Raw genomic sequence first — 72,089 nt, forward strand, 5'->3', positions numbered from 1 at the left:
GTAGTAAAGACGAAAGGGCTGCTAGGGAATCCTAAGAGGTCAGCAAGGTCTCGACGGGTGTAGGTGAAGTCCATGCTAAATAACCTAAAGGATATTAACCCTTTGTTAAGTCCGTAACCATGTTCAGGGATGTATACAAGGGAACTCAGGAATTCTAAGGTTAGCTCACGGTACGTGACAAACCGTCTCTTAATGGCTGCGTTCTCAAATCCCAGCTGGTTAAACATATATAGGATGCTATCTCAGATGCCTAATTTATCCATGGTCGGTCCATCATAATATATGGTTAATGCCATATTCTTCCTGGCTAGATAATCATACCTCCTGCGTTGAACTCGGCCTCTGAAAACTGTCTCTGGTTATTGCATGATGAATGTAATTAACTAACTAATTAGTAATTTTCCTGTTAGTCAGTATCCAATATATCTAAGTTAGTTACTAGAAACAACAAGAGTGACTCCAAAGAATCAAGAAGGGGGAGCAAACAAAAATAACGAAGAAAAGATTAAAGAAAAGAGAAACTAGATAGTAAGAAAAATAACGAAAAGAAGTAAGGTGGGTTGTCTCCCACTAAGCACTTTGTTTAATGTCGGAAGTTCGACAGTAGGGTCGTGTTGTACTAGGTTTGGGGTTGAGCGGGCAGCTCTATGAGTCTAAGACTGTTCGAATAGTCTTTGTTTTCTATATTATGATAATGCTTTAGGTGCTGCCCGTTTACTATGAAAGGGTCACTATTTCTACCTTTTATTTCTATCGCACCACTAGTGAGAACCTTGGTGATCTCGAAAGGACCAGACCACCGAGATTTGAGTTTTCCTGGAAAGAGTTTAAGTCTTGAGTTAAATAGCAGCACTACGTCGCCGACTTTAAACTCCTTCCTAGAGATGCGTTTGTCATGCCATCTTTTGGTTCGTTCTTTGTAGATCCTGGCGTTCTCGTAAGCGTCCAATCTGAGCTCTTCTACTTCGTGGATGTCCAGAATCCGTTTCTCGCCTGCGGAAGTGTAGTTGATGTTAAGGGTTTTAATTGCCCAATATGCTTTGTGTTCCAGTTCTACAGGTAGGTGGCAAGATTTACCATAAACTAGTTTGAAGGGTGTGGTTCCTATCGGGGTTTTGTAAGCCGTCTGGTAGGCCCACAAAGCTTCGTTTAGTTTAGATGACCAGTCTTTTCTGGATATTCCTACGTTTTTCTCAAGAATTTGTTTTATTTCTCGATTCGAGACTTCGACTTGTCCGCTAGTTTGTGGATGATACGGTGTTGCTACGCGGTGTCGTACTCCGTACTTCAGAAGGAGTTTTCCAAATATATTTGATATGAAGTGGGAGCCACTGTCACTAACTACTAGTCTTGGCACACCAAATCTGGGAAAGATAATATTTTTGAATAGCTTGATTACTACTCGTGTGTCATTTGTGGGAGAGGCTACAACCTCGATCCATTTTGAGACATAGTCGACAGTAACGAGTATGTATTTATTACCAAAAGAAGCTGGGAATGCTCCTATGAAATCAATCCCCCATACGTCAAAGACTTCGAATTCTAAGATTCCTGTTTGTGGCATTTCATCGCGTCTTGAGATGTTGCCAGTGCGTTGGCACCGGTCGCATTTTATAACCGCGTTATGGACGTCTTTCCATAGAGTAGGCCAAAATAGGCCGGATTGCAGGATCTTAGTGCAGGTCTTTGAGGTACTTGCATGCCCTCCATAGGGGGCAGAATGGCAATTAGAGATTATATCATCGATTTCATCTTCCGGAACACATCGACGGAAAATACCGTCGGTCCCTCTTTTGAAAAGAAGGGGTTTATCCCAGTAATACTGTTTTAGGTTATGAAACAACTTTTTCTTTTGTTGATAAGATAGGTCCGGCGGAAGTACTCCGACGGCTAGGTAGTTGACGAAGTCAGCATACCATGGCAGAGTTGCATTCGCGTGTACTTCTTCCACGGATTCTTCTATTTCTGTATCGCTTAATGTTAGTTCAGACATATCACTTTCCATTTGGGCTATGAGTCTTTTGTAAGGGAAATCGTCATTAATTGGGGTTTGTTGAGGCTTGTTCCCTTCGATACGAGATAAGTGGTCTGCTACTACGTTCTCAATACCTTTCTTATCTTTTATTTCTAAATCAAATTCTTGTAAGAGCAGGATCCATCTTAAAATTCTTGGTTTGGCATCCTTCTTACTTAACAAATATCTAATAGCAGCGTGGTCGGTATAGATGATAATTTTTGCCCCCACCAGGTAGGAACGGAATTTGTCCAATGCGAACACGACAGCTAGAAGTTCTTTTTCAGTGGTGGCGTAGTTCATTTGGGCAGGATCAAGCGTTCTACTGGCATAGTAAATAGCATGAAGCTTCTTATCCTTCCTTTGTCCTAGTACTGCGCCCACTGCGTAATCACTCGCATCGCACATGATTTCAAATGGTAGTCTCCAATCAGGTGGTTGCATTATGGGTGCGGTGATTAAAGATGTTTTCAGTTGATTGAACGCTGTTAAGAATTTTTCATCAAATATGAAGTCAGCGTCCTTCATTAATAATCATGTAAGTGGTTTGATTATTTTTGAGAAATCTTTAATAAAACGTCGGTAGAAATCAGCGTGTCCTAGAAAACTTCTTATCTCTCGAACGGTTTTCGGAGGTTGAAGGTTCTCTATAATTTCGATTTTAGCTTTGTCCACTTCAATTCCTCTGTCAGATACCACGTGACCTAATACAATTCCTTGTTGAACCATAAAATGGCATTTCTCCCAGTTTAGAACGAGGTTTACTTCCACGCATCTTTCGAGTACCATTTCGAGGTTAGATAGACATCCTTCAAAACTCTGACCGCAAACGAAAAAATCGTCCATGAAGACTTCCATGATGTCATCTATAAAATCTGCAAAGATTTCCATCATGCATCTTTGAAATGTTGCGGGAGCGTTACATAGGCCAAATGGCATTCGTCGGTAGGCGAATGTACCATAAGGGCATGTGAAGGTAGTCTTTTCTTGGTCGTCAGGATGGATTGGGATTTGAAAGAATCCTAAATAACCGTCTAGATAGCAGAAGTGAGAATGCTTAGCCAGTCGTTCAAGCATTTGATTTATGAAAGGTAGAGGGAAATGATCTTTACGAGTGGCTTTATTCAGTTTTCTATAGTCAATACACATTCTACTTCCGGTCACAACTCTTTGTGCTATGGATTCGCCTTTCTCGTTCTTAACAACTGTAACACCTCCTTTCTTGGGTACTACATGAACGGGGCTAACCCATTGACTATCTGAGATTGGGTATATGATTCCTGCGTCTAGAAGTTTCTTTACTTCATCCTTGACTACGGTACTTAGAATTGGGTTGATCCTTCTCCGGTGCTCTCTAGAGGTTTTACAGTCTTCCTCCAGCATAATACGATGCATACAGATCGAAGGACTTATTCCTTTTAGATCGGCGATGTTATATCCTAACGTTGTTGGATACTTTCGTAGGACATCTAATAATTTCTCGGTTTCTATCTGTCCTAAGTCAACGTTGACTATTACTGGTCTTTTCAGTTCAGTGTCTAGGAATTCGTATCTTAGGTTCTTTGGTAGTGTTTTTAATTCCAAGTCAGGTTTCTTTGGGCATGGCATGTGGTCGGGTGTAAGTGCTAAGCATTCGCTTAGACTTTCGTTTTGGTATGATTTATGCCAATTGTTGTCTTCAAGGATTGGAGGGATTTGGATTTTCATTATTTCAGAATACATGGTTTCTTCCATCTCCATCTCTCTCACGCACTCGTCTATGACATCAAGCAGATAGCAGGTGTCGTCTATAGCTGGCGCTTGTAAGAATTGGGTTAAGATGAATTCAACCTTTTCCTCTCCAACTTCAAATGTCAGCTTACCTCTCTTTACGTCTATGATGGCTCCGGCGGTAGCCAAGAATGACCTTCCTAGAATGATAGGTGTACTGACATCTTTTTTAATGTCCATGATTATGAAATCAGTAGGAATGTAAAATTGTCCTACACGAACTGGGACATTCTCAAGTATACCGACAGGATATTTAATCGAGCGATCAGCTAATTGAACGGACATCTTTGTCGGTCTTAAATCTCCCATACTGAACCTTCTACAAATGGTTAGGGGCATTACGCTAATGTTGGCTCCTAGATCGCATAGAGTTTTGTCTATGACGAACTTTCCAATGACACAGGGTATGGAGAAACTACCCGGGTCTTTTAGTTTAGGAGGCATGTTGTTCTGGATTATGGCGCTACACTCGGCAATAAGTGTAACTGTTTCGTCATCCTCAATCTTTTTCTTATTGGATAGGATTTCCTTGAGAAATTTGGCATAGGAAGGCATTTGTGTGATGGCTTCTGTAAAGGATATCGTAATGTTTAATTGCTTCAGAAGCTCAACAAATTTCCTAAATTGATTCGCTGTTTTAGAACTTTTGAGTCTTTGAGGATACGGAATGGGTGGTTTATAAGGTGGTGGAGGCACATAAGGTTTCTCTTTATCTTCGGCCTCCTGGGTATTATCTTCTGTTTCCTTTGGTTCATTCACCTGCTCAGTAGAGGTTTTATCTGGTTTTTGGTACATGGCGGGGTTTTGGAGTCTCGGATCTACGGGTCCATCTACTTCTTTTCCACTTCTCAGTATAACGGCATTTGCATGTCCCTTCGGATTAGGTTGCGGTTGCCCAGGAAATGTTCCAGCTGGAGCGGCTGTAGATGCTTGATGTTAAGCCACTTGTGAAATTTGTGTTTCAAGCATTTTATTGTGTGTGGCTAAGGCGTCTACTTTGTTCGCTAGCTGTTTAAGTTGCTCGCTAGTGTGTATGTTTTGGTTCAAGAAGTCCTTGTTTGTTTGAGCTTGAGTAGCTATGAAGCTTTCCATCATCAACTCGAGATTTGACTTCCTAGGCATGTTAGGAGCATTATTGGTTGGTTTTTGATATCCAGGTGGAACAGTTGGTGTTTGGCCAAGTGCATAAAGGGCATTGTTATTCTTATACGAGAAATTGGGATGGTTTTTCCAACCAGGGTTGTAAGTATTTGAATAGGGGTTTCCTTGTGTGTAGTTCTCTTGATCGGTTGGGACTCCTGCTAATATTTGACATTCTTGTGTAGTGTGTCCAGGATTTCCACATAGCTCACAGTTTGGAGTTACAGCAGCCACGGTGGCTGCGGGTGGTATGGTCAAGTTATCTAATTTTTGGACAAGGGCATCTACCTTTGCATGAACATGGTCAAGGCTACTGATTTCGTACATTCCACCCTTAGTCTGGGACTTTTCCATTGGAGTTCGTTTACCTCCCCATTGACAATGGTTTTGAGCGATGTTTTCAATGAGTTGATAGGCTTCAGTGTATGGCTTATCCATAAGTGCACCGCCTGCGGCAACGTCTATTGTAAGTCTTGTGTTGTAAAGAAGCCCGTTATAAAAAGTATGAATGATCACCCAATCTTCTAGACCGGATATGGACATATCCTCATCATATCCTTGTATCCCTCCCACGCTTCGTAGAGAGATTCCACATCTTTTTTCCTGAATCCGTTGATTTGGGCTCTCAGCATAGCAGTTTTGCTCGGCGGAAAATATCGGGATAAAAAGATGTTCTTCAGCTCCTCCCATGTTGTAACGGAGTTGGAGGGCAAGGATTGCAACCAAGCCCAAGGTCTGTCTCTTAGAGAAAAAGGAAAAAGGCGCAGTCTTATCGCATCTTGAGATACACCATTCGCTTTTACAGTATCCGTGTACCGCACAAACTTGGTCAGGTGTTCATTAGGATCTTCTGTTGGATTTCCAGCAAATTGATGTTGTTGGACGGCTGATAAGAGTGAGGGTTTCAACTCGAAATTGTTTTGATTAATAGCGGGGGCAGCAATGTTGTTGTGAGGTTCTTGTTGAGATGGGGTAGCGTAGAATTTGAGAGGACGATTTTGTGGTACTTCGTCAGCCATGTTTGGTTTTTCTTCTAATTTAAGAGGAAATGAGATATCGGGAATACCGTATTTTTGTTGATATTCGTGTATTCGGCATCTCACGTATAGGAAACACTCTAATTCGGGGATTGGTGGTGCTAAGTTATCGCCTTGTGAGCGAGTACTTGGCATACAATCAGGGAAAGAAAAAGGAGAGAAGATTAGTTTTCGTTTTTCTACCTTAGTTTATACCGTGCAACGGAAGAATCACACTATTTGACTAAAACAGGTCCCCGGCAACGGCGCCAAAAACTTGATGGTTCGTCTGGCTATATATAAAATATAGTATGTCGGGTACTTGACTGCAAGTGCACAGTCTAGTCGCTTTAGTTTTAAAAGATATCGATCCCACAGGGACCTATGGTCAAACTAGTGCTACTAACGTCACTATGTTTAGCTAAGGGAATTGATTAGTAAGAGTTCGGGGGTAAAATAGTAAATCTAAGGGAAATTTTCGATTTTAAGAAATAATTAAAGGAAGCAATCAGTATGCAGCACATTAATCGTCAGGGACTCGATAAGTCACCGGTGAATAGTTTAAATGTCAAATATCTCTCAGTAGAAAATGTTTATTCAAAAGACTTTATCTCACACTCTCGTGGTTGTTGATTTGACCTATGACCTTAAGTCAGAATGTACGCTCTCGCTGTCCCATTTGAAGTTAAAATTACTCTTTGAAAATAAATAAATTCTAATTGTTTTTAAAGTGCTCTCGCTGTTTTTAAACCCAATGCCTATTTTTTACTATCCAGCTCGAGCCTCACGCTATCGCGATTGTTGGTTCTCACCATAGTTAATTTCCCACTCTCGTGGCAAAATCGTATTAAATGGCTTTTCACACTTTTGTGATAAAGTTAATTAAATTTAGATTAAAAACTTCAGCCTAAAAGGTTATTTGAGAAAAAAGGGTTTTCACCGGTTATTATTAAATCCCATCAAATTAAGTTGCTACATACCGATACCGGTTGTTTAGCCGGACATATTAAATAAGGAAATTGCAAGGCATAAACAGATTAACTCAGCGGCAAACATGCTTATAACAATAAATGGACAATAATAATAATAATTCAATAAAAACATGGATATCGAAGTACAGAGTATAGCGATTCTTGGAGCACTTGAGCAGTCCTCCACAAGTCGGTAGGCTTTGCTTCTTCAATACAGATTACTACTTAAAATTAAACAAAGGTGTAGTAGTTCCCCAGTGTAGGAAACTACTACTATGGCTAACTGAAAAACTAACTAGAAAAGGGAAACTATGAAAAGAATGGCGAATACAATAAGGCAACGAAAACAAGCTTGCTGGAAAGAAAGAAAAAATGTTGAATGCTAAAAACTGGAAATTAAATTGCAGAGCGTCAAATCAAAGTAGGTGTCCTCAATTTTTCTCAATTGAGTCCTTTATATAGTGTCCATTAGGTCTTGGTAGTTGAGGAATTCAAGGAACACTTGGTCTTGAGAGAGGGAAACGTGGGGAAAAGTTTGTTGGAGGAAATATATGCACTTTTGGGTGCCTGTTGCTGACTGCTTCAAAGCGCAGTTTGTGGCCGTGTGACGCTCGTCATGGGCCTGTGACGGTCGTCACAGTCTGGGCCGTGACAAGCGTCATGAATGTGTGGCGATCGTCACATCAGCAAAATCTTCTTTTTCTGTTCTTCTGGTTTTTCTATGCTTTTTTTACTTGTTTCTTCTTCCTTTTCTTCATTTTGCTCTTTAATGCATGGAGATTTAAATACCTGCAAAAACAACACAAATACTTGCGCAATAATCGGGATATTAATCAAAATGATGTGATTTCTGAGTGTAAATAGAGGCAATTATCTTATGGGTTTTCGCGTTATCATATAGCAATCCATTCCAATCAGAATTGGGCCCTCCATGCGCCTGTACAGACCCATGCATGGAGGCCCTCTTCTCCCATGCACACTTTGTTCATTGCATTTCAGATGGTTTTGGCTATAAATACAAGTGCTATGCTCTTCAATTCTTCAACCTAATGGCGCCTAAATCCCTGCTGAATTGAATCCCCACCCATACCAAAGGAACAAACTTCATTTTTCTCTAAAAAATTCATATCTGAAATTCAATTGCATTGATTGACTTTTAAGATCTAAAGTTCCTAGACCTCTTCACCTTGATCCATTGAAGCTTCTGTTTGCAAAAGGAATCAAAGAGAGTGACTCAGTTCTTCACAATCCAAAGGTTTTGCTCAACTGCATTTTGCTTCGAATCTCCTCATACATTGCTCCATTTGTCTTGATCTTGTGTTGTCTGAAGTCCTCTGTATAGAGGCATCATTATTGTGTTCTTAATTGTTGAATCGAGCAAGTTCAGTTGAACACCACCAAAGTTCCATCTCTGATTTCTCTCTTAATAGGAATCTAGAGTGGAATTGAGTGGCATATGAGTGATGTACATCACTCCACCTTTCGAATGGTGCCTGGATCGTGCATTTTAGTTAACATTTTTTGACCTGCAATTTTTGATCTCCACCGGAGCTAGCCGGAGAAGACGGTGACGCTGGCCACCGTCTGGTCTCCAGATCAGATATGGACCGTCCCTTTCCATTTCCAGAACTAATCTCAGCAGTCCAACCTCATGACTTTTTTATGTACCGCGTGTGGTTGCATTGACCGTGGAACATGTTGGACGCGCGCTTATGGATGCTTGGATCTGCCAGCTCAATTAATGAGCTCAGATCCAAGGGCTCTCGCTTTTCCATTTATTTTAATTCTGATTTTAATTTCTATTTCATTTTTTAATTCCATTTCATTTTCTAAAATTCATATCTCTTTTATTATTGGTCCAAAAATTATGGGACCAATTGCATTATTTCTCTTTTATTTTCTAGTTTCTAAAAAGGATTTTTAATATTTTTTATTTTATCATTTGCTATTTTTTAATAATTTTCTCTTTTCTGGTTATTTTTAATTCATTTTACATAGTTTTTGGTGTTCAAAAAATACAAAAATATTTTCTCAACCTCTTTGAATGATGATAGATCTATGAAAAATATTCTCATCAATTTATTAATTGGTTTGAGATTTATTTGAGATTTTAGTTCAATTAGGTTATTTTTATTCATTTTTAATTGATTAAAAATAGTTTCTGACTTTTAAAAATGCTGAAATTTTTTGTCAAACTTTGTTTGATCTTGTTGAACTTGAGATAATTCACTTGGACTCTTCAAAGTTGATTTGAAGTGAGTTTGAAGTTTGACCTTTCTTTAATATTTTAATCCAAGTTTTATTTTAAATATTAAAAATGCCAAAAATATTTTGTTTATTTTCTTGACTTCCAATCTTCATCTTGCTTCTATTTTCTATTGTTTGACCTTGATCTTCCCTATCTTTGGTCAACATTTGTTGATTGGTACATTCCATTTCATTTAATGCACTTTAATTCTTCATTTCTAATTCTTCTTCTTCTTCTCCTTCTTTTCTTTTTGATCAATGAGTTAAAGGTTGATGGTTAGCATTGGTTAGGGAGGTTTAATCTTCCTTAATTCAAATCTAATTCATCTTGATCAAATGATCAAATGAATGGCTTTGCATTAAGGATAGATTGCTTTCTAAATCATGCAAAGGACTTAAACCAATACAAGATCATTTCTCATCTTCTTTTTGGCATGGCAAGTTGTTGGAGTTTGATTCACTAATCAAGACCTCTAACTTGTGTTGTTGCCTACATTATTATTGACCGGCCTCAGATAATTGTGACTTCTACATAAGTCCAATTACGATTGCTTAACATAGCGCTAAATTTGCCTTATGGCACACTAACTACTAACACTAACCATTGACCATTAACATTTAATTCTTTCTCTTTATATTTATGCAACTTACTATTCTTGTACATATTATTCATTTGCTTTTCCCCTTTGCTCATTTGAGCATATGTTTATGTTAATGCAATTTGCCTTTTGCTCACATGAGCACATAATTGTGTATATATTATCGTGCTTGTGTTTTGTTTTGATTGTTGTGGACCAAATGCAAAGAAATTGACAAATGGACTTAGTTTCTAGGACTTTCCCTATGCAAATTGGAGTAAAAGGACTTTAAATGGTGAAGATGGATTAGAAGGACCAAACCTCTAAACTCACTCTTGTCCATTCTTGATTTGCTTCATAAAACTTTTGATGTGTGTGCTCTTGTGCTAGGGAATCCTATGAGAGCTCAAGTTGAAGAACCATTGCCATGTTCATCCAAAGTGAAAGATACAAGATACTTTGAGGATCTCCTAAAGAGCTTGTTTGGTTATGTTGATTGCTTGAGCTTACTATTATTTTTGCTTGCATATTCCAAAGGATGGGAGCTACTTGGATCATCAATATGATCTCAAGAGAGGAACTCCATTTGTGGTCTTGTTTCTTATCCCTTATCTCTTGTATGATTAGGACTCTAGCCATTCTTCTTATTCCCTCCACTCTAACCCAAGCCAAAACTTTTGTCCAAACATTTAACACTTCTTTTCAAGCATTAGAAACCTATGTCTTATGCTTTTGATTTTGAAACTTTCTTTTCATAACATTTATTTTGAATTGAACTTTTAAATCAACTTTGACCATATTTTGTAAATACTTTTCATTGGTAAATACCACTCATTCAAATACCTTTTTGTGGTTTCAATGGCCACTCTCTTAATCAAAACTTTTCATAACCTTTAGCTATTAGGTTTGAGTTATCCTTGAGATAGATGTAATACTCACCTATATCCTTAGTGATGGACAATGAGTCTTCCATGCTTATTATAGGGTTAACCTCTCACTAGCATGTTGAAGCTATCCTCACATGGTGGATTTGTGGTTTTAGGTTGAGTTTTCTCCCTTGGATAACAAAAGACCTTAAGGCTTTTGGACCAATCAATTCACCAACTCATTTTGAGATTTTTACCCCGAACTACGAGGTTTTGATCCTAATCTTTTTTAAGATGGTACGTAGGCAATGAGTTTATCCATCCAAACACAAAATGTAAATAACTTGTATATTCTCTTCTCATCTCTTCAATCATGTTTGCACAAATAAATTTTCACAAAATATCAACCTTACAACAAGTATGAAAAGGGCTCCCTAGGAGTACCTAGGATGTTTTGGGTGCTTAAAACCTTCTCATTGCATAACCAACCCCTTTACCCCGGTCTCTGACATTTTTACTAGTTTTTTATTCGATAAAACTTTTAGGTTTTTGTTCGCTTTCTAACCATTCCTTTGGATAAATAGAAGTGCGGTGGCGACTCGACTTGTATGGTTTACCTTAGATTTAGTCAATATCTTTAATGGTAATGAATACCCCGCTACAATAATAACAAAAAACCCTAAAAGACTTTTGAGTGGACTGTTGATTTGATCTTCCCCAATTGGACTTAGAATTTAAGCAACATTCCTTTGCTAATGGACTGGGCCAATGCCAATTTGTTGAAGAACCAAGTGCTTGCAATTTGAAATTTATCTGATGCATCATTCAAGATCTCTCCAGTTCATCTGCAACATTGATCATTATTAAGTTGTTATGTTGAACTTGTGACTTGTGGAATTCATTTGCTACATAATCTATTTTGAAGAAGATCATGAAGTGGATAAGCTTGGATGAGACCATCTTTATTTGATGTCTTTGCTCTTCAAGATTGATATAATTGTGCATTTGTGTGCTGCTTGATTCTAAAAGTCCAAGGGAAATCTGGGTTTCTATTGACATACTTGTCTATTGGATTGCTCCCATTTGGTCAGATCTTTTCAACTTTAAACTTTTAATTTTTGTGCATAGGATAGTCTCTTCATCTTCTCCCCATTTCTTTAATTTCAAAATCTCTCCCTCCATTCTCAAAAACCTTCTTTGTGTGAACTACTTTTTGTTCTAAACACATACCACTTTTGCAAAAGGTAGAAACTTTGGCATTATGCCATTGCATTTTTCAAACTTATTTTCTTAAATCAAACTTGTAAATGAACTTAACTATACTTGACTTAAACTTTCAAAAAGCCAAAAAGAATTAACTCATTCAAACCATTTTCAGGCCTTTGTGCCTTCCAAACTTAAATTTGGTTAAAAACCAACACACTCATTTTGAAATTTATAGCACGAACTACGAGGTTTTGATCCCTCATTTTTATGTAGGTACGTAAGCACAAGACTGAAGGTCTTGTCAAACACAAAAATATAATTAATGAATTCTTTTCTCATCCCCTCATTCTATTTGTTTGTAAATATCACTTTATACAAAATACATATGCACACAAAAAGGGCTCCCTATGAGTATCTAAGACACTTTGGGTGCTAACACCTTCCCTCTGTGTAACCAAACCTCTTACCTGTGATCTCTGATTTTTATTAGTTTTTATTTGAAAACTTCTTATTAATTGGGTTTTGTTCGTACTTTTTCCCTTTTCCCTTAGAAACAATAAAAACGCGATGACGACTCTTGTTAATTGATCTCTAGCTTGTCAATAGCTTGATGATCATGAATTTCCTGCTACACGTGTTGCTATGTTGGTGGAGCATTGAGATGACTTGCTGAAGCTCAATATAATTGTTATAATGTTGGAGCACACCGTTATTGGCTGCCTTTTAATACTTTTCTTTAATTTTCACTTGTCATTCCTCTCCTTGCTTCTTCTTCGTAACATTTATATTAAAATATGATGAAAATTGTTTGATTAGAATAATTTCAATATGATTTAATTTTTTTATGAATCTTCGTAATCTTTATTCAAATCTAAAAAAACAGAAATGCATTAATAGTGTAGGGTATATTGTGACTTTATTAATAGTTGATCTCAATTATATTATATTAAATTGAACTATAATTTAATGTAGCCATTGAAAAACAATTTAACCATTCATAAGTTCTAAACTTTATAATTGTAAATATGATGTGAGATATGTGATTTTTGAACACTAAACACGATCTTACTCCATCACATCCATTCATTTTAGTCAAATATAAAAAATAATTAATATTAATTATTGAATAATCTCAACAAATGGGACAATAATTAACTACAATAACGCAACTCTCTATGTCCAAGAAATGGTCTACTTCAACTAAAAAACATCACAACAAATGAAAAGAAATTAGTGGTAGATAGTGTTTCAAACCATTTCTAAAATTAACTCAGAAATTTACGACAACTTTGTGCCTATCATTTAGAATTTGCTAAATAAAGATTTTCTTTGGTTGGATGAAAATGATTGTAAATCACCTATAAAAACCACAACATTGTTCCATAACAAAGCAAGATCTCCAATAACAAAGCCTCCCCTGCTTAATAATCACCAAAGGGGAGGATTCAACTATTTTTTTTTCGAGCAGAAAATAAAAAGAAAAAAAGAAAAAAAAATATGTCGGGAAAGGTAGTTATCTCAGTTGTTTCTCTTATCCTCGTCGTAGGAGTTGCCATCGGCGTTGTTGCTGTTGTTCACAAAAATGGTCAAGATCCTGAGATGAAAACTCAACAAAGATCTGTTCAAATCATTTGTCAAAATGCAGAAGATAAAGATCTTTGCCAGGACACTCTTAAATCTGTTAATGGCGTCGAATCCGCAGATCCAAAGGCATACATAGCAGCGGCCGTGAAAGCCACCACGGACAGTGTCATTAAGGCTTTCAACATGAGTGACAGACTCTCCACGGAATACGGTAGCCAAGATGGTGGCATCAAGATGGCTCTTGATGACTGCAAAGATTTGTTGCAGTTTGCTATGGACAGTCTCGAAATGTCCACCAATTTGGTTCGTGACAACAACATCCAAGCTGTGCATTCCCAAACTCCCGATCTCAGGAATTGGTTGAGTGCAGTTATCTCTTACCAACAAAGTTGCATGGAAGGATTTGATGATGAAAAAGATGGTGAGAAAAAGATCAAGGATCAATTTCATGTAGAGTCTTTGGACGGCATACAAAAGATCACTAGTGTTGCACTTGATATTGTCAGTGGTTTGTCCAACATCCTTCAACAATTCAACTTGAAGCTTGATCTTCAGCCTGCTTCTCGTCGTCTTCTTGCTGAGGATATTGACAATGAAGGATTCCCTACATGGTTCTCTGGTTCTGATCGTAAGCTTTTGGCTTCAATGCAAGGAAAAGGATGGAGATCAAAGATTGTCCCTAATGTTATTGTTGCCAAGGATGGTACTGGTAAATTTAGAACCATTAAGGAAGCTATTGCTTCTTACCCTAGTGGAAACAAGGGAAGATATGTTATCTACGTTAAGGCCGGTGTTTATGACGAGTACATCACCGTCCCTAAGACTGCCGCTAACATTCTTATGTATGGTGATGGCCCTCAAAGGACTATTGTCACCGGTAAAAAGTGCTTCGCTAATGGTGTCAAGACCATGCTAACCGCCACCTTCGGTAATTACTTACCATTAAAACTTTTTATTTCTTTAATTATATTATATTATCAGCGATGCTAATTGATCGTGCATGCATGCAGCCAACACTGCTCCTGGATTCATCGGAAAGGCAATGACATTCGAGAACACAGCCGGTCCTGATGGTCATCAAGCCGTTGCTTTGAGAAACCAAGGAGATATGTCTGCTTTTGTCGGTTGCCATATCCTTGGTTATCAAGATACATTGTACGTTCAAACCAACAGACAATTCTACCGCAACTGTGTCATCTCTGGAACCATCGATTTCATCTTCGGAATATCACCAACCTTGATTCAACACTCCGTGATCATCGTCAGGAAGCCTAACATGAATCAATTCAGCACAGTTACCGCTGACGGAACAGCCGAGAAGAACATGGCCACAGGTATCGTGATCCAGGATTGCCAGATCGTTCCAGAATCACAATTGTTTCCGGTGAGATTCCAAATAAAATCTTACTTGGGAAGACCATGGAAGGCATACTCAAGAACAGTTGTGATGGAATCCACCATTGGTGACTTCATTCATCCAGATGGTTGGTTCCCATGGACAGGTTCCAACTTCGAAAACACACTTTACTATGCTGAATATGCCAACACTGGACCTGGTGCCGATGTTAGCAAGAGGATCAAGTGGAAGGGTTATCGTGGTATCATTAGCAGGGCTGAGGCTAACCAATTCACTGCTGCTGAATTTCTTAAGGCTGGACCTCAGTCTGGAGCTGAGTGGTTGAAGGCTATTCGTGTTCCTCACTATCTTGGCTTCAAAGCTTGAAATTTTTAGGACATGTGAATATGTCAGATGGCACACTACAGACAAATTATTATTATTCGTAATTATCTTTCCTATTTTTGTCTAGGAGATCCACCAGAAATACTGAAATTTGCTCGAATTATAGTTTACAAACATTCATTTGTTTGATCTTTGTCTTATTTTTTATATGATCAATCAAATATAAATTACAATTTTGACAAGTTATTACAAACTTAATCTATACAAATAAGTGTTTTATTTTGCTTAATCCATATTGTATATAACCAATCAAATGCAAGGGAATAATAGATCATTCATGAAAAATAGTTATAATTAATAATGAAGTTCGTACCTAGCTTATCATAGTCAAGACAATTAGAAGCAAATTATTAGGTTTAAATATAAATAGTCTTATTTAAAATTTCCTGGTATTTTTATTAAAATGTTATGTGGAGTAACATTAAAGGTTTACATTTATATTTTTTTTAAGGATCTAATGTGAATTCGATTTAAATGATATATCTAATTATTTTCATAAAATTTAATAAAATATATTTATTTTTAATTTATTATGATTATAAGATTTGTTTCTTATTAAAAATTATAAGAGTTTATCTTTAGACTATTTTTTAAGCTCCATATAAAATTATCACAATATTCTCTTTTTCTTATGTTATGATAAAAAATTTAAAGGCAAAAGTGTATTTTATTATATAATCTGATCTAAAGAGGACATGTCTTAGAGATTAAAATTCCATCTATATGAACATATAATACAAATAGTATTGATGACTTCTCGCCCTTTAACAACTTAATTTCTTATATGGTGTTGTTTGATCTTCCCTTTTTAGGTAGGTCTGAATAAGAATTTCACTTGGCTCTACCCTAATGGAACTGTTAGTAGGCTTGAAAACCGTAGTTTGGTGTTTGATGGATGGTGGGATAACTAGAGATGGCTTATCAGTGGGATCACTAGAGAGAGAGTTTTAATCATTGTTTGATTATTCTCAAATATTTTAATCAATAATGGGGCCTAGGTAGTTTAGATTTAATAATTATTGGCTAGTTGATATTGATCCAATCTAGTTGGTTTATCTCTTTGGCCTATGACGATAATTCTTTTATCGTCAAAGAGAACCACAAATCGATCAAAAGGGATTTTGAAAGTCTAGAATAAGCAAATGTTAAATAATATTTGCCTTCAAATAGATTCCATAAGAGATCTCTTCGATAAAGTTGTCACCTCACAATCATCTTTTTCATAAGACTCTTTCAAGAAAATTTGTTCATATTCTTCGTTGGATAAAGATTCTATCAAAGGTCGATTCTTGGAGATTTCCCTTTGATATTGAGTATATGAAGAGATCGCTCATTAAGACTCCTTTCTTATTTATTCTTTCAAAGGTTTTACTGGATGAAACTTATTCATCTTTTTCATATTTTCTTCTTGGTGAAATTTCTCCATTGGACGTTGAATCTTTCAAGGGTCGTTCGTTCATCGAGATTATTCTTTCAAAAGAAATTACTGGGGTTGATTTTTCTTCTTCATCAAAAGACTTCTTTGATGAAATTGCAAGAGATTCTTCTAGGTTTGAGCTCATCCCTTCATCTCCTAACAGTTGAAGCAACTCATTAAGTTTCTCAATGATTTCTTCTTTTTGGATTTTTTTTTCTGGAAGTCGTAAACATTTTCATCTCTCGATTTAAGGATTACATCAAGTTTCTGATTCTAATTCTTAAATCCTGGATATTTGTTAGCGGAGAAAGTTCTAACATGGCTTCCAAGATTTCTAAAGGTTGAAGAACATTTGTTAAAGTAACATTCATATTCATTTTCTTCACCTCGTGTGTTTATTCCCTCTTTTTTGAAATTTGGAGATACTTTATAGATCATTTCAAGTGTGTTCCACATTTTCTTGGTGGATTTAAAATTAAAGACATATAGAAATTGATTTTCATTTATAAATATAAACTAAAAAGTTCTTATCTTTGAAATCAATTTTGAACTTTATCTTGTCTTCTACGGTCCAAAAAAATCAGGTGTGTCTACGATTTCACCATTATTATTATGAGCAGGGAAAAAAGGACCACTAATTATTGTTTCCCACAATTCAAGATCAAAACTTTGAATACAATTTTTAAATCTAACTCTTCATAATTCAAACACATCGCCATTAAACGTTGGAGGTGTGTTTAGGAATTTCCTCTTGTTAAAAGAAATGTTGGAAGTCATCTTCCTCCTGAAATGATTAGTCTTTGAATAAGAGTTTGGCTCTGATACCACTTGTTAGACATGTGACTCCATACACAAGTGAGTAATATTTCAGAGTTTGAAAAATGTTGAGTTAAAAAAGTCATTTGAAAGTTTGAACACATTTCAAAACAATTGAGTAAATAAGCACAGAAAATATAAAATAACTGGAAAAGAGATAAGGGAAGAGAAATAGCACCAAAGAATTATACAAGTTTGGCCAATTGTCCTAGAGAATTATCCTTGAGATATCCACTAAACTTGAGAGCTTTTATAAGGATGTGCCCATGAACCTTCTTATACAAAGAAATGAAGATTTTAGGATAACTTCTAACCCAACAACGAACAAGACGTAGAGCAGTTAGTCTCAAAATCAAATACAGATTTTGTAAAGCCTAATCTCAAACCAAGATGGAGTTTTAAGTTGGCTATTCTCTGAACTTAACCGAGGTTTTACACACAATGACCAAGAACCTAACTGAGACTTTTACCAGACTGGTCTCGAACCTTTTCAGTTTTTACACCAGGCTGAACTTAGAAACCAAGGGATATTTTAAACAGGTTAATCTCGAACCTTTAGAGCTTTTAACTAGGTTGAACTCAAGAATAATTATGGCGATTTTCACTGACTGATCTTCACGAACCAAAACAGAGATTTTTCTGTGAGGAGAAACTCACGAACCAAATGGAGACTTCCTAAGACAATTCCCTAAATAAATAAGAGCTTTTTAACTAATTTAGTTCGCAACAAAAATAACGACGTCCTATGGAAAAACATTTACACAAGAGAAAAATTTACTCTTTGTAAATTTAAAACTTTTTCCTCACCCAAAACAAATATCCTACTTAGACTCAAGAACACTCTCGAACAAATGTGGCTAAAATATGTGAGAGAATATGAGAGATTTAGAGAGGTGATGAGAGAAATTAAAAGTGAGGTTTTTCACGTTTTAGGGATGCGAAAAGTGATAGAGAAGCTCTCTATTTATAGGTGTTGTTCCTTTTGGATTGACTATATTATGAAAAATAACATGGTATATTCTAGATGTTTTTGTGAAGAAAGGACACACGTGGCAACAAATGTCCCAGCATATGTTCAACATTTGGCTCTTGTCAACAGGCCAATGTTGTAGTTGTTCTGCGGATTTTTTTTCTGGTTTTTTCAATCAAATTTGTTATAGATTTGTTGCTATCTTTTAGCAATGTGTAAGACCCTAATTTTGACCCTAAGATCCCTTATGGCAACATGTTATTGTATAAGTGCATTGCCTCAAGGATCATAGCATGTTTGGTTCCTTAACCCTAGGGTTGGGACTTGTTTGAGTGATTTGAGATCATCAAGCATGCTTGTATTTTATGTTATTTCTTTTCTTATTTTATTACTAACCAAAAGCACAAAAATATGTCACTAACTCTTTTTATTTTGAAGCTCAAGTGATCATGTGCTTCAATGCTCCTAGGAAGCTCCTAGGCTCAATGCAATGGCTAGATGAAGATGAGAAAAAGCATGACAATGGTACACAAAGTTCCTAATCATCATATATGTCTCCCAAGTATCTCAATTTGCCAATTTGATCAAGATAACCCAAAGGGGCTTGAAAATTGTTTCCCAAGGAAACCCTAATTTCACTGTGCTTTGACTGTGCCTTGTCCATGAAGCAATCTCAACTTCTGATCAAATTTATTAAATGGAATTTCTTTCATTTATCATTTTATGCATATATGAGCCTATTTGAGGCCCCTCAATCATCTATTCATCAAGGTTGGAAGTTTGACTTTGAAAAAGTTGACCAGTCAAGTCATCTGACTAAGCTGAGGTTTAATGAGATATAACTCTTGATGTATTTGTCAAATGAAGATGACCCCAAACGAAAAAATGTTCCTAAGAACCATATGAACAACTTTAATGTTCATCAAAAATACATTTGAAGCTTGGAAGGTCATCATTCATTTCAAAACATTATAGGTCATTTTGGATGAAATCCTAATTTTTGGTCAACTTGCCAAGGGCATAACTTTCTCAATTTTTATGATTTTGAGGTGGGACCAAAGGCATTGGAAATCTTGAGTTGTCTAATTCAAATGTTATGTTGGACAAAATTTCATAATCCTAAAGGAAATACATGTTTCATTGCAAAACATTATAGGTCATCTTTGACCTAATTCATTGAATTTGAAAAAGTACCCAACTTCAAATGCCCATAACTTTGTCATAGAAAATCCAAATGATGCAAACTTTGAGTCTAAATTTACTATCTTGAAAGGGTATACAACTTTGATTTGGAGAATTTTTCATTTGAAGTTTGTATCATGAGGTCAGAGGGGTTTGATCAAGCTTACTTTTGGTTAACTTTTTCAAAGTGATTTGAACATGTTTTACACTTGAACTTTCCAAGCCAGTTGTGATCAATTTTCACATGTCAAATGGTTTTTTCCCAACATGACTTTTATTCCTTATTTCAAGAGCTTTCCAACCATTACTCACAATAGTCATTTGGATCTACCATTTGAGAGATTCAAATTTTTCTTCATTTATGTGTATTTTTGACATTTTATGTTAAAACTTGAGATGCAAGCCTTTTCCATTCCATGTGCACGACCAAATGCTTCCCATATGAGCTCAGCAAATCCCTGCAACCATTCATGGGCCTCTCACACGTCCACAAAGGCCCATGCATTCAAAGTTGCAATTCCCATGCACATGAGCAAAGTGTAATGATCAGATGCATTTACCTATAAATAAGAGCTTCCTCTCCTTCATTCAAAAACCCTTTGGAGATCCCACATGCTGCTGAATTGAAACCACAACCCTCACCAAAGGAATCACTCACCATTTTTCAATATTTTCGAGCTTAAGGAATCACTCACCATTTTTCAATATTTTCGAGCTTGAAATTCAGCAACATTAGTTGAGTTTCAAAGCTAGATTCCTTAGCCAATCATCTTCCCTATATTCAGAGACCAAAAAGGAGCAAAAAGCTTGAAGGATTCGTGGCCAGAAACTCACCATTTTTGAAGGTATAAGCTCAAACTGTTTGGATCTGAAACTCACAATTCAATGTAGTATTCTTGTGTTTTTATGGTTCTCCGAAGTCCTCATACTTAAGGCAAACTTTTGGTGCATTTAATTTTCCATTTCAAGATCAATCCGTGTGGACACCATGATTTTCTCCTTCATCTTTCTCTCAATATAGGAAGAATGAGAGGAATCTAATGGTACAGTGATGATCTACATCACATAAGCTTCATTTCCATGCCCTTGTTTTTCAGTTTTGATGAGATTCATTTTCCTGCAACTTCTGGCCGGATTCTGTTTGGTTGATCGGAGAAAATGGTGGTTTCCACCACCACCACCACGTGTACTGACCACAACCATTGGATCTCTCCCTCACGATCTAATCTCGTGCATCCATTCTAATTACTTTTTTAATTCATTGTGTTTCGCTGCTGACTTGAGTACATCATGCACCCTCAAATCCAGGCCATGTAACACGCCACGCCATTTAATGAGACGGATCTGGTGGCTCAGTTTTTTTCGCTTTATTTCATTTTCTCTTTATTTTCTTTTAATTCATTCTATTTTCAATAATTCATAAAAAATTCATATGAGGTCAGAAAAATATGAGACCAACTTTAAAAATTTTCTTGAAAAATCTAGTTTCATCTTATGATTTTTAATTATTTTTGTGACCTCATTTGATATTTTTCATGAATTATTTGGTTTTTAATGATTTTAATTCATTTTAAAATGCTTTCTGACTTTAGAAAAATACAAAAATATTTTCATAGCATCTATGGATCATGATAAGTCAATGAAAAATAGTCTCAACAATTTCTTGTTTGTTTTGAGATTATTTGAGATTTTAATTCATATTATGCTATTTTTGGTTGTTTTTAATTTATTTTAATTGCTTTCTGGCTTTAAAAATTTGTGAGAAAATTAGTCAAAGTTTGTTTGACTATGTTGAACCAATGAAAATTTAATTGGACTTATTGAAGTTGTTTTGAATTGAATTTGAGGTTCAACTTTGTTTGTTTGTTTTTTATTTGTATTTTCTTTTAACTCAAAAATTACCAAAAAAATATTATTGACTTCTTGACTTGTTATATTCATTCCTCTTCTGTTTGGTGTTGATCAATGTTGAATTGATTCAACTTTGATCAAATTCATCGGATCTTGTGGTTTGAGAATCCTTAAGGATCATCACCTACAGAGATGGATGAATTTGATCAAGGAGGAGTTATCCCTTGATCAATTGGGATTGGTTGTTGTCTTCTTACCCCCCTCCCTTTCATCTTCATCATTTTCTTTCCATTAATGGTCAATGAGTTAAAGTCTTGAGGTTGGTCTTGACAAATAGAAGTTTAATCTTCTTTGATCCAAACCAAACTCAACTTGATCCATGATCAAGTGAGTTATTTTGTGTCAAAGATAGGTTACTTCTTGGTCAAGCAAATAACCAAAAGTCAATACAAGGCCATTTCCCTCTTGTTTGGCATGGCAAGTTTATGGAGCTTGGCTTACTAGTCATGACCTCTAACTTGTGTTCTTTACCTATATTCTTATTGACCGGCCTCAGATAGGTGTCGCTACTATATTAGTCCACTTACGATTGCTTAACATAACGCTACATTGTCTTATGACAAGCTAACATAACTCTACTAACTACTAAGTTTAATTTGAGCTTTTAAATTCTTGTCATTTACTTTTAATGTCATTTATTTCTTGCTCGTTATTCATCTTGATTTTCATTTTACTCACTTGAGCACATATTTTATGTTTAAGTCATTTTTCTTTTGCTCATTTGAGCCCATTATTGTATACAAATATATTGCTATTTTGTGTTGTTTTTGTGTTTGTTTTGATGTGAACCAAAATACAAAAGGAGAAAGGACTTAGAATTAGGATTAAAAGAGTTCAAGGGCAACTAGGCCTCATGCCTTTAGAATGCAAAATATGTTGGAGAGCAACTAGTCCTCATGCTTTTAGAATGCTAAAATTCAAAATTGACCTCAAAGGACTTCTCCTCAAACTTATTCTTTGTCCATTCCCTTTATTATGTTGTGAGCTTTTTAATGTGTGCTTTTGTGTGATAGGAATCTCATCTTAAGATTTGGAAAAGAGGATCATTGTCATGAGTAGCCAAGTTAAGAGACAAGCCAAATGGAGATCCTAGGAGTTTGAATTCAAATTATTGATTGCTTGTTTTGTGTGCTAAATCCAAAGGAAAGGAGCATCTTGAGTCATCTCTATGACTCCAAGAAAAGGAACTCCAAGGGTTATCTCTTCCCTCTTATCTTTGTATGCTTTAGGAATAGCCCTTCTCTCCTCTCCCCCCTCTAACCAAACCAAAAATCATTTTCAAAACTTTGACTTTATTTCAAATTAGAAACCTAGGCCTTAGGCCTTTGAATTTTCAAAACCATTTTCATAAATACTCATTGTAAATAAACTTTAATCCAACTTTGACCTCATTTTGTAAATAAATTCAAACTTGTAAATATAACCCATTTCAAGTTGTTTTGTGGTTCCAATGGCCACTTGTTAAACTCTTTTCAAAAACATTAGTCATAGGTTTGAGTTATCATAGTGGTTGATGTAAATCTCACATCATCCTTAGTGTTGGAATATAAGCTTTTCATGCTTATTATAGGGTCAACCCCTCACTAGCATGTTGAAGTCTTCCTCGCATGGTGGATTGTTGGTTTAGGTTGAGTTTTCTCCCTTTGATAACAAAAGATCTTAAGGCTTTTGATTAAAATCATTTCACCAATCTTTGAAATTTTTACCATGAACTACGAGGTTTTGATCCTCCTTTGTGATGGTACGTAGGCAATGGGTTCATCCATTCAAACAATAAAATTTGTAAATATAATTTATTCTCTTCTCATCCCTCCAATCTTTTGCACAAATCTTTTCACAAATACCAACCTACAACACATATTTGCAAAAAGGGTTCCCTTAGAGTACTAAGGATGTTTTGGGTGCGTAAAACCTTCTCATTTCATAACCAACCCCCTTACCTAGATTTCATACATTTTTATTAGTTTTTTATTTGAAAAACGTCTTACTTGGCTTTTGTTCGCTTTTTAGCCTTTCCTTTGGATAAATAAAAGTGCGGTGGCGACTCGAATTGTATGTTGACTTTTGGTTTAATCTTGTTGAATAAACTTTAATGTCATAGTTAATAGGTTTTATTAATAAGTTAATGGAGAGATTTGGAAAGTCAAGAGACAGTGGGTAAATTAATAGTATTTACTAGTTATTATGTTTCCTAGAATAACAAAAGTTTCTGAGTCTGTATAAAGACCAAAAGTGTACTCTAATGAAAATACCGAAGTTTACAAATCATTCGTTCTTTCTGTCAAATTGGCATCAGAGCTAATGGCAAACATGATGAATCAAATGCCGTTGTCACGGCTAACGAAGTTAAATTACGAAAACTGGAGTATCCAAATGAAAGCTCTTCTCGGATCTCTAGACGCGTGGGAGGTGACCAAAGATGGGTTTGAAGAACCAACAGATGTTGAGGGATATACGGCAGCTCAAAACAAGGCGTTGAAAGAGACGCGATCGAAGGATAAAACGGCACTATACATGTTGTTTAGGGCTGTTGATGAATCAGGCTTCGAAAAGATTGTCGGTTCGACTACGTCAAAAGAAGCGTGGGACGCGCTAGAGAAAGTGTTCAAAGGAGAAGATCGAGTAAAGCAAGTTCGACTCCAAACTCTTCGTGGAGAATTGGAGAGGATGCAGATGAAGGAGTCAGAAAATGTATCTGACTACATCACGCGTGTACAAAAGGTGGTGAACCAACTCACCAGAAATGGCGAAACAGTAACTGATGCACGAGTTGTCGAAAAGATTTTGAGATCTTTAATAGATAAATTTGAGAATATTGTGTGTGCAATAGAAGATTCGAAGGACCTTTCGATGCTCTCAGTCGAAGAGCTCGCCGGTTCCCTCGAAGCACACGAACAACGTAAGATGAAAAAGAAGGAAGAAGGAGTAGAGGACGCAAATCAAACCAAGGAGCAAATCAAAGACAAAAAGGTACTCTTTTCTCAAAATTTTCGAGGAAGAGGACGTGGTCGTGGAGGACGTGACAGTGGTAGAGGCAGCAACTTCGAGAGAGGACAGTCGAGTCAGCAAAATTGGCGTGGCAGAGGACGTGGTCAAAGAGGTGGTAGGTCGAACCATTCCAACTTTGAATGCTACAAGTGTGGCAAGTATGGTCATTATGCGAAGGATTGTAACTCATTCAAATGTTATAACTGTGATAAAGTGGGACATCTTGCAAAAGATTGTCGAATCGAAAAGAAGGTAGAAGAAACAACCAATCTAACTTTGGAAGCTGAAGCAAATGAAGGTTTTCTCTTGATGGCTCAAAATGAGATCAACACAAATGACAATGTTTGGTATCTTGACTCAGGAGCAAGTAACCATATGTGTGGTCACAAACACCTGTTTAAAGAAATGAGAAAGATTGAAGATGGCAATGTGCCTTTCGGAGATGCATCAAAAGTGAAGGTCGAAGGCAAAGGAACGATCCGTTACTTGCAGAAGGATGTGTTGATTGGATCAATTCAAGATGTTTCTTATGTACCAAATCTTAAAACCAACATCTTGAGTTTGGGACAACTTACAGAAAAAGGTTATTCGATACTTATGAAAGAACGGATACTGCATTTGAAGGACAAGCTGGGACATCTGATTGCTCGTGTCGAAATGGAGAGAAATCGAATGTACAAACTGAATTTGATAAACGTTCGAGAAAAATGTTTACAAGTAAATGTCGAAGACAAAGCATCACTATGGCATCTACGCTTTGGTCATCTACATCACGCTGGTTTAAAAAGGTTGGCGAAAAGGAACATGGTGCATGGACTACCAGATATGGATTATGAAGGAAAGTTCTGTGAAGAATGTGTGCTTAGCAAACAAACAAGAACTTCATTTCAAAAGAAGACAGAATATCAAGCTAAGTATATCCTTGATTTGATTCACACCGACATATGTGGGCCAATCACGCCAGAATCTTTCAGTAGCAAAAGATACTTTATTTCCTTTATCGACGATTACTCACGGAAGACATGGGTTTATTTCTTGAAAGAAAAGTCTGAAGCATTCGAGGTGTTCAAAAGGTTCAAAGTAATGGTGGAGAAGGAAACCGACAGACACATTAAAGCAGTTCGATCAGATAGAGGTGGTGAGTATACTTCGACATCCTTTATGAAGTATTGTGAAGAGCAGGGTATAAGGAGATTTCTAACTGCAGCATACTCACCTCAACAAAATGGGGTGGCTGAAAGGAAGAATCGAACAGTCCTTGACATGGTTCATTCAATGCTTAAAAGCAAGAACATGCCAAAGGAATTTTGGGCAGAAGCTGTAAAATGTGCCATTTATGTTCAGAATCGATGTCCACATTCGAAGTTAGAAGATCAAACACCACAAGAAGCGTGGAGCGGACAGAAGCCAACAGTTTCTCATCTCAAAGTATTTGGAAGTGTGGCTTATGCACACGTACCAGATCAACGAAGAGCAAAACTTGAAGACAAAAGTCAGAAATACATACTCATTGGGTATGATGAGAAAACAAAAGGGTACAAGCTATTTGATCCCATAAGAAAGAAGGTGATAGTGAGTAGAGACGTTTGAATAAACGAAGCAAGTAAGTGGGACTGGAACAATTCGACAGAAGCTATCGTCGAAGTTGAAGAATCATCTGTCGCTGTACCATCAAACATTTCAAAAAATCTTGAAGATTCTGACAATGAAGATGAACCTACACAACCCAGAATGCGAAGTTTGCAAGATCTGTATGATTCGACAAGTGAAGTGCACCTTGTATGTCTCTTGACAGATGCTGAAAACATCAGCTTTGAAGAAGCAGTACGAGACAAAAAGTGGAAAAGTGCCATGGACGAAGAGATGAGGGCAATTATCCACAACTACACTTGGGAGCTAGTTGAATTGCCAAAAGGTAGTCAACCCATTGGTGTAAAGTGGGTATTCAAGAAAAAGATGAAGGCTCAAGGAGAAATAGAATGATACAAAGCGAGACTTGTTGCGAAGGGATACAAACAGAAAGCAGGAGTTGATTATGACGAAATATTTGCACCTGTTGCAAGAATGGAGACAATTCGATTACTCATATCTCAAGCTGCTCAATTCAAATGGCAAATATTTCAAATGGATGTCAAAACAACTTTTCTGAATGGTGTACTAGAAGAAGAAGTCTATGTTGAACAACCACTCGGGTACATGAAAGTTTGAGAAGAGAAGAAGGTACTGAAATTGAAGAAAGCGCAATATGGGCTGAAGCAAGCACCGCGGGCATGTAACACACGTATCGACACATACTTCAAGGAGAACGGGTTCGAGCAATGTCCGTACGAACATGCCCTCTATGTGAAGAAAAATGGAAGGAATGTATTACTTGTTGCTCTCTATGTTGATGATCTTATTTTTCTGGGCAGTAATGATCAGATAATAGAAGAATTCAAAAGCACAATGACACGTGAATTCGAAATGACAGATTTAGGCCTGATGAGATTCTTTCTTGGTCTGGAAGTTCGACAAGAAGAAACAGGAATCTTCATCTCACAAGAAAAATATGCAAAAGAAATCTTGAAAAGATATAAGATGGAAAGCTGTAATCCGGCTTCGACGTCAATGGAACCAGGAACAAAGTTGTCGAAATTTGATGGAGGAGAACGTGTCGAAGCAGGAAAATATCGAAGTTTGTTAGGAAGTCTTCGCTATCTCACATGTACAAGACCAGATATCTGATTAAGTGTAGGCATTGTAAGTCGATTCATGGAGGAGCCAGTTTACACACATTGGAAAGCATTGAAGCGAATTCTGAGGTACATCCAAGGAACAGTGTCACTTGGGATGTTCTACTCAAATTCAGACAAATACAAGTTGGTTGGTTACTCTGATAGTGATTGGTGCGGAGACATAGACGATCGAAAAAGCACTTCTGGATATGTGTTCTTCATGAGAAATACTGCATTCACTTGGATTTCTAAAAAGCAACCAATAGTAACACTTTCGACGTGTGAAGCAGAATATGTAGCAGCATCCTGGTGTGTTTGTCATGTAATATGGCTCAGAAGATTGATGAGTAAAATGGAGATAGAACAGAAAGATGCAACAATAATACAAGTTGACAACAGGTCAGCAATTGAGTTAGCAAAGAATCCAGTAAACTATGAAAGGAGCAAACACATTGACGTTCGCTTCCACTTCATTCGAGAACACGTGAAGGAAGGAAATGTCGAATTGAAGCATGTAGCAATAAGGACCAAGCAGCAGACATTTTCACAAAACCACTATCAAAAGAAATCTTCGACTGAGGCAAGAAATTGATAGGCATGATGAATAGAAGAAACATTTAAGTTTACAGAGAAGTTTTGTTGAATAAACTTTAATGTCATAGTTAATAGGTTTTATTAATAAGTTAATTGAGAGATTTGGAAAGTCAAGAGATAGTGGGTAAATTAATAGTATTTACTAGTTATTATGTTTCCTAGAATAACAAAAGTTTCTGAGTCTATATAAAGACCAAAAGTGTATTCAAATGAAAATACCGAAGTTTACAAATCATTCATTCTTTCTGTCAAATCTATCATTTAGAATTTGCCAAATATAGAATTTCATTGGTTGGATGAAAATGATTGTAAATCACCTATAAAAACCACAACATTGTTCCATAACAAAGCAAGATCTCCAATAACAAAGCCTCCCCTGCTTAATAAGCACTAAAGGGGAGGATTCAACTATTTTTTTTTCGAGCAGAAAATAAAAAGAAAAAAAGAAAAAAAAATATGTCGGGAAAGATAGTTATCCCAGTTGTTTCTCTTATCCTCGTCGTAGGAGTTGCCATCGGCGTTGTTGTCGTTGTTCACAAAAATGGTGAAGATCCTGAGATGAAAACTCAACAAAGATCTGTTCAAATCATTTGTCAAAATGCAGAAGATAAAGATCTTTGCCAGGACACTCTTAAATCTGTTAATGGCGTCGAATCCGCAGATCCAAAGGCATACATAGCAGCGGCCGTGAAAGCCACCACGGACAGTGTCATTAAGGCTTTCAACATGAGTGACAGACTCTCCACGGAATACGGTAGCCAAGATGGTGGCATCAAGATGGCTCTTGATGACTGCAAAGATTTGTTGCAGTTTGCTATGGACAGTCTCGAAATGTCCACCAATTTGGTTCGTGACAACAACATCCAAGCTGTGCATTCCCAAACTCCTGATCTCAGGAATTGGTTGAGTGCAGTTATCTCTTACCAACAAAGTTGCATGGAAGGATTTGATGATGAAAAAGATGGTGAGAAAAAGATCAAGGATCAATTTCATGTAGAGTCTTTGGATGGTGTACAAAAGATCACCAGTGTTGCACTTGATATCATGAGTGGTTTGTCAAACATCCTTCAACAATTCAACTTGAAGCTTGATCTTCAGCCTGCTTCTCGTCGTCTTCTTGCTGAGGATATTGACAATGAAGGATTCCCTACATGGTTCTCTGGTTCTGATCGTAAGCTTTTGGCTTCAATGCAAGGAAAAGGATGGAGATCAAAGGTTGTCCCTAATGTTATTGTTGCCAAGGATGGTACTGGTAAATTTAGAACCATTAAGGAAGCTATTGCTTCTTACCCTAGTGGAAACAAGGGAAGATATGTTATCTACGTTAAGGCCGGTGTTTATGACGAGTACATCACCGTCCCTAAGACTGCCGCTAACATTCTTATGTATGGTGATGGCCCTCAAAGGACTATTGTCACCGGTAAAAAGTGCTTTGCTAATGGTGTCAAGACCATGCTAACCGCCACCTTCGGTAATTACTTATCATTAATAATTTTCATTTCTTTAATTATATTATATTATCAGCGATGCTAATTGATCATGCATGCATGCAGCCAACACTGCTCCTGGATTCATCGGAAAGGCAATGACATTCGAGAACACAGCCGGTCCTGATGGTCATCAAGCCGTTGCTTTGAGAAACCAAGGAGATATGTCTGCTTTCGTCGGTTGTCATATCCTTGGTTATCAAGACACATTGTATGTTCAAACCAACAGACAATTCTACCGCAACTGTGTCATCTCTGGAACCATCGATTTCATCTTCGGAATATCACCAACCTTGATTCAACACTCCGTGATCATCGTCAGGAAGCCTAACATGAATCAATTCAGCACAGTTACCGCTGACGGAACAGCCGAGAAGAACATGGCCACAGGTATCGTGATCCAGGATTGCCAGATCGTTCCAGAATCACAATTGTTTCCAGTGAGATTCCAAGTAAAATCTTACTTGGGAAGACCATGGAAGGCATACTCAAGAACAGTTGTGATGGAATCCACCATTGGTGACTTCATTCATCCAGATGGTTGGTTCCCATGGACAGGTTCCAACTTCGAAAACACACTTTACTATGCTGAATATGCCAACACTGGACCTGGTGCCGATGTTAGCAAGAGGATCAAGTGGAAGGGTTATCGTGGTATCATTAGCAGGGCTGAGGCTAACCAATTCACTGCTGCTGAATTTCTTAAGGCTGGACCTCAGTCTGGAGCTGAGTGGTTGAAGGCTATTCGTGTTCCTCACTATCTTGGCTTCAAAGCTTGAAATTTTTAGGACATGTGAATATGTCAGATGGCACACTACAGACAAATTATTATTATTCGTAATTATCTTTCCTATTTTTGTCTAGGAGATCCACCAGAAATACTGAAATTTGCTCGAATTATAGTTTACAAACATTCATTTGTTTGATCTTTGTCTTCATTTTTTATATGATCAATCAAATATAAATTACAATTTTGACAAGTTATTACAAACTTAATCTATACAAATAAGTGTTTTATTTTGCTTAATCCATATTGTATATAACCAATCAAATGCAAGGGAATAATTGATCATTCATGAAAAATAGTTATAATTAATAATGAAGTTCGTACCTAGCTTATCATAGTCAAGACAATTAAAAACAAATTATTAGGTTTAAATATAAATAGTCTTATTTAAAATTTCCTGGTATTTTTATTAAAATGTTATGTGGAGTAACATTAAAGTTTTACATTTATCATTTTTTTACGGATCTAATGTGAATTCGATTTAAATGATATATCTAATTATTTTCATAAAATTTAACAAAATATATTTATTTTTAATTTATTATGATTATAAGATTTGTTTCTTATTAAAAATTATAAGAGTCTATCTTTAGACTATTTTTTAAAGCTCCATATAAAATTATCACAATATTCTCTTTTTCTTATGTTATGATAAAAAATTTAAAGGCAAAAATATATTTTATTATATAACCTAATCTCAAGAGGACATGTCTTAGAGATTAAAATTCCATCTATATGAACATATAATACAAATAGTATTGATGACTTCTCGCCCTTTAACAACTTAATTTCTTATATGGTGTTGTTTGATCTTCCCTTTTTAGGTAGGTCTGAATAAGAATTTCACTTGGCTCTAACCTAATGGAACTGTTAGTAGGCTTGAAAACCGTAGTTTGGTGTTTGATGGATGGTGGGATCACTAGAGGTGGCTTATCAATGGGATCACTAGAGAGAGAGTTTTAATCATTGTTTGATTATTCTCAAATATTTTAATCAATTATGGGGCCTAGGTAGTTTAGATTTAATAATTATTGGCTAGTTGATATTGATCCAATCTAGTTGGTTTACCTCTTTGGCCTATGACGATAATTCTTTTATCGTCAAAGAGAACCACAAATCGATCAAAAGGGATTTTGAAAGTCTAGAATAAGCAAATGTTAAATAATATTTGCCTTCAAATAGATTTCTTAAGAGATCTCTTCGATAAAATTGTCACCTCACAATCATCTTCTTCATAAGACTCTTTCAAGAAAATTTATTCATATTCTTCGTTGGATGAAGATTCTATCAAAGGTTGATTCTTGGAGATTTCCCCTTGATATTGAGTATATGAAGATATCGCTCATTAAGACTTCTTTCTTATTTATTCTTTCAAAGGTTTTATTGGATGAAACTTATTCATCTTTTTCATATTTTCTTCTTGGTGAAATTTCTCCATTGGACGTTGAATCTTTCAAGGGTCGTTCGTTCACCGAGATTATTCTTTCAAAAGAAATTACTGGGGTTGATTTTTCTTCTTCGGTCCAAAAAAAACAATTTTGAACTTTATTTTGTACTTTATTTTCAGCATAAATAGTAATTTCATACCTTGTTACTATGCAGATCATAACTTGAGCTACGAGGATCGAATTGATGTGTTCTAATATGCGTTGGAAAGCTGAGAGGATAAGCTAAAAGTTTTATGTTGAAGTCAAAAGCTGATTCTAAGTGAAGGAGGAACAAATAATTCGTTGAAGTTCCAGACTTAATTAAAATAGTTAATTTGGGTCAGTTTTTATAATTTTCGGGTCGGATCCTATAAGGGCCCGAATTTACCTTTTATTATATTAGGTCTTTTACAACTATATAAATGATAATTCTGAATTTTGATGAGACAATATTGCTTAAAAAATTTCATGGAGAGCTAATTCCCAAAGAGCTGATCTATTGTATTCGAATTCCATTTTGAGGTTTTTATTAATTTCAGTTCAATTTCTTTTCAATTCTTCCTATAAACTCGTTTACTTAATTCGGTTACTTTCGTTTGTTTAATTCGATTGTTTCTTATAGGAAAGATTTGATTAAATTTGATTGTTTGTATGATCCTTAACTATAATCACGTTAGCGTAGCTTTTTCGTTATCGTGTTTGATTAAGTCGCATTTGCTTAATTCGCGTCTGCTTAAATCCGTTTGCTTAATTCGGAAATTAGGAACATACATCACATAATACCAATTTGCGCTTGTCAGTGGGTATTATAATCGAATGGGATTGAATCCGCTAGGGAATTGAAATTATAAGAATCGATGATAAGTCGGAAATCGATACAATTGATTAGCTTATTTATCAATTTTGCTTTTACCTTTAATAATCATCGATTTAAGTTTTGAACCTTAAAAACCCCCTTATTTTCATTCGTTTGGTTATAATATTCAAGAGTCCTTATGATACGATATTCGAGTGTCGCTTCTGTTCCCGTGTCCGACAGCGGATCAAATTGGCGCCGTTGTCGGAGACTCTTGTAGATCTTAACTATTATTATAGTCTAATCATTATTATAGTTTTAGGTGTTATGTTTTAGCATTTTTTTGCCCTAACTTTCTTGCGTTTTGGTCTTTTTGCGTTTTAGGATTAAAAAGGTCTATTTTTTTAGAAAATCGTCTCAAATTATTCCGATTCTTTGAGGATTGACTAGGAAAAAATCAAGGATTAAAAGCCTATATTTAGGAACTAAATAGTGGAAGTTGTTCTAAAAATCCGAAATTCCTTATTTTTCTATTTTTTATGATTTATTTTCTGTTTTGATAGTTTCAGAAAATTACGCAAAAATTTCCAAAATTCTTAATTAACGTTATTAGATTAATTTTTGTGTTTTTTTTATTTTTTTTATTTTATTTTAATCGTTTTTTTCTTATTTGAATTGTTTTTACTTAGTAGGGACATTGTCAGTATTTTCCTATTTGTTGCTGCATTGCTGAATTAGTTGCGTTTTTTCATTGTTTGTTAATTTTTTTTTTCTTTTCTATTGAGTTTAACATGGATGACCAAAGAACTCTGAGAGAACTTGTTGTCCCTGATGTTGATTATAATGCTTTGTGTATTGAATATCCTGCTGTTGTCAAATCCTTGATTGGGAACATGTCACTTAACTCCCAACAGTTCACAACAAGAGATAATTTTATGGTCCAAGTAAAAGGTGTGAATGAGATTCAGATTTCTTCTTCCAACAAAGCTCTAGAAATCAGAATTGATGAACTTACCTCTTTAGTGAAACAATTTATGCTACCCATTCCACCACCACCACCATATAACCCTCCACAGGTAACCATCTATTCACCTTCTGAATCTTCACTAGAGGAACTTGTTAAGCAAATGGTTGTAAACACTCTCCAATTTCAGCAGCAAACAGATTATAGTATTTAGACTTTGAAAACACAAATTGGACAACTTGCCACTTCAATGAATGTCATGCAACAAGCTCAAGGATCAAACCAACTACATGCTCAAACAGTAGTTAATCCAAAAGCCTCTAATGCGAGTGAAATTTCCTTGAGATCCGAAAAAGTTACAAAACCAGCCCCAAAAAAAAATAAAAAAATTGTTAGTGTAACACCTGAAAATAAACTTGAACCCTCTAATGTTGTTGAGGTTGAAAAAAAGTATGTATCACCAATCCTCTTCCCATAAAGAGTATTGGAAAATAAGAAGATTGACGAGGAAGAACATTCTGTTTTCCAAATAGAGTTGTTTTCTGAAGTTGTTGATGAAGCTTATTCTGATTTGTTTTCAACTGATTTTCCAACTTTATTTGGTTTTGATGATATTTACTCATGTGATGATTGTATTAACACTAAGGTTTGTGTTGTTTGTGCTGAGATTGATGTTGCCTTGCAGGGTGACAGTGTAAATGAAGTTGTTTATGTAGCTGAAGCTCTTGACATTCTGGCTGCCCCAAACATACCATCCATTGAACAACCACATTCTGTAGAGCCTAAACCACTTCCTGAGGATTCATATTATTCATCAAAGCTTCAACTTAAGCAGAAACATAAGAAGGGAATTGGATGGACCTTGGATGACACTCGTGATATTAGCCATTCCATATGTATGCATAGGATATCACTTAAAGATGAAATAAAAGTAGTGAGGCAGCCCCGTAATCCTTTGATTCTTGATGTTGTGAAAAAGGAGATCACTTTCACGCGCTCATTCAACACTTTTACTTGTCAAAGATTCTTCTTTGATCCTGGAATACAAGGCGAATGCACTAATCAAAATTTTAAGGTCAATGGACACTACCCAAAGCTACTACATGAGAACCCGACTTTGGAAGAAGAGACTATAGAAGAACTCTCTTTGGGAAAGGCTGCTTATGCAATCACTTATCCGCCTTGACTCCTCGGGTGTGTTCTTTCCTTTCTCTCACTCTTATTTTATATTTATGCTCTTTCATTGAGGACAATGTATGTTTTAAGTATGAGGGAGGGAACCATTTATTCGTTTTGTTTTCATTTTTTCTCTGTTTTGGTTTTTGTTTGCTTTCTTAAAAAAAATGCATGCTTTTTATTTTGGTTTTTGAGTTACAATTATGAGTATTTTTGTTAGTTCTCTTGACTAAAGTCTTGTGGTGTGATGTGAAAAATTTGTTGTGCATTTTTAGTATGATAGGAATGACGAAACTCTAAATTGTACATCATTTGTGGTAGATCAATTAACCTTGTGAGATTTTGAGCCTTATATGGATAACATACCAAAATTCATCTCTTTCTTTCTTGTGTGATTCACTCATGTCTGTAGGTCTCTAGAATTTGAATTGACTCTTGTTGATGTTGTTGTTTACTTGTGCACACTGATATGATAAAGACAGTTTTGTTTTTTTTTTAGCCAGTTAGCCAAAAAGTCAACCCTGAAATAATATTATCCTTTGTTTGAAACCCCCTTGAGCCTATTATCCTTTTCTTGTTTAAAACTCATTACAAACCGAGAAGTGAAAACCAATGTTATATCACCATATTCAAAGGGTTGAAAGAGTCTTGTTTGAAGTTGTGTGGGGTTGAATAATTATGTTTGCAATATTTCAGAAGTTGGTAGAAAAAGAAAAGAAAAATAGAAAAAGAAAATATAAAAGAAAAAAAAATGAATGAAAAAAAATAGAAGGATGTATACATGTCAATACATACTCCTTATGAAAAAGAAAAAAAGAAGAAAAAAAAAGAGAAAGGAGAAAAAAATATGAACGAAAATAGTTAATATATAGTTGTTGAAGTGAATGAAATATTTTGTAAATTCAACTCGCGCAGTTTCTTTCAAGTTTCTTTTTTCTCTTTCAATTTTAGCCTAGTACCCCTTAGGATTTATCTCACCCTTACCTTGGTCACGTTACAACCAAATAAAAGTCATTTTGATCTTTGTGTGTATGTATTTCAATTGTGGATATTATAGTCTTTTCAAGCTTATGGTAGTACTAACTTTCATGTTGTGCTTTGAGTATAAACAGTTAACCTAAACACTTGAGAGTTGAGTGAATTTTATCTTGTGAGGATCTTACTACTTTTGGATGTACTCTTTGGTAATCTATTTTCCTATCTTCTTTAAATGTCACAAGAAGTTGATCACGAACACCATATTCTTGAAGCTTAGACTTAGAATTCTGCTGGTACCTTGTATCTTGATAACCTTTGGAATTGCATGTTTTGTTTATTCTTATTTTTTCTGTTTTGAGTTATGAATTTATAATTTTGCTCGGAGTGCAAAAGTTCAAGTGTGGGAGAATTTGATCAGTGCATTTTGATGCACCTTCTTATACTATTGTGCTTAGGAAACTCTATAGTTTATTCTATTATTTTTACTATTTAAGTGTATTTTTATATTTAAGTTTATTTTTGGTTTTATTTTATTTTCGTACTTTATTTTCAGCATAAATAGTTATTTCATACCTTGTTACTATGCAGATCATAACTTGAGCTACGAGGATCGAATTGATGCGTTTTAATATGCATTGGAAAGTTGAGAGGATAAGCTAAAAGTTTCATGTTGAAGTCAAAAGCTGATTCTAAGTGAAGAAGGGTCAAATAATTCGTTGAAGTTCCAGACATAATTAAAATAGTTAATTTGGGCCAATTTTTATAATTTTCGGGTCGGATCCTATAAGGGCCTGAATTTACCTTTTATTATATTAGGTCTTTTACTACTATAGAAATGCTAATTCTGAATTTTGATGAGACAATATTGTAACACCCCAAAATTTGCCCTCCTCATTCATGCATTCATTTAGCATTTCATATTGCATTTCATCATGTCAATCAGAATTAAAAACGAAAAAAAAAAAAAAATAAGAAAAAAAAAAAATTTACAAAAAAAAAAATAAGAAAAAAAATAATAAAAAAAAATTAATTAATTAATTAATTAATTAAATAAATAATTAAATAAATAAAATATAATAAAAAATTTTGGACTTGGGTCTCTCTCATTTGAGCCCACAAAACCATGAAATTCAGTCTATAAATACCAATGCTTCACTTGAGAGAACACATAACAAAGGGGGATTTTGAAGAGAAGCAAAATACTCTGAGGTTTCCTTGGAACAAAATCCTGAGGAAAAAGATAGTGAGAGAAGACCTAACGGAGTTCAGAGCAGCCTCCAAACCCCGAAGGGAACTCAACTACACAGAATCACCTCTGCCTCACATAAACCCTGAAGATTGTTTTGTAAACCTCACGGGTGCAACTCAATTTCAATCAAGCTCTCCAATCAGGTTTGCCTTTATTCCCATTACCTTTTGCTTTGAAGTTGAATACTCTGAATGTATGAGGTATGATGGATGAATTTCATTAGGATTTTCGCCCATGGGTTTAATATGTATATGAATGTATAAACAATGCCTTGAATGTTTAACCGTTTAATTTTTGAGTGTATGCCACAGGGTTTGAGGTTTCTGAAACCATACTGTTATTCATGAAAAAAATGCTTATGGTGTTTCACTAACCCTTTTGTTGAGTTTTTGTGAGGGCTCACATGACTTTTGCAGGGATAACTTGCGTGGTTTCCCACTTTATTTGTGGGATAACCACTGGAGTTTCATTCCGATTACCTGTACTGACTCACTTTTCTTTGATGGCATTAGCTTGGAAGGATCTCAGGGTTTCCCATTCCTCTAATTGCTGTTACTTCGGATCTTTATCCGCGTGGTACTTTTACATTTTTTCCGCATTTTATTGCTTTCCTAGCTGGAAGACCTCGATAGGAGGCAACGTTTGAGCCCCTTGGTGGCATTTTACTTTGAGATACATGTTTTGTGTTTTGTATTCATATCCCTGCAGGTAGCGCGGTTCCTTCGTCAAGGACTGCCTTTTTTCCCTCGAGCATCCCAAACCCTAAAACCCAAAGCAACACGTTAACTCCTTCTACTACAGGCGAGTAAGTCTCCAAAGGTCGAGCATCCGGTAGATTGCGTAGTAACGTTGTTCGCCCAAAACCCAATCCACAACCCCGTAGTTAGCCGAACTACGTTTTGCTCTGATTCTCAGGCCAGATGAGATACATAGGCATAAGACGCGATGTCTTAGCGAGCACACATCCCCCCAACCCATAGGTCAGCCGAGCTACGAAGACTCTGATTCTCATATTCAGATGAGATACGTATGCAGTGGATGCGACATCCGCCCGAGTCATTTTCATTTAACCCTTTTTTTTGGCAAACAGCACAAGATAAACCCACACCCTTTAGACAAGAACTACAAAAGCGGATCCCGTAGAATACTACGGATGCGTAGGGGTGCTAATACCTTCCCTTCGCATAACCGACTCCCGAACCCAAGATTTGGTTGCGAGACCCCGTCTTGTCCTTTCCTTTTTCAGGTTTACTTCGAGCGTTTCCTTTCCCTCCTTTGGGATGAATAACGCACGGTGGCGACTCTTCTGTCTTTTTTCTTTCGCCGGTTGTTTTTTTCGCACTGTATTTTTCAGGTTGCGACAGCTGGCGACTCTGCTGGGGACAATAAGAAGTTGACCTCTTGCTGGTCCACCTTCCCTAAGCGAGTCCCTCCTAGCTTTTGCAGTTTGTTTGTTTATTGGGTGTTCATGCTTTTGTACAGTTATTTATTTACCTGCTTTACCTTATTGCATGGTGTACATATCATTGTTGTATCTGTTGGCTGGCTATGGCTGCTTGGTGATCTTTGTGAGATGAGTTCTATACCCGAACTCGAGTGCACTTAAGATAGGAGAATGGCATAGTCCTGTCAACTTGTGTGGAGTATTCCTTAGCGAGTTGACTTGCAAGCCCATTCACTTGGTGGAGGTCGTGTTGAGATCAATAATGTCACATAAGTAAGTTGTGGTTAGACATTACTTGTTCCAATATAGACCTAAGAAGCCAAGGACCTTAGTTTACCAAACCCATCTTGGCCTATTTGTAGGACGTAGTGCGAAAGTCGTTCAAGTGTAAGATTTGATACGATTGTTACGCGATACTACACTCATAAGAGTCTCTCTTGAGAATATTGTTGGAATACGAGTAGTCGTTCCTCTGATAATATTCGAAAGATGGGATTATGACTATGGGAACCTTTTGTAGAACATGTTTGGCAGGTTTAAACCTTAGTACACTCCTTTTGGGTGGTTCTTAACCTAAACTCCATGCTCGTGACTTGCAACAAACCCTTGATTCATGGTTAATCCGATCAGGTATCCTTAATATCAATGGAACTCGGGTGTTGATAAGATGTAAACCATAATCCACCAAAATGGGTGGTTGATATTAAGGATAACATGATCCATCCCATGACCTTTGTTTGGTGTGCTCTTAATTTCTCTCCAGACAGTGCAACCTGACAGATGTTCAAGCAGATACATCAATTCTGATTGACATGCCTTTGCATTGCATAACATCATCTGCATATTTGCATCCAACATCTCATGCTTATTCATTTGCAGGGTATTCCCTTTCAAAACAGGGGTGCCTTAAAACTGAACAAGCAGTGCATCGCATACCATGCATATTAACCCTTGTCTGTTTTGCAGGTGTCACCGCAGTGTCTAATGTTTGTTCCCTGTATCAGGCAGTTATTGGTCCCAAGCGAGTCCACAGGTACCCGACAAAGGAAAATCGTCCACAACTAGCGATGGACCAAGTACAGAAAGAGCTGGCTGATATGCGTGAAAGGATGGATCAGTTCATGACATTGATGACTGGTATGGCAGCAGGCCAAGAAAAGCTGAGGGAATTGGTTGAGCAACCGAGGCCCAATCCAGATTTGGAGATACCAAATGCTGAGGGAAACCCTGGTAACCCTGGGAACGCTGATAACCCTGTGAACACTGGTAACGCGGGTAACGCAAATGCTGATGGAAACCCGGGTAATGTTGGCAACACAGGGAATGTTGGAAATGGTATTGGCGGAAGGTACAATGTGAATCAAGGAATTCGGATTAACGGGCGCCCCGTTACTGAAGATTATCAGTGTGATCAATTTTCTTTGCACGACGAGGCCCTCGAGACCACTCGCCGTATGGATGAGCTTGCTGAGAAGCTCAAATCTTTGGAGTCTCAAAATTCCTTAGGCTTTGATGTCACAAATCTTGGTCTGGTTCAGGGAGTAAGGATTCCTCACAAGTTCAAACCCCCTACTTTTGAGAAATACAACGGGGCTTCTTGCCCACGCACTCATCTCCAATCTTATCTGGGAAGGTTGGGAGCTCACACGGAAGATGAAAAGCTGTGGATGTACTATTTTGAAGACAGTCTAACTAGAGCTTCTCGTGAATGGTATTCTCATTTGTCTCGTACTACCATCAAGAGCTGGAAAGACTTGGCAGAGGCTTTTATCAAGCAATATCAATACAACTTGGACATGGCTCCAAATCGGACCTTGTTGCAAGGTATGTCTCAGACTGCCAAGGAAACCTTTAGAGAGTATGCTCAGCGTTGGAGACAGATTGTTACGTCCGTCCAACCCCCTATGTCTGAAAGGGAGATGGCGGACATGTTCATGAACACTCTTCAAGGCAATTATATTGAGAGATTGGCTGCTTGCCCATCAATCAGCTTTGCAGAGATAGTAATTGCTGGAGAAAGAATCGAGAGTCTGTTGAAGATGGGCCGAATTCAAGACAATAGTGCTTCCAACTCATCAGGTCCCAAGAGACCGTTTGCTGGTAACGGTCAGCGAAGAAAAGAAGGCGAGACAAGCGCTGTGTATGCCGGCAGAGGCAGGGGTAGAGGACACCCTAATTATTATCAAGATCAAGTGGCCGCAGTCACTATTCCAACACCTGTTCCTCAACCGCAATGTCATCCGCAACAACAACCCAGGTACAACAATCAACAACAAGGAGGTAATCCGGGTCAGCAGAGACACTATCAACAACGTCCAAGACAGACGGACCGGGTCATCGAGCCAATCCCAATGCCTTATTCAGTATTACTTCCCAAGCTGATTGACATGAATCTGGTTACACTGAGAACTCTGGCCCCACCAATCGATCCCAATAATTTTCCTAGAGGTTATGATGTCAACGCCAGATGTGCTTTTCACTCCAACGCACCTGGCCATACTACAGATAATTGCAATGCTCTCCAGTTAAAGGTACAAGATTTGAGAGATGCCCAGGCTATCAATTTTGCTCCGGTGCCTAATGTTATCCAGAACCCGATGCCGGCTCACGGCGGGCAGGGGATTAATGCTGTCGAAGTGGTTAAGACTGGTAATGCCCAAGGCTGGGGCAAATTTGTGGAGTCAATCATCAAAGAAGACAAGTTTGGATTAGGGTATACTCCGGAGTCTCAGAAGAATGAAGCCGATACTTTCTCCAGCGGGGGTTTGGTTCCTCCCCACACCGTCAATGCTGCAGATGAAGACAAGGCTGACAGCGACTGTGACTTAGATAGCTGGATTCGCCCGTGTGTCCCGGGAGAAAAGCTCGACAATTGGTCGTCTGAAAAAACCGTCCGGGTTACTCTACTGAAAGAGTGATTTTTATTGTTTTCCTTTATTACATGCATAATAAAGTCTTACACTTTGCCCAAGGTGTAACGGCTCATTTGTAGGGCCATCCATTTAGTTACATTTCACAATTATTTTTATCATCAATAAAGGACGGCTTTTGCAAACAATTTTGTGTTCTCTTTCTTTCAGTTTTTTCTACTTTTACAAAAAAAAATGGCAATGTTCCTTTTTCATTTTTTCTCTCTTTCCAAAAAATAAACTCTCATTCTAAGGTAAAGCATGATCCTCCATCATGCAGAGCCGACCACTCGGATCTCACTGCTAACGACACTGCTATGACCAAATATGACTTCGACAATCCTATCTATCAAGCCGAAGAAGGGGCTGAGGAAGATTGTGAATTGCCTGAAGGGTTAGCCAGATTGTTGAAACAGGAGGACCGAGCTATTACACCTTATCAGGAGGTGGTTGAGACCATCAACGTTGGTACCGAAGACGACAAGAAAGAAATCAAGATCGGGGCCAGTCTACAGGCCGAGAGAAAAAAACCGTTGATCATGTACTTGACTGTGTTAGAAAGGTCAATGGGTTGTGTGCTCGGTCAACATGACGAGTCAGGTCGAAAAGAGCATGCAATATACTACCTTAGCAAAAGTTTACCGACTGTGAACAAAGATACTCATTGCTCGAGAAAACTTGTCGCGCTTTGGCATGGGCTGCTCGCCGACTAAGACAGTATATGTTGACTCACACGACTCTATTGATATCAAAAATGGATCCAGTCAAGTATATTTTTGAAAAGCCAGCACTTACCGGAAAAGTTACTAGGTGACAAATGATACTGACAGAGTATGACATCCAATACACTTCACAAAAAGCCATCAAGGGAAGTGTCTTGTCAGACTATCTTGCAGAGCAACCGATTGATGATTACCAACCTATGAGGTTTGACTTTCTTGATGAGGACATCATGTTTCTCAAATCGAAAGATTGAGAGGAACCACTCCCGGAGGAGGGGCCTGACCCTGAATCCAAATGGGTTATGATGTTTGATGGGGCGGTCCACGTCAATGGTCGCGGAGTTGGTATAGTGTTGATCACACCAGAAGGGGGTTCATATGCCATTTGGTGCCAGAATAACTTTTCCCTGCACCAACAATGAAGCCGAATACGAAGCTTGTATCCTAAGACTTGAGGAAGCCGTCAATATACAGATTAAAACCCTGGATGTATACGGGGATTCAGCTTTGGTCATCAATCAAACCAACGGGAAATGGTGCTATGCTGGAACTACGTACCCAGAATTGACGTATCTCGGTCAAAGACGAATGAAGAAAGCATTTGGTCAGAAAGTGCGCTCTCGGGAGTATCGAGTCGGTGAATTGGTACTCAAAATATTTCTTCCTCCCAACACAGATCACAGGGGCAAATGGACACCGAACTATGAGGGTCCGTACGTGGTTAAAAGGATTTTCTATGGCGGAGCTTTGATGCTAACAACCATGGATGGCGAAGGATTCCCGTCCCCTATTAACTCAGACGCGGTTAAAAAATACTTCGCATAAAATAGACCCGCTGGACAGTAAAAAGAATAGTCCAGGCAAAAAAGGGGCATCCCGACGAACCAAAAAAAAGAATAAAGAGGTTCGGGAAAAAATTAGGGATATATAAAAAAAAAAAAAGAGTACACCCGGTGAGTCGAAAACCCAAAAGGGCGGCTCAGGCAAAAATGGGTATCCCGGTGGATTGAAAACCCAAAAGGGCGATCCAGGCAAAAGTTAGGGAATAAGCGAATGACTATGACCTGAGTTCATCAGTGTTATATCACCGTTTCATTCAATCCGGCAATCTTCGAAGGTTAAAGATCGACTAATCATCCACTTCAGAAAGCAAGATGAGCAGAGCGTCTTGAGGACATACGAGCCATAGCAGAGTCGAAACTCAGTGGGACCCCGTATCCCCATTGCCATTAGGATAATTCTCTTTTTTATAGCGATCACCTCTTTTCAGGGATCAGCTTCCTGATGCCCTCGCCTATTCCTGGCACAAATTTTCTCCTCAGTAAGAGTCGAATAATTCAGTTAAAGAGCCTCTTTATTTTTCATTTATCAGTTTGTTTGCAAAAATGTCCGAATTTTTGATAAAACATATTGCATATGAACATAATGGTGGCTTTTGCAGATGATTTGCACAGGAAAACATTTAAAATTGCTTTGAATGTGCTTAATCCCGAACGGTGAATTCAAACCGAGTAATTCCCCCGAGGCATACGTGTATTTTTGGTTGCAGGTCACAGGAACCGGATGCCAAGTCATGAATCCTCATCCCCAAGCGGTTGACAAAGTCTCTCCTCAGCAGAGCATGTTCCCCAACAGAGTTGACAGTATCCAGACTGTCTATCCCTAGTAGAGTTGACAGTATCCAGACTATATATCTCCAGTGGAGTTGACAGTGTCAGACTGTATCTTCCTAGCAACAGCGGAGTGGTTGCATACCCAACAGACAAGAGGGTGGTGTTCCCAGTGTTCATCTCATCCCCAGCAGATTATTTCTAACAGATTTGTTCTAATCCCCAGCTTGAGGACGATTAGCAAGTTCATATCCCCAGCAAAGGTCGTTTCCTACGACATTTCCCCAGGAAGTGTTTTCCCCACAGACTCTCCTCACAGAGCCTCGCCGAACCAAGTTTCCATAGTCGATACTCCCCCCGCAAGGTCGACTTTTCAAGCAGCCAATTTATTTTTGGTGGCTCATTGGTCCCGGCAGACGGATCATTCCCCACAGAGCATTCAAGGATTGATACAGTGATCTATTCCCTACCGGAGTTTGCATCCCCTAGCAGATTTCTTTTTTTCTCTTACACCATGCATAGCATTTGCATTCGCATGCATATCATATCAAGCATACACATAAGCTGATAAACAGGTTCTTCCAAGCAGACTGAAGAATTACTTTACAACCAAGGTCATGAGATCCAGCCAGAGGATCAAGCGTGAGTGATCCAGCCTGAGGGTCATTTCAAAGATTCAGCCTGAGAATCGTGTTCCAGTGATCCAGCCTAAGGGTCATTTCGAAGATTCAGCCTGAGAATCGTGTTCCAGTGATCCAACCTGAGGGTCCATTTCAAAGATTCAGCCTGAGAATCGTGTTCCAGTGATCCAGCCTGAGGGTCATTTCGAAGATTCAGCCTGAGAATCGTGTTCTAGTGATCCAGCCTGAGGGTCATTTCGAAGATTCAGCCTGAGAATCGTGTTCCAGTAAGCCAACCTAAGGCTCAATTTGAAGATTCCCCAGTGAAGTCGCCTACAAGCTTTATTTCCCCAGCAAGCCCAAGTCTAGTTGAGGAGTCGTTACAACATGTTCTAGCCCGAAGAATATGTACGAAGCCCAGAAGTGGAATATGCTCGAAGCTGCATATCTAATATGAAGGTTGGGTGTAGATTTCAAAAGAGGGTCAACCAGCGCATGCCTCAGATGCGGGATCCTAATGATGGGAATTTATCATCAAAACAATCCAGATCTAGCCAGAAGATCGAAGTCAGGTCTAGCCCGAAGACCGGAAATAGATTCAGCCAGAGAATCGAAACATCGAAGTAGATTCAGCCAGAGAATCAAATTAAGTTCAGATTCAGCCAGAGGATCGACACTCCAGATCTAGCCAGAAGATCAAAGTCAGGTCTAGCCCGAAGACCGAAAATGGATTCAGCCAGAGAATCAAAGGAAATAGATTCAGCCAGAGAATCGAAACGAAGGAGATCTAGCCAGAAGATCGAAGAAGATCTAGCCAGAAGATCAAAATCGTATCCAGCCCGAGGATCAAAATTAATATCCAACCAGAGGACTAAATTGAGTATAGGTTCAGCCAGAGGATCGAAACTCCAGATTAAGCCAGAGGATCGGAAGAAAGATAAACAACGCGATGTATTTCCGCGTCTTTGTGGTATTCTCGGAGCACAAATTTTCGGTTTGTCTTTGGTATTCAATCACAGCTCACCCCGTTTGTCTGATAAGCTGTTCGCTTTCATCCTACTCGGGTTAGCTGATGATTGAATAGGGGCAGCTGTAACACCCCAAAATTTGTCCTCCTCATTCATGCATTCATTTAGCATTTCATATTGCATTTCATCATGTCAATCAGAATTAAAAACGAAAAAAAAAAAAAAAAACGAAAAAAAAAAAAACGTAAAAACGAAAAAAAAATAAATAATAATTTTTTACAAAAAAAAAAAATTAATTAATTAATTAATTAATTAATTAATTAATTAAATAATTAAATAAATAAAATATAATAAAAAATTTTGGACTTGGGTCTCTCTCATTTGAGCCCACAAAACCATGAAATTCAGTCTATAAATACCAAGGCTTCACTTGAGAGAACACATAACAAAGGGGGATTTTGAAGAGAAGCAAAATACTCTGAGGTTTCCTTGGAACAAAACCCTGAGGAAAAAGATAGTGAGAGAAGATCTAACGGAGTTCAGAGCAGCCTCCAAACCCCGAAGGGAACTCAACTACACAGAATCACCTCTGCCTCACATAAACCCTGAAGATTGTTTTGTAAACCTCACGGGTGCAACTCAATTTCAATCAAGCTCTCCAATCAGGTTTGCCTTTATTCCCATTACCTTTTGCTTTGAAGTTGAATACTCTGAATGTATGAGGTATGATGGATGAATTTCATTAGGTTTTTCGCCCATGGGTTTAATATGTATATGAATGTATAAACAATGCCTTGAATGTTTAACCGTTTAATTTTTGAGTGTATGCCACAGGGTTTGAGGTTTCTGAAACCATACTGTTATTCATGAAAAAAATGCTTATGGTGTTTCACTAACCCTTTTGTTGAGTTTTTGTGAGGGCTCACATGACTTTTGCAGGGATAACTTGCGTGGTTTCCCACTTTATTTGTGGGATAACCCCTGGAGTTTCATTCCGATTACCTGTACTGACTCACTTTTCTTTTATGGCATTAGCTTGGAAGGATCTCAGGGTTTCCCATTCCTCTAATTGCTGTTACTTCGGATCTTTATCCGCGTGGTACTTTTACATTTTTTCCGCATTTTACTGCTTTCCTAGCTGGAAGACCTCGATAGGAGGCAACGTTTGAGCCCCTTGGTGGCATTTTACTTTGAGATACATGTTTTGTGTTTTGTATTCATATCCCTGCAGGTAGCGCGGTTCCTTCGTCAAGGACTGCCTTTTTTCCCTCGAGCATCCCAAACCCTAAAACCCAAAGCAACACGTTAACTCCTTTTACTACAGGCGAGTAAGTCTCCAAAGGTCGAGCATCCGGTAGATTGCGTAGTAACGTTGTTCGCCCAAAACCCAATCCACAACCCCGTAGTTAGCCGAACTACGTTTTGCTCTGATTCTCAGGCCAGATGAGATACATAGGCATAAGACGCGATGTCTTAGCGAGCACACATCCCCCCAACCCATAGGTCAGCCGAGCTACGAAGACTCTGATTCTCATATTCAGATGAGATACGTATGCAGTGGATGCGACATCCGCGCGAGTCATTTTCATTTAACCCTTTTTTTGGCAAACAGCACAAGATAAACCCACACCCTTTAGACAAGAACTACAAAAGCGGATCCCGTAGAGTACTACGGATGCGTAGGGGTGCTAATACCTTCCCTTCGCATAACCGACTCCCGAACCCAAGATTTGGTTGCGAGATCCCGTCTTGTCCTTTCCTTTTTCAGGTTTACTTTGAGCGTTTCCTTTCCCTCCTTTGGGATGAATAACGCACGGTGGCGACTCTTCTGTCTTTTTTCTTTCGCCGGTTGTTTTTTTCGCACTGTATTTTTCAGGTTGCGACAAATATTGCTTAAAAAATTTCATGGAGAGCTAATTTCCAAAGAGCTGATCTATTGTATTCGAATTCCATTTTGAGGTTTTTATTAATTTCAGTTCAATTTCTTTTCAATTCTTCCTATAAACTCGTTTGCTTAATTCGATTACTTTCGTTTGCTTAATTCGATTGTTTCTTATAGGAAAGAGTTGATTAAATTTGATTGTTTGTATGATCCTTAATTATAATCACGTTAGCGTAGCTTTTTCGTTATCTTGTTTGATTAAGTCGTGTTTGCTTAATTCGCGTCTGCTTAAATCTGTTTGCTTAATTCAGAAATTAGGAACATACATCATATAATACCAATTTGCGCTTGTCAGTGGGTATTATAATCGAATGGGATTGAATCCTCTAGGGAATTGAAATTATAAGAATCGATGATAAGTCGGAAATCGATACAATATATTAACTTATTTATCAATTTTTCTTTTACCTTTAATAATCATCGATTTAAGTTTTGAACCTTAAAAACCCCCTTATTTTCATTCGTTTGGTTATAACATTCAAGAGTCCTTGTGATATGATATTTGAGTGTCACTTCCGTTTTACTACACTTTTAAACTCGTTTTTGACCTGTGTGCGACAACGAATCAAGCATATGGTTTAATGTGTTTGTCTAAGGGAATATTTGTATGCATCGCTTCTATTTCTTGCATAAATGCTTTATTTATCTATTTACAAAGGAAGAGATTTGTACAATGAGAAAGAATTAGTTAAAGTTAATAAACTCACCAAGGTTTCGGAACCTTATGCCTATGTTTTCTCATCAAGTGATGAGGAAATCAAAGTAATTGTAGTTCCTAGTTTTGTTGGTTGGTTAATTTTAGTTTATGAAAATTTGTTTCATCACACAGGGAGCGGGAGTTGATTTTTAAAGTGTTTTGAATTGAGCTAGGTGCACGGGGGAAAAAAGATTCAATCTGATGAGTGATTATGAATTTTTATTTGTGAAATAAATTTTTTGTCTTTTGTTTTTTTTTGTTAATATGAAAAGAAAACCTAATTAAAAGAAAAGGAAAAATATTTTTCTGTTTTTGATATTTATGGAAAAGAAATGATTATTTTTTTGGTATTTTGAAGATTAACTTAACAATATAATTTAAAAAAAGAATTATTCACCTCGGTTTTATAATAAAACTGAGGTGTTTAATGATCATATTTTACTATAAAAACACTCGTTAAATAGACTTTAGCATAAGACTAACTTATATGTAGCCGCCCCAAAAGACATATTCATCAAACGTGATTTTATCCTAGAGATTTGTTGGAAGAGTTTTGATGAATATCTATTGGAAGAGATATTCACTACCATCCATTTGATCTCTAGGATGGATTGCAAGTGCAAAAAATAAAAAATCTCATTGGGAAACAGATCTTTAGCATCTTGCATGGGACATGGGCATGGAAAATAAAAATTCTCATTGGGAAACAGATCTTTAATCAATTATAGGGCCTAGGTAGTTTAGATTTAATAATTATTGGCTAGTTGATATTGATCCAATCTAGTTGGTTTATCTCTTTGGTCTAGAATAAGCAAATGTTAAATAATATTTGCCTTCAAATAGATTCCTTAAGAGATCTCTTCGATAAAGTTGTTACCTCACAATCATCTTTTTCATAAGACTCTTTCAAGAAAATTTATTCATATTCTTCATTGGAGGAAGATTCTATCAAAGGTTGATTCTTGGAGATTTCCCCTTGATATTGAGTATCTGAAGATCTCGCTCATTAAGACTCCTTTCTTATTTATTCTTTCAAAGGTTTTACTGGATGAAACTTATTCATCTTTTTCATATTTTCTTCTTGGTGAAATTTCTCCATTGGACGTTGAATCTTCCAAGGGTCGTTCGTTTACCGAGATTATTCTTTCAAAAGAAATTACTGGGGTTGATTTTTCTTCTTCATCAAAAGACTTCTTTGATGAAATTGCGAGAGATTCTTCTAGGTTTGAGTTCATCCCTTCATCTACTAACAGTTGAGACAACTCATTAAGTTTCTCAATGATTTCTTCTTTTTGGATTTTTTTCTGGAAGTCATAAACATTTCCGTCTCTCGATTTAAGGATTGCATCAAGTTTCTGATTCTAATTCTTAAATCCTGGATATTTGTTAGCGGAGAAAGTTCTAACATGGCTTCCAAGATTTCTAAAGGTTGAAGAACATTTGTTAAAGTAACATTCATATTCATTTTTTCACCTCGTGTGTTTATTCCCTCTTGTTTGAAATTTGGAGATACTTTATAGATCATTTCAAGTGTGTTCCACATTTTCTTGGTGGATTTAAAATTAAAGACATATAGAAATTGATTTTCATTTATAAATATAACTAAAAAGTTTTTATCTTTGAAATCAATTTTGAACTTATCTTGTCTTCTACGGTCCAAAAAAAATCAGGTGTGTCTACGATTTCACCATTATTATTGTGAGCAGGGAAAAAAGGACCACTAATTATCCTTGAGATATCCACTAAACTTGAGAGCTTTTATAAGGATGTGCCCACGAACCTTCTTATACAAAGAAATGAAGATTTCAAGATAACTTCTAACCCAACAACGAACAAGACGTATAACAGTTAGTCTCAAAATCAAATACAGATTTTGTAAAGCCTAATCTCAAACCAAGACGGAGTTTTAAGTTGGCTATTCTCTGAACTTAACCGAGGTTTTACACACAATGACCAAGAACCTAACTGAGATTTTTACCAGACTGATCTCGAACCGTTTTAGTTTTTAGACCAGGCTGAACTTAGAAACCAAGGGAGATTTTAAACAGGTTAATCTCGAACCTTTTGAGCTTTTAACCAGGTTGAACTCAAGAATAGTTGTGGCGATTTTCACTGACTGATCTTCACGAACCAAAACAGCGACTTTTCTGTGAGGAGAAACTCACGAACCAAACGGAGACTTCCTAAGACAGTTCCCTAAATATATAAGAGCTTTTTAACTAATTTAGTTTGCAACAAAAATAACGACGTCCTATGGAAAAACATTTACACAAGAGAAAAATTCACTCTTTGTAAATTTAAAACTTTTTCCTCACCCAAAACAAATATCCTACTTAGACTCAAGAACACTCTCGAACAAATGTGGCTAAAATATGTGAGAGAATATGAGAGATTTAGAGAGGTGATGAGAGAAATTAAAAGTGAGGTTTTTCACGTTTTATGGATGCAAAAAAGTGATAGAGAAGCTCTCTATTTATAGGTTTTGTTCCTTTTGGATTGACTATATTATGAAAAATAACATGGTATATTCTAGATGTTTTTGTGAAGAAAGGACACACGTGGCAACGAATGTCCCAACATATGTTCAACATTTGGCTCTTGTCAGCAGGTCAATGTTGTAGTTGTTCTGTGGGGATTTTTCTGGTTTTTTCAATCAAATTTGTTGTAGATTTATTGCTATCTTTTAATAATTATTTTTTGTGGATTTGTTTGATTAGATTGGATGCGATCAAATCAATTTAAATGGAGATTTAAATTTGAATCAAATCAAATATTTTTGAAGGATATTTAAAAAAACAAATCTTAACAAGATATCCTACAATTTTGGACGTGATCAAAAGCCCATTGGAAAATCCCAAAATTTGCATTGCTATTTAAAGAGACTCATTATAACTTTGAATAAAACTATCTTGATTAAATATTTTGTGTTAGGGTTTTATTTGAGTCCATTGTTTGTTTGCATGAACATCGCGCTAGCGCCTACCTTTAGATCATAAGGCATATTGTTGGTTTCTTTAGTTGATTTGTAATTCAATATTCTTTATATTGTTTATTGAAGTTGACCACTTGAGATTAGTGATTGAGAGAAAGTGATAGGGATATCATATTTAGGGGGAGTCCTAAATAGAAAGTCACTAGGATTAGGAAGAGACATTGAACAACATGGGGTTATTGTTCCTATAATACTCATTTACTAATTCAAAATAGTGAATTTCCTTTCTTGGGTAGAGTGCCCTTAGATGTATGTGTGGTTTTACTGAACTGAGTTAACAATTCTCTGTGTCCTTTTATTGCTTTCATGCATTGATAATCTTGTTTATCAATTATTTGTTAATTCTAGTGTAATATGTTGAACACATTGGCTTAGGTATTTGGTCCAACATCCATCCCCTGTGAACAGAATTTCAATTGGAATCAGAATAGGCACCCTATGTTGTTTGGGTGAGCTCCATGGAAGATATTTTCTATTCAAATGGACAACACAAATGATGGAGGGTCAGTCAATAGACCACCTAATTTGGATGGCATAAATTATGATTATTGGAATGTCAAGATGGTTTCTTTTGTTAAATACATGGACAACAAAACATGGAAGGCTATGGTAAAAGGTTGGAAACACACTATAATTATTTCTCAAGATGGTACATCCAGCTTAAAGCCAGAAGCTAAGTGGACCGATGTAGAAGATAACGAAGCTCTTGAAAATTCTAAAGCTTTGTTTCGCGGTAGGAAAAAATACAGAATCACCATCATATTTTATTCATTCCTAAGGAATAGGGGAAATAATGATAAAATCCTAAAGGAAAATGATAAGACGGTCATTACAATCGAATATAGGTTTTTCAGTCAGTTAAGTGAGGGGAAGGTGTTAGGCACCTCTCACCTCTGTTGTACTCAACAAGAACCTTCTCTTGCATATGGTTTAATGTGTTTGTCTAAAGGAATATTTGCATGTATCGCTTCTATTTCTTGCATAAATGCTTTATTTATCTATTTACAAAGGAAGATATTTGTATAATGAGAAAGAATTAGTTAAAGTTAATGGACTCACCAAGGTTTCGCGACCTTATGCCTACGTTTTCTCATCAAGTGATGAGGAAATCAAAGTAATTGTAGTTCCTAGTTTTGTTGGTTGGTTAATTTTAGTTTATGAAAATTTGTTTCATCACACAGGGAGCGAGAGTTGATTTTTAAAGTATTTTGAATTGAGCTAGGTGCACAGGGGAAAAAGATTCAATCTGATGAGTGATTATGAATTTTTATTTGTGAAATAAATTTTTTGTCTTTTTTTTTTGTTAATATGAAAAGAAAACCTAAATAAAAGAAAAGGGGAAATATTTTTCTGTTTTTGATATTTATGGAAAAGAAAAGATTATTTTTTTGGTATTTTGAAGATTAACTTAACAATATAATTTAAAAAAAGAATTATTCACCTCGGTTTTATAATAAAACAGAGGTGTTTAATGATCATATTTTACTATAAACACACTAGTTAAACAGACTTTACCCTAAGACTAACTTATATGTAGCCGCCCCCAAAGACATATTCATCAAACGTCATTTTATCCTAGAGATCTGTTGGAAGAGTTTTGATGAATATCTATTGGAAGAGATATTCACTATCGTCCATTTGATGAATATCTATTGCAAGTGAAAAAAATAAAAATTCTCATTGGGAAACAGATCTTTAGCATCTTGCATGGGACATGGGCATGGAAAATAAAAATTCTCATTGGGAAACAAATTTTACAATGTATTTTTAATATTCTGTGTAAGCAATGTAATTTTTTTTAAAAAAAGTAGCTTATTCACCTTAGTTTTCTTCATGACCGAGGGGATAGTTAAGCTTTTTTTTACTATATTCAACGCTCTTAAAAAAATCTTTGTCATCCATTTAATGTTTATCAATGCTCAAGAATCTTCCATTAGTGATCCGTGTGAAACCTAAGTGACATTCATTATAAAAGCATGTTGAATATTAAAAATCTAACATATATGGAACATGAAGCGCTTGAAACATAAAGACATTCGGAAAAGTTCTCTAAGATGGATTGCAAGAGCAGAAAATTACTTGGGTTTAAGGTTTGTTTTCTTAAATATTTATTTGAGCATAAAATCATATATTTGAATATTGATTTTATTTATCTAACTCTTATTTTGTTTTGCTTCATAATCAAAGGAATGCAAGATCCGTAGAGAATAATCTTGCACCCAACATTTGATCTTCCCCAAGATTCAATAATTTGAAGATCTAAAATCTAGATCTTCAGGGAATTTAATTTTTATCAAGACCTCTAGGGAATTTTTTTTATCTATATCTCTAGGGAATTTTATTTTTATTTTAATATTATGTGTAAACAATGTAATATTTGAAGGAAAATAGTGATCCAAAATGCATCAGAAATTAAAAAATTTCCTTTAGTGATCCTTACGAATGTGCATGATCAGTGATAGAAACTATTACCTCTTGTGGCAATTGAAACCTTTGATGCAGATCTAGGAGTGATCACGATCGTTGAATGGTGACAACGCCTCTACTCAGTCCACACTGTCGCACCTCGAAAAATGAGAACACGATTTAGCGAAGCGCAATCGCACGCTCGCAATAATGGAGTGAACAGAGTCGCCACCGAACTTTATTTATTCCTAAAAAGGAAAGGGGAAATACCGATAAAACCCAAGAAAAAACGACAATGATTATGGTCGTCGCAACCAAATCAGGGTTCGGGAGTCGATTACGCAAGGGGAAGGTATTAGCACCCCTCACGTCCGTTGTACTCAACGGGAACCATTAGGTTAGTTGTGCGCGTTAGATGGAAATGTTAGGCTTCTCAAGTTATTAGGTGGGAAAGAAAGAAAGGGTGAGAGGAGAATATTTTTGGATTTTTAACGAAGGACTAAACCTAAGTTTTTTATTAGTGGGCCTGACAAGATTTCACAATCCTGCTCCTACGTATCTCAATAGAGAACTCAAGGCTTACGTAGTTCTGGGTAGAAAATGTTTGTTTGTTGGTCGATTTTAGCGAAAGCTATATTGTATTAATCGACGAGAAACATTGTTTTATCCAAAACAGATGAGGAGCGGACGAATACCACACATCGAATGGATTTACAAATCAACATTCAGAAAAACGTCACTTATCTCGACTCAACAATCGTGGCCAAAACATTGTTTTGCATCATCTTAAGACAAGATATCTTTCGTTTATGAAAAAGGTTTTTTGATTAATCGCACGACGGCGAGAAAGGGTTTGATTGGTTGCATGTATTTTGAGTGATGACGAGAACTTGGATGAGCGAGATATCCATCTCGAATCCTAGTCTCAGGAGTGCACGGTATACACCATGGTCCATTTCCATCTTTATTGAAAAAGTGTTTAATAAAGATTAAGTGTTTTGAATTTGATTGAGAAAAGGGGTTGAAGAAACCGCATTGACAATGACGGCGAGAGTCAAGATAGGCGAGGCATCCACCTCGAATCTTAATTTCAGGAGTGCACGGTATACACCATGTTCCATTTCCATCTTTACTGAAAGGGGTTAAGATAGGAATTAAGTATTTTGGAGTTTGAAAGACGAGTACTTGTGACTTGCAAGCTCTTACAGCTTAGGTCTAATACTCGGGACTACGTCTGGACATTCCACCCAGGTAGTCTGTTTCTTTCCAATTTTGTTAAGAAAACGGTTCGAATATTTACGAATGTTTTGGAGGGAAGACGAATATTTATGGCTTGCAAGCTCTTACAGCTTGAGCCTAATATTCGGGATTATAACTGGATATTCCATCCAGGATAATCTTTTTCTTCAAATTTTATTAAGAAGATGGTTTGAGATATTTAGAGGCGTTTAGGAGAGAAGAAGAATATTTATGGCTCGCAAGCTCTTACAGCTTGAGCCTAATATTCGGGATTATAACTGGATATTCCATCCATGATAATCTTTTTCTTCACATTTTATTTAGAAGAAGATTTGAATATTGGAGTGTTAATGGAAAAATGGCTTGAAATTGTATTTGAGGGTGATGAGGAAATGAAATTGAATGTTGAAACTATGGAAAGTTAGTGAAATTTGAATCGAAAATTTAGTGAATTTGAATGTGATTATTGTCGCGGCGGGATTTTTCACGAGATTAAGTATTGATTGAACTTAACCCGTTTGAAAAATATTTTAAATGCAAGAGTCGCCACCGTCTTTTATTTTATCCAAAAAGAGGAAGGGAAAAATAACGATAAATCCCTTTAGAGTTACGGGTTCGGGGGTTGGTTATGCAAAGGGAAGGTATTAGCACCCTCTACATCTGTGGTACTCCACAGGAACCTTTTTGCTTATGTTTATGTGAATGCTTTGCTTTTTTCGCTTTGATCATTTGATTGGGGAGATGAGAAAAGAACTTGATTTTATTGTTTTTGGACTCGATAAAGTCGTAGACTTCATGCCTACGTATCTCCAAGGCGCAATGGAGAAATCAGAATCCACGTAGTTCTCCCTAAAGAAAAGGGGAAAGTCTGTTTTGTTGAATTTAGATTTGAACGAGCCTAAACCCTAAAGAAATAAATAAATGGGCTCATTACAGGAAAGCCCAAGAGTAAGCTTATGAGTGTGTGAAAAGGGTTTCTTAAACGGCGACCGTTGGAATCGCATCGGGTTTCTCTTTTTTGGATTTTTCGATTTTTTAACATAAAACGTGAACAATACGATTAAACACACAATACAGAAAATAAAAAATGCGAGAAAGTAAATTATTACAACACAGTTAGCTATGAATAGTTAGTATTATGAATAGTTAGTGGAGTTAATCGAGCTGAAACTGAAACGAAACGGTTAGTAACAACATAAACAAATATAAAAAAACAATATAAACATTTACTTTAGACAAAATAAACATTTGATATAAATAAACATTTAATTAAAATAAACATTTAAACAAATAATTAATTTAACTAACATTTAAATAAAACATATATGCAAAATAATAATAAAAGATAAACAATATTTAGTAAACAAAAGTAATATATATATATATATATATATATATATATATATATATATATATATATATATATATATATATATATATATATATATATATATATATATATATATATATATTATATATATATATATATATATATATATATATATATATATATATATATATATATTATCTTTGTCTATTATATATTATTGTCTATATATATATATATATAGACAAATAATATATAATAGACAAAGATAATATATATATATATATATATATATATATATATATATTTATTTATTTAGATATATAATAGACAAAAATATATATATATATATATATATATATATATATATATATATATATATATATATATATATATATATAAATAATATATTAAAACACATGTCGGCAAGCCGGAACTTTGCCGATTTCAGAGATAAGTGAAGAATATTACCTTGTGTGAAGAGGATGAACTTCTGATCGTCCAAATGATCGACCGAAAGCTGGAAACCGTCACCGACGCAGTGCTGGCTGCCTTCGTGAGTACCTGACTTCAACGTCGCTTTTGATCGGTGAAACGACGCCGGAATGAAATGAACCTTGGATATTTGTGACCTGGACTCAACGAACTTCAAAGATATGAAATCGGTTTTGTGTTTCGGTGAATAATCGGGACGATTTTGGGTTACCGAAAATAAAGAACAAGTGAAATACGGTAATGCTTTTGGAAAAATATTTCTTTTCAATTCTCTGTTTCTCTCACGACACGTTTTTTCCTTACTGATCCACCCTCCTCTCTTTTTTCTTACTAACCACATCTATATATATATATATATATATATATATATATATATATATATATATATATATATATATATATATATATATATATATATATATATATTTAGATTACTTAAACAATAAGAAACCTAAAAAATATCTAACATAAATTAATAATATATATTTAAATTACTTAAACAATAAGAAACCTAAAAAATATCTAACATAAATTAATAATATATATTTAGATTACTTAAACAATAAGGAACCTAAAAAATATCTAACATAAATTAATAATATATATTTAGATTACTTAAACAATAAGAAACCTAAAAAATATCTAACATAAATTAATAATATATATTTAGATTACTTAAACAATAAGAAACCTAAAAAATATCTAACATAAATTAATAATATATATTTAGATTACTTAAACAATAAGAAACCTAAAAAATATCTAGCATAAATTAATAATATATATTTATATATTATATAATAATAATAATAATAATAAACTAATATAATATTAATCCTAATTAAATAAACTAATTAACAACTAAACACAATTAATATTAAGCACAAATAATATTAAACGGCACACGATTAAAATACGATAAAATCGAGCGACACGAACGCGATAAAAATGATGACAATTTGCACAGCAAAACAGACAAATTGATAAAACCAATAAACCAGTAAACCGGTAAACCAGTAAAATCAACAACACGACTCAAACAGACTCGATTAAATCACACGGCACAACAATTAAATAAACAACCCTAGGTTATAATAAAATCAACACGACATCACGAAAACGCTGACAAACACAATCACAAATAATCGGACAATACGAAAACTCTAATATATTCGAAATACAGTCAAAATACCGACAAACAAACAATTAAATAGATAAAAACGCACAAAACCTAATCGAAGCGATGCCACGCACAACAGAGATAAGCGAGATAAATACGAGGCAACGATATCGGCCAGGTTTTGCTAAAACAACGAAATACAACACGGTAAGCAACGAAAACACACAAAACCTAATCAAACCAGTTGTCACGCGAAGTTTAAGAAATTGAGATGAATACGAGACAACGAGATTAATCAAGATGTGGTCAACAAAGCCAAAGTCAAATTTTGGGGTGCGACAGATGCCCCTATTTAATTAACTTAGGCCAGATAGCCAGAGGCTATCAAATGGCGTAAGGTAATTAAATATGACAAACGCCACAAAATTTGACCGCAAATGCATGTATGCATGATGCAAAAGACAGACAGATACAGAGACACAGGAGTGCAAACTCTACTGGGGAAGGACATACACCGACTCAATGCATGAAGGTAAACACTGAGAATACTCAGCTGGGGAAGATTCACTACCTATTCATAGATGGAAAATAGGAGGAAAAGAGATATCGACTCAATGTTGACGATACATCACTATCTCATAGATGAAAGTGGGAAAAGATCAATATAACAAGAGTACTGATGTGACAGTACATTACCAACTCAAAGATGGAGGTAACAGAAAAGATGAATACCAACTCAAGGATGAAGGTATAACAAGGGCATAATAAGAATCGAACTGCGTTAACTCATGGTTGATAGCTTACTACCCACTCATTGATGAGGTAAACAGGACATGCCAACTCAAAGTTGAAGGCAAGCTTCAAAAGATTGATAATAACACTGCTAGGGAAATCAAATTCCAACTCATTGATGATGGTGTAGATGAAGAATCAGATCTAAGGATCATTGTGCAGACTTACAGTTGAATGCACACTACCAACTCATTGATGAGGTAGACAGAGAAATGCCGACTCAAAGTTGAAGGCAACCACCGATTCATTGACAAAGGTGTTTAAAAGAATTTAGAACATATTCTCCTGGAGATGTTTATCATTACCGACTCAAAGATGACGGTGGAAGGACAAAATGTACCTAACTCATAGATGAAGGTACTCCATCAACTCAAAGACGAAGATGGAATCAGAAGTTATCTGTGCAGACTCAAAGATGAAAGCACACTATCAGTTCAACAAGGATCAAACATACCCTACTCATAGATGAAGGCACTCCATCAACTCAAAGACGAAGATGGAATCACAGGAAAATGTGCGAACTCAAAGATGAATGCATACTACCAGCTTATAGATGAGGGCTCACTATGTACCTAAATCATAGATGAAGGTACTCCATCAACTCAAAGACGGAGATGGAAACATAAGAAAATTGTGCTGACTCAAAGACGAAAGCACGTTACCAGCTCAAAGATGAAGGTAACAGGATAAAGTGTACCTAACTCATAGATGAAGGCATTCCATCAACTCAAAGACGAAGATGGAATCAAAAGAAACCTGTGCAAGCTCAAAGATGAATGCAGTCTACCAGCTCATAGATGACGGTACTTCACCAACTCAAAGACGAAGGTGGAATCAAAAGAAATCTTGCTAACTCAAAGATGAATGCATATTACCAGCTCAAAGTTGCAGGTACTTCACCAACTCAAAGACGAAGGTGGAATCAAAAGGAATTTGTGCTAAACTCAAAGACCAAAGCACGCTACCAGCTCAAAGTTGCAGGTAGAACCATGGAACTTTCTGTGAGGATGTTATCAACTCATAGATGGAGATAGTAATTAATTTATCCGAGGGATAACAAAGGTTACCACTCATGGATGTAGGTAACTCAAGTTTGTAACGGGTACCAACTCAAAGATGAAGGTATAAAGGACTTGGACACAATATCTGTCATGTTTGTTTTACTGAATGAGAGTCACAAAGACTATATTGTTGCCTTCTTTTACTGGCAATTTCTGAGCTTTATCTGGAGACACGAGGTTCAAACTAGGATAGAACTAGAATGAAACGGTCGAACAAGACTTCAACTGAAGAGGAATGAACTCATCAGGATTTACAACTGAAACAACCATCTTCCACGAGGCATAGATCTCTGTGGGGAACATGACCAATAAAATGTATTTTGCTGCTTATGAGGATACTCTATATGGAGAGATTGACTCAACCCACAATATAAACAAGGAAACAAGGTGCATATGAATGCAAGCATGATATGTCATAGATATGCATGAATATTTAGTAATGAATGCATGATGGACAGACAAAACTAGGAATAACTAAAAATGTTAACAGCTGCATAAGGACTTGCTGGAGATTTGCACTGAGACTCGCTAGGGAGTAGTACAAAGACTTGCTGGGGAATTGGTACAAGAGCACCATATCCAGGTTTCTTTAAAAGTCTGTCTCTGCTGAGGATTCCGTAGAAGAATGGAGATGCCTTCTACTTCAAAAATGCAGGAGATTCCCTGTGGTTCTTGAATTTGTGAGGTATATGAGGATTGGACCTTTCTGAGGACTCCGCTGGGAATACAAGGTGTTATCCTCTGGAAATAAGATGATATTGTAAGAGAAGTCCTGCAATTCTTGAATTTGCTGATAATGCAGAAGGGATTATTCTTCTGGAAGACTCCGCTGGGGATAAAGTCCGCTAGGGATAGGTGGTATCTTTCCAGGGAATAAGAATATAGGGGAAATCTATCCTTGATTTTTTTGCTTTAATTATCATGGAGACTTTCTGTATCTGAAGACTCTGCAGGGGATTATGGTGTCCGATATCTGGTTACGAGATCTTTCCTCTAGGAGACTCTGCCGGGGAACAGTGATGTCTGACCTTTGAATATAAATGAGAATTCATGAGAAATCCTGCAATTCTTGAATTTGCTTAAAATGCATAACACACTCTTCTTTTACTACAAAACATTACTGAGGCGGAGACATATCCTTCTATTGAATGGACAGAGAACAACAGGAGATTCCCTGTAGTTTCTGAATATCAACTTTCTTCACTCGCTGAGGGATGGAGACCTCTGTATTACTCCTGCTCAGGGAAATCAAATCTTCCTTCTCATCCTCTGCTGGGGACATTGCTGATCCCGCCTTAATAAATTACTGGGGAAATACCTGTAGTAATCCCATAGGCCAAATCTGTAACTTAAAACCTGGATCAAAGTCTTCATGATCAATTAACCGGGGAGTCTTCATGATCAATTAAACTGGGGAGTCTTCATGATCAATTAACTGGGGAGTCTTCATGCCCCAAGTGAAGGGAATAAACTTCTTGAAATATTTCTTGCATGATCTCTTGAGGAAAACTAGGAAGCATAGCTGGGGATATCCAGAATCACAACCTCTGCTGGAAAATATTACTGCCAAGACACCTGTGGAGATTTTTTCATCATATACATATAAGGATAGTAATATGAACATGTCTAGTTGGAATCACATGATTTCAGAATTACTGGGACCACATGTCTCAATCCTTTTATTGATGTCCACAAATCAAAATAAATAATCTTTATATTTTTCAAAAACTGTTTTTAATTCAAAACTTTTGTTTCAAAACATATCTGTCAAAGTAAAAGAACTTTCGTAATTTGAAATGAAAATTAAGAGTGCCAAGAAATATAGAAAGGCTCAAATTGATTTGATAGGATGGTAATCAGCCAACAACATGATTCCATAGATCTTTACAAATTGGAAAATGGTAATTTCGTGGAAAAAGGGTACATTGAACTACAATGACATCATTCTCTCTTCCACTTTTGACCTGTATTGCAGCCTTGAGAAAGTTGGAGAACTGTTGAAAATATTCTGATACTTCAATGATCTTATCTCTGTTATGTAGTTACTTGCCTGAAATCCCTAACTTTTGCCTAGATTGCCCTTTCGGGTTTTCAATCTACCGGGATAATATTCTCTTTGTTTTTTTATGTCTCTAATTTCTGCTTGGACCGCCCTTTCAGGTTTTCAGTCCACCGAGACGCTCATTTTTGCCTAAGCCGCCCTTTCGGGTTTTCAACTTAGCGAGCTGTTCTTTTCATTTTTTAGGCGAAGTATTTCTTAACTGCATCTGTATTCACGGGACGTGGAAGCTCTTCACCATCCATGTTTGTAAGAATTAAAGCACCGCCTGAGAAGGCTTTCTTGACAACATAGGGTCCTTCATAGTTAGGAGTCCACTTGCCCCTAGAATCATTGTGAAATAGTATCATCTTCTTGAGCACAAGGTCACCCTCTTTGAATTCTCTCGGCTTAACCTTCCTATCAAATGCCTGCTTCATTCTCTTTTGATATAACTGTCCATGGCACAAGGCAGACATTCTTTTTTCTTCAATCAAATTCAACTGATCGTATCTGCTTTGACACCATTCATCCTCTGACAACTGAGTTTCCATTAGTATCCTCATTGATGGAATTTTAACCTCTATCGGTAACACAACTTCCATACCGTATACAAGTGAAAATGGGGTTGCCCCAGTTGAAGTACGGACTGATGTTCTATATCCGTGTAGTGCAAAAGGCAGCATTTCATGCCAATCTTTGTAGGTAACAACCATCTTTTGAATGATCTTCTTGATATTCTTATTTGCAGCTTCAACTGCCCCATTCATCTTGGGACGATAAGGAGAAGAGTTGTGATGCTCGATCCTGAAACTTTCACATAATTCATCCATCATTTTGTTGTTCAGATTGGAGCCATTGTCAGTGATGATCTTGTTTGGAATGCCATATCGGCAAATGAGATTATTTTTGATGAATCTGACCACCACTTGCTTTGTCACCTTTGCATACGAAGCTGCTTCCACCCATTTGGTGAAGTAATCAATTGCTACGAGAATGAAACGGTGTCCGTTGGAAGCTTTGGGTTCAATCATACCGATCATGTCAATGCCCCACATTGAGAATGGCCAAGGAGCAGAAATCACATTCAAAAAGGTTGGTGGTACATGAACCTTATCAGCGTAGATCTGACATTTGTGACACTTCTTTACAAATTTGCAACAATCTGATTCCATGGTCAACCAGTAGTAACCAGCTCTCAACATCTTTCTTGACATAGAGTGGCCGTTTGCATGAGTACAAAAGGACCCTTCGTGAACTTCTTTCATCAACATTTCTGCTTCCTTTTTGTCAACACATCTGAGTAAGACCATGTCATAATTCCTCTTATTGAGCACATTCTGATTAAGGAAGAAACTGCCTGACAATCTTCTCAAAGTCTTTTTATCTTTTTCTGTTGCTCCAAGAGGATACTCCTGAGTCTGAAGGAAATGCTTGATATCATGGTACCATGGTTTATCATCAAAACTGGCCTCAGCTGTAAACACATGTGCTGGTCTATCAAGTCGCTTGATCACAATTCTGGGTACTTCGTTTGGAAAACCCACTTGATACATTGAAGACAATGTAGCTAGAGCATCCTCCATCTGATTCTCATCCCGAGGAATGTGATGCAACTCAACCTTGGTGAAGAAAGTCAACAATCTTCTTGCATAGTCTTTGTATGGGATCAAGCCAGGGTGGCGTGTTTCCCATTCTCCTTTGATCTGATTGACAACTAACGCTGAGTCACCATAAACAGTAAGATTTTTGATGCGGAGGTCAATGGCTTCTTCAAGACCCATGATACAGGCTTCATATTCAGCAATGTTGTTTGTACATTCAACACAAATTCTTGCCGTGAAAGGAATATGAGAACCTTCTGGAGTGATAATGACTGCACCTACTCCATGTCCATAAACGTTGGAAGCTCCATCAAATACTAAACCCCATTGAGAATCTGGTTCAGGTCCTTCTTCAGGAAGTGGCTCTTTACAATCTCTGGATTTTAGGAACATGACATCTTCATCAGGAAACTCATCCTCATTATCATCGTGATCTTCAACGGGTTGGTGAGCAAGGTACTCAGCCAACACACTGCTCTTGATAGCTTTCTGGGTATGATACTCAATGTCGTATTCTGATAACAGCATCTGCCATCTGGCAATCTTACCAGTGAGTGCAGGCTTCTCAAAAATGTACTTGATTGGATCCATTTTGGATATCAACCAAGTGGTGTGACTTAACATATACTGCCTCAATCTCTTAGCAGCCCAAGCCAATGCACAACATGTCTTCTCGAGTAAGGAGTATCGTGATTCACAGTCAGTAAATTTCTTGCTTAAGTAGTAAATGGCATGCTCTTTCTTTCCAGTTTCGTCTTGTTGACCCAGAATACAGCCCATAGAATTCTCAAGCACTGTCAAATACATAACCAACGGTCTTCCAGCAATAGGTGGTAACAAGATAGGAGGCTCCATGAGGTACTCTTTGATACTGTCAAATGCTTTCTGACAATCCTCTATCCAAACACAATTCTGACTCTTTCTCAGCAATTTGAAGATAGGTTCACAAGTGGCAGTCATGTGAGAAATAAACCGGGATATGTAATTCAATCGTCCTAGAAAACCTCTCACTTGCCTTTCTGTTTTTGGTGCGGGCATCTCTTGGATAGCTTTTAATTTATCTGGATCAACTTCAATGCCTTTTTGGCTGACAATGAAGCCCAAGAGTTTACCTGACCTGACGCCAAATGTGCATTTGTTCGGATTGAGGCGAAGACGGAACTTCCTCAATCGTTGAAACAGCTTCAATAGATCTACTAAGTGACCTTCTTCTGAACGAGACTTCGCGATCATGTCATCCACATAAACCTCAATCTCTTTGTGCATCATGTCGTGAAAGAGCGTTGTCATGGCTCGCTGGTAAGTAGCACCTGCATTCTTCAACCCAAACGGCATCACTTGATAACAGAATGTTCCCCATGGTGTTATGAATGTAGTTTTTTCCATGTCTTCGGGAGCCATTTTGATCTGGTTATACCCGGAGAATCCGTCCATGAAGGAGAATATGTCAAACTTTGCTGTATTGTCTACCAACATGTCAATGTGAGGCAGGGGGAAATCATCCTTTGGGCTTGCTCTATTTAAGTCACGATAGTCGACGCACATTCGTACCTTCCCGTCCTTCTTAGGAACTGGCACAATATTTGCTATCCACTCTGGATACACTGAAGTGGCAAGAAAACCAGCATCTATTTGCTTCAGAACTTCTTCTTTAATTTTGACGGCCATATCTGGATGTGTTCTTCTTAATTTCTGTTTGACCGGTGGACATTCTGGCTTCAAAGGTAGCTTGTGCTCTACGATGTCAGTGTCGAGACCAGGCATATCTTGATAAGACCAAGCAAACACATCTACATACTCTTTCAACAGGCTGATCAATTGCTCCTTGACCTGTGGGGATAACAATGCTCCAATTTTGACTTCTTTCACATTTTCTTCCGAACCAAAGTTGATTGTTTCCAAAGGTTCCTTGTATGGCTGAATAGTGTCTTCTTCGTTTTCAAGCTGGCGGGCGACCTCTTCTGGAATCTCATCCCACTCTTCCTCTTCAGCTTCGAATACAGAATGTTCAAAGTTGGGAGAGGGCATGATGTCATTGTGTTCAACGGGTTTAAGTAACCTGTACAAACAATTGTTTTTAGAGGACTGACCATGACATGCAAAAATGTGTTCTTTTTAAGGTTTTTTTGTGTTACCATTTTCCGAAAAAGCTGAAAAGATAAAAGGACACAAGTGTATAGGAACACAAAAGATCTTTTTCATGGATAGTACGTTTTTGACAAAAGTGCCCATTTTACAAAATTAATGCTTCGCGCTTTGGGCTAAAGCGGAAGATTTTTGAAAACTGAAAAGCTTAATTACTTTGATATGTGGACACAATGTGGGATGTCAACTGCGGTCCAGTTCTTCATAACTACTCCAGTCGCCATTCTGTCTTTCCCTCGAAGAGCTTTTATCTCTTTTTGTAATTCCGCAAACTGATCCTGGAATTCATCCATTCTATCATTGATACCAGGATCCTCACTTGGGGTAGGGCCGTGATAGACAGGTTCTCCTAGGTGAGGAGTATAGTGAACAACGGGAGGCACATTAGTGAAGACAGGAGCATTTGGTGGAACGAACTCTTATTGATATCTATCTTGATTAAGATCCCTGGGTATTTCCCAAGGACGGGATGCTGTGATGGTAACAGAAGTGACTGGGACAGCGTTGATTTCTGAAGCGATGACTGTAGTGACGGGTGCTGCTGTTGTCTGATTCTGAATTTGAGGTTGATTCTGTGCCGAAGTCTGTCCTGAATTATGAACTTGAGCCTTAGCCTGGGCTTCCTCTGCTTGTAGACGGGCGGTTAACATTTGGTTGCGCATCTCTGCTGCCTGTGCTTGCGCCTGGATCTGTGCATCTTGTGCTTCGGCAACCTGAGCTTGTGCTGTTTGAAGTTGAGCAGCTTGGGCTGCTTGGTTTGCTATCAATGTCTCGACCATAGCAGAAAGGCGGTCAACCTGAGCTTTCAATTCTCGGTTCTCGTTATCTGTTATCTCCATTCTTCTTTTGTAGTTGGCTCTTGTGTTGTAATTATGCGTCAGCTTGAAATGGATCTGCTGGCGGGAAGCAACTGTTAGAAGACTGGACCGAGACAGACAACCTGTATGCACGTGATGCATGGATATGCAAAATGAATGATTTTCCAAGGAACTCTAAGTGAAGGAAAAGATAGAATTGCAAACATTTTTGATAACAAAACAAAGTTATCAACCCAAAATACAACCAAGAAAACCATTTAAGGACATGTGTCATCAGGACGAGCATAAACAAGTAGGAGTTGTCCTTCAAGTCTCTCAATTCTTTCTTCATAGGCCTTCTGCATAAAAGCTTTCTCCTTCACCAAACTGTCTACAAGACCTTTCCATGCACCTGAGGATTGTGGAATCTGGGAGTAATCTGTTGTGCCTGAGGAAAATAAATCCTCTTGCACCCTTGGACGTTTACCTGCACGATCTTCTACACTCTGCTCCTTTAACTGTCTCTGAAGTTCTTCATTTTCCATTTCGAGCACCTGGGCCTTATCCTTCCAAGCGTCTCTCTCTTTCTTGACCCTCTCCAAGGTGGCTTGGAGTTCTTCTTCGTCATCTAGCGGAAGGTAGGGGGTCTTCAATGGAGCGGGTTTGATAGGATCATGATGTGGGTATGGCATTTTCAACTGTATAGCTCTGGCTCTGATCCACTGGAGGTACGGCTCATAGGAGGTACAATCTTTCTTACCCAATTCAAGTCTCCCTTTGCGACAAACACGATGCCAAGCTCTTACTACTCTCTCTTTCATGGTAGGGTCCTCCTCGTTATCCCTCAAGAAAATACCTTCTAAAAGAATGTTAGGAGGCTTGTCCTTCATAGGGTAACCGAGTTGTCTCCTAGCAAGTACTGGATTATAAGAAATTATTCCCTTTGTGCCCATGAGGGGCACATTGGGGAACTCCCCGCAACTATCAATGATCTTCACATCGTCTAAAACTCTACTATACCATGCAATATCTGACCGGGTAAGAGACATAATCCTCTGTGACCACTGAAGTCCTGACTTGCGATCCCAAAAAGTAGCTGACTTAGGAAGATGAGAGACAAACCATTTGTAGAGTAACGGTATACAGCAGACTATGGTTCCTCCTCCTTTCAAAGTACGGTAATGGATGGAACGATAGGTGTCTCCGAGCAAAGTTGGAACAAGATTACCACTTAGGAAGATGCGTATAGCATATGAATCCACAAAACCTTCAATATTAGGAAATAGTAACAAACCGTAGATCAACAAGGCGAACAAATGCTCCACAATAATATCACAACCTTGACTGGCAAAATAAGAAACCTTCCCCATTAAGAACTTGGCAGTGAAACCTGGAAGTCCTCCTTTGGTGGTGAAGTTATTCTTGAATTCTGACTTCTTCATGTACAACACTTTTGCAAGAGAACTGTGCTCGGGTAACTTTTCTGAACCAGAGAAAGGTACTGTATCAGCAACTGGGATGTGAAGCAATTGGGCATACTCTTCCAATGTAGGCATGAGTTGATAGTCTGGGAATGTGAAACAGTGATAGACTGGATCATAGAACTGTACTAATGTCTGCAATAACCCTTCTTCCATCCTAAGTGTCAATAAAGATATAAGTGCCCCATATCTGTCTCTGAAACCAATAGGATCTGCGATCGAAGAAACCAGTTTCTTTAGTTCATCTATCTTGGATTGATGAGATTGTACTTTTTCACACTTCTCCGTCCAAAATCCATGTTTCCTGCAATATTTGCAATCCTCACTTTAAGTTCCTTGGAAAAAGGTTGAAATGATGGGAATGAATGCATGTCATGCATGAATGCAACAAACACAAACATGGTCAAACAATACAAGGCTCAAAGTTCATCACCAGCATGGAGTTTAGGACAAAGCCCCAAGATAAGTTCTAAGGTTCACCTGCCAAACGGGTTCTAAAAGTTCCCAAGGTTATGGATCCTTCTTCGGATAATACCGGGTTAAGCAACTGCTCGCTTTCCAATATTATTCTCAAAAGAATCTCGCTTGAGTGTGATATCGCGTATCAACCAAACCAGACTTTTGGTCCGAAGTGGTCACCGCATCACATCCTAAGTAAGGCCAAGATGGGGTAAAGGTAAACTAAGGTCCTTGGCTTCACGGGCCCGTCGAAAGCAACAATGCCTCACAAATGACTTGTTTAGCACTATCACCCTCAAAGAGGCCTCCACCAAGCGGACAAAGGCTCAAGTCAACTCGGTAAGGATTGTCTTCTATCAAGTCAACCTGAATTATCATCCATCCTATCTCAAATGTGCCCCAAATCCGGGTATAGGATTTATCACAAGTATCCCCCAAAACCCAAAATAACAAACATTACAAACAATACAATTTAGCAAATATTCACAAAGCAAACATATAAACAAGCAAAGATAGGCTAAACCCTCAAATAAGTTTAATCATGTAATTCCCCAGCAGAGTCGCCATTCTGTCGCGGCGGGATTTTTCACGAGATTAAGTATTGATTGAACTTAACCCGTTTGAAAAATATTTTAAATGCAAGAGTCGCCACCGTCTTTTATTTTATCCAAAAAGAGGAAGGGAAAAATAACGATAAATCCCTTTAGAGTTACGGGTTCGGGGGTTGGTTATGCAAAGGGAAGGTATTAGCACCCTCTACATCTGTGGTACTCCACAGGAACCTTTTTGCTTATGTTTATGTGAATGCTTTGCTTTTTTCGCTTTGATCGTTTGATTGGGGAGATGAGAAAAGAACTTGATTTTATTGTTTTTGGACTCGATAAAGTCGTAGACTTCATGCCTACGTATCTCCAAGGCGCAATGGAGAAATCAGAATCCACAAAGTTCTCCCTAAAGAAAAGGGGAAAGTCTGCTTTGTTGATTTTAGATTTGAACGAGCCTAAACCCTAAAGAAATAAATAAATGGGCTCATTACAGGAAAGCCCAAGAGTAAGCTTATGAGTGTGTGAAAAGGGTTTCTTAAACGGCGACCGTTGGAATCGCATCGGGTTTCTCTTTTTTGGATTTTTCGATTTTTTAACATAAAACGTGAACAATACGATTAAACACACAATACAAAAAATAAAAAATGCGAGAAAGTAAATTATTACAACACAGTTAGCTATGAATAGTTAGTATTACGAATAGTTAGTGGAGTTAATCGAGCTGAAACTGAAACGAAACGGTTAGTAACAACATAAACAAATATAAAAAAACAATATAAACATTTACTTTAGACAAAATAAACATTTGATATAAATAAACATTTAATTAAAATAAACATTTAAACAAATAATTAATTTAACTAACATTTAAATAAAACATATATGCAAAATAATAATAAAAGATAAACAATATTTAGTAAACAAAAGTAATATATATATATATATATATATATATATATATATATATATATATATATATATATATATATATATATATATATATATATATATATATATATATATATTTATTTATTTATTTTTAGACAATAAATATATAGTAGACAAAAATAATATATATGTACATTTAGACAAATAATATATAATAGACAAAAATAATATATATATATATATATATATATATATATATATATATATATATATATATATATATATATATATAAATATAGACAAATAATATATAATAGACAAAGATAATATATATATATATATATATGTATATATATATATATATATATATATATATATATATATATATATATATATATATATATATATATATATACATATATTTATTTAGATATATATAGACAAAATAATATATATATATATATATATATATATATATATATATATATATATATATATATATATATATATATATATATATATATATATATATATATATATATATAGATAAATAATATATTAAAACACATGTCGGCAAGCCGGAACTTTGCCGATTTCAGAGATAAGTGAAGAATATTACCTTGTGTGAAGAGGATGAACTTGTGATCGTCCAAATGATCGACCGAAAGCTGGAAACCGTCACCGACGCAGTGCTGACTGCCTTCATGAACACCTGACTTCAACGTCGCTTTTGATCGGTGAAACGACGCCGGAATGAAATGAACCTTGGATATTTGTGACCTGGACTCAACGAACTTCAAAGATATGAAATCGGTTTTGTGTTTCGGTGAATAATCGGGACGATTTTGGGTTACCGAAAATGAAGAACAAGTGAAATACGGTAATACTTTTGGAAAAATATTTCTTTTCAATTCTCTGTTTCTCTCACCACACGTTTTTTCCTTACTGATCCACCCTCCTCTTTTTTTTCTTACTAACCACATCTATATATATATATATATTTAGATTACTTAAACAATAAGAAACCTAAAAAATATCTAACATAAATTAATAATATATATTTAGATTACTTAAACAATAAGAAACCTAAAAAATATCTAACATAAATTAATAATATATATTTAGATTACTTAAACAATAAGAAACCTAAAAAATATCTAACATAAATTAATAATATATATTTATATATTATATAATAATAATAATAATAATAATAAACTAATATAATATTAATCCTAATTAAATAAACTAATTAACAACTAAACACAATTAATATTAAGCACAAATAATATTAAACGGCACACGATTAAAATACGATAAAATCGAGCGACACGAACGCGATAAAAATGATGACAATTTGCACAGCAAAACAGACAAATTGATAAAACCAATAAACCAGTAAACCGATAAACCAGTAAAATCAACAACACGACTCAAACAGACTCGATTAAATCACACGGCACAACAATTAAATAAACAACCCTAGGCAATAATAAAATCAACACGACATCACGAAAACGCTGACAAACACAATCACAAATAATCGGACAATACGAAAACTCTAATATATTCGAAATACAGTCAAAATTCCGACAAACAAACAATTAAATAGATAAAAACGCACAAAACCTAATCGAAGCGATGCCACGCACAACAGAGATGAGCGAGATAAATACGAGGCAACGATATCGGCCAGGTTTTGCTAAAACAACGAAATAAACACGGTAAGAAACGAAAACACACAAAACCTAATCAAACCAGTTGTCACGTGAAGTTTAAGAAATTGAGATGAATACGAGACAACGAGATTAATCAAGATGTGGTCAACAAAGCCAAAGTCAAATTTTGGGGTGCGACAATTATTTACATGTGTAAAGGTATGAACATAGATACCAATAACCTAATTAAATTAACTAACACATGGAGATCAATTAACCGTACAAAATCCCATATAAAAAAAGGTCAATAATTAAGAAAATCTAAAAAAAACTAAACATTTATAAATCTAAACAACTAATTAACGATTGAATTAAATTAATCAAATAAAAATATAAAAAGTAAAATAAATAGTAAGGAGTTATAAAAAAATTTAAATGAAATAGTAAGCATAAAAAATAAAAATATAAAGATATGTTATTCCCAAGCATTGAACCCATCCCACTAAAGAAAGTGAAATCGCTCTCTCTCCACTCGGCCACTTATGGTCATTTGTTTCCTTAACACCAACTTAAATATATGAACAAGAACATACCAAGATAAATTAAAATAAGAAAACTACTAAAACGAGATGGGCTGCTGGGTTATCTTAGAGTAAAATCCAACTTAAACTAAGGATCCTAAATGGTATGGGCCTGGGTTGGTGAGCCTCTTCCTATTCCGCGTGGGAAACAGAGTCCCAACAGTCACACGGGGCAGAGAATGGAGAGTCATTAATGCTCTTGGGGAAACGAAGAAGTCATTAAACCCTTGGGGAAGTGGGAAAGAGCGAACGGTCATCTTCTTCCTCTCAGCTCAAAAGCCTCTTCCTCAATACATAAAAAAAATCTACTTCTCCTAACGCAAAACCAATAATAAAAAACAAGAAGAAAATAAAGGACAACAGTAGCAACGCAATCACGAACCTTGAACAAAATAGGGGTTGATGCTGGATACCGAAGAGCAAGAAGAAGCGAGGAATCTACCGGATCAGGGTATTTTGGAGACAAGTGAACAGGTATACGACCACCGTCTTCTTTCCCTGATCTTTGTTAATGCTAATGGCTTTTTATGAAGCTTTTCTCCCAGAACTCTTGCTAACCTTTTTTCTCTCTAAGGTTCTTCGTCGTTCTCAGCCGTCGTCCAATACTCTAGGGTTTTTCGTGGTACCCTCAAAAGTATCCGGCCCTCTCCTTTTATACTCACCCTGTTAGGGTTTCTGATTTGGCTATGGAGATCAAAAGGGTATCCTTTGGAAGTCCTTTAGGGTGCTCACAGCTTGTCTGTCTCAACTGGTATCTGATCTGGAAAAGTTAATACGATCCATGCACTTTCTTACCTTGAATTTGTCTTGATTCCTTTTTTGGACTTTTACCGCCTTGCTGAGTTAATGTGTCTTTTTACTGCAGTGAAACGCGAGCAAATGAGCGGAGAGGGTGTCTTCGCAATGCATATAAATTGCTCTTACCGCACAGAGCTGCCATGTGAGTGATGGTTTCCCTCT

The 72,089-nt window shown here is 36.6% G+C and overlaps 3 protein-coding genes across 3 annotated transcripts; all 3 read left to right on the forward strand.

Moving 5' to 3' along the window:
- The first annotated feature begins 13,220 nt into the window (after positions 1-13,220).
- LOC127132564 (pectinesterase) lies at positions 13,221-15,250 on the forward strand. Its single transcript, XM_051061518.1, has 2 exons — positions 13,221-14,320; positions 14,403-15,250. Exons 1-2 carry the CDS (start codon positions 13,306-13,308, stop codon positions 15,113-15,115), a joined length of 1,728 nt encoding a protein of 575 aa, XP_050917475.1. The 5' UTR covers positions 13,221-13,305; the 3' UTR covers positions 15,116-15,250.
- An 11,918-nt stretch (positions 15,251-27,168) lies between these two features.
- Positions 27,169-27,853, forward strand: LOC127129686 (secreted RxLR effector protein 161-like). Its single transcript, XM_051058826.1, has 2 exons — positions 27,169-27,645; positions 27,794-27,853. The coding sequence occupies exons 1-2, from the start codon at positions 27,169-27,171 to the stop codon at positions 27,851-27,853; spliced, it is 537 nt and encodes a 178-aa protein (XP_050914783.1).
- Positions 27,854-28,094: 241 nt separating this feature from the next.
- LOC127132565 (pectinesterase) lies at positions 28,095-30,140 on the forward strand. Its single transcript, XM_051061519.1, has 2 exons — positions 28,095-29,196; positions 29,279-30,140. The coding sequence occupies exons 1-2, from the start codon at positions 28,182-28,184 to the stop codon at positions 29,989-29,991; spliced, it is 1,728 nt and encodes a 575-aa protein (XP_050917476.1). The 5' UTR covers positions 28,095-28,181; the 3' UTR covers positions 29,992-30,140.
- The last annotated feature ends 41,949 nt before the right edge of the window (positions 30,141-72,089 follow it).

Source organism: Lathyrus oleraceus, chromosome 3 (genome assembly GCF_024323335.1).
Source record: "Lathyrus oleraceus cultivar Zhongwan6 chromosome 3, CAAS_Psat_ZW6_1.0, whole genome shotgun sequence".
Classification (NCBI taxonomy): domain Eukaryota; kingdom Viridiplantae; phylum Streptophyta; class Magnoliopsida; order Fabales; family Fabaceae; genus Lathyrus; species Lathyrus oleraceus.

Coding starts and splice junctions, on each gene's coding strand:
- LOC127132564 (XM_051061518.1), top strand. CDS start 13,306: ATGTCGGGAAAGGTAGTTATCTCAGTTGTTTCTCTTATCCTCGTCGTA. Junction 14,321..14,402: donor CATGCTAACCGCCACCTTCG/GTAATTACTTAC, acceptor GCATGCATGCAG/CCAACACTGCTCCTGGATTC.
- LOC127129686 (XM_051058826.1), top strand. CDS start 27,169: ATGGAGGAGCCAGTTTACACACATTGGAAAGCATTGAAGCGAATTCTG. Junction 27,646..27,793: donor GAAATGTCGAATTGAAGCAT/GTAGCAATAAGG, acceptor TTAATGTCATAG/TTAATAGGTTTTATTAATAA.
- LOC127132565 (XM_051061519.1), top strand. CDS start 28,182: ATGTCGGGAAAGATAGTTATCCCAGTTGTTTCTCTTATCCTCGTCGTA. Junction 29,197..29,278: donor CATGCTAACCGCCACCTTCG/GTAATTACTTAT, acceptor GCATGCATGCAG/CCAACACTGCTCCTGGATTC.